At 35.0% G+C, this 72,089-nt stretch overlaps 1 protein-coding gene across 1 annotated transcript; it reads right to left on the bottom strand.

The window, feature by feature from the left end:
• Positions 1–12,693: 12,693 nt before the first annotated feature.
• On the bottom strand, positions 12,694–47,848 carry LOC103015993 (charged multivesicular body protein 1B2). The gene is made up of 8 exons (XM_007187173.2): positions 47,708–47,848; positions 26,397–26,494; positions 20,275–20,421; positions 19,822–19,890; positions 19,629–19,736; positions 16,359–16,402; positions 13,542–13,614; positions 12,694–13,130 (listed from the first exon to the last, which is right to left on the bottom strand). The coding sequence occupies exons 1-8, from the start codon at positions 47,721–47,723 to the stop codon at positions 13,086–13,088; spliced, it is 600 nt and encodes a 199-aa protein (XP_007187235.1). The 5' UTR covers positions 47,724–47,848; the 3' UTR covers positions 12,694–13,085.
• Between the last annotated feature and the right edge of the window lie 24,241 nt (positions 47,849–72,089).

Genomic DNA, 72,089 nt, shown 5'->3' on the forward strand with positions numbered 1-72,089 from the left:
AGGGAAGTCCTAGGTGGGACTCCTTAAATATTACATTAAATTGGTGAAATTTAGTTTCAATTTTTAAGCTTTGCAGGTGATTCTAATGTGTAGTCAGGGTTCAGAACAAATGTTGAGTCTTGGCTGCACATTGAAATCATTGAAAGCTTTTAAAAATTACCCAAGTGTCCAACCTCCAGGAATTCTGAAGTAACTGGTCTGGAGTTTGACCTTGACTCTGGGATTTCTATAAGCTCCCAAATGATACTAATGTAGAGCCATGATTGAAAATCACAGATCTAGAGTTAGAAGACCTGAGATATACTATAGACTCCATCATTTAGTAGCTTGGGCTAACAACTTAATCTCACTAACATAGTTTCTTCATCTTAAAAATAGAGGAAAAAATAATACTTTGTGGGTTTATTCTGAGAATTAAATGAGATATGCCTTGTAATGGGTCACTCTCTGGCACGTTTACTACTATAAAAGAAAAACAGCTATAATAATAAGCTACTATGCAGGATAAAAACTATCTGACAAACTAAATCCTACTAAGGAAATGGTTCTCAAACTTTAGCATGCATCAGAATCACCTGTAAGCTTGTTAAAACACAGATTGCCTCTCCCCACCGATTCTTTAGGTCTAGGGTGGGACCAATAATTTGTTTTTGTAACAAGTTCCCAGGAGATGCTGCTGCTGCTGGTTTGAGTATTGCACTTTTAAAACCACTGTTTGAGCTGTAACAGTTTAAGTTTCCCCTTCAAAAGAGTATTGATGCTTTAATGCACCCCAAGGATATTATTATGGTGGAACTTAAGATACTTCAGTTGACAGTAGGGACATATTCTGGGGCAGGAGACATCCTTGTAGGAAGCTGACTATTCTGTTTCATTTTTAAAATTTTAATTTTATTTTTTTTTACTTTGGGGTATAGTTGTTTTACAGTGTTGTGTTACTTTCTGCTGTACAGCAAAGTGAATCAGCTATATGTATACATATATCCCCTCTTTTCTGGATTTCCTTCCCATTTAGGTCACCACAGAGCATTGAGTAGAGTTACCTGTGCTATACAGCACATTATCATTAGTTATATATTTTATACATATTAGTGTATGTATGTCAATCCCAATCTCCCAATTCATCCCACCCCCACTTTCCCCCCTTGGTGTCCATATGTTTGTTCTCTACGTCTGTGTCTCTATTTATGCCTTGCAAACAGGTTTATCTGTACCATTTTTCTAGATTCCATAATTTTAAGGTGAGTCCTTGTCAGCTTCTCTGCTGTTTTCCAAAGCAATGGACAGATCAGAGGCTGCTCTCAATGGGATTTTTGTAACAGAGTAGAGGAAGCTTTGGAAATTTTTTTTTTCTTTCTAGCACTATTTAATGAGAGCTGCCCTTTCCATTCCTTCACATTCCCCTTTAATTTGGAAACCATGCTGTTAAAATGGCACACATTTATAGAAGGATTAAATTCATGTCTGAAAGTATGTTACGGCTTGTAAAACACATCAAGATGGTTGGGATCTGACTATTTCCCACTGAAAAGTGTCAGAGAAATTATGTTTTCCAGTATGACTGAGGAGGTTATGACAAATAGACCAAAGATGGCAAATTTGTGCCCCAGTTTTGACAGCTACTGAGGTCCTCATTTCTGTGAGAGATGACACACTCTGAGACCAGTGGGGAATTTGGCAAAGCTTGTCTGCAGCATACTCTTCCCACCTCTCCTTTTAGTGACTACCCAGTCCTGGCTTCCTAATTCTCCAACACTATTTCTGAGCAGCGGGCATTATCCATGTTAAACCTCACCCAAGTCAATATCTATTTTTGACTTAATTTCTATTTCTCTAATATCTGGCTATGCTGAATTTAGATACAGAAATTCAAAATGAGTTTGTGAATGGCTGATACTGCTTAATGGGATATTTATTTCAAGGAATTTGTATGAAAAGAAGCAGCTCAAAGGAATGCATCAAATACTGGAAAGCGAGGCATTGTGACTGATGGCAGAGTTTCATTTGTTTGATTTGTTTTTGTTTTTTTTTAAGATTTTTTTTTTTTGATGTGGACCATTTTTAAAGTCTTCATTGAATTTGTTACAATACTGCTTCTGTTTTATATTTTGGTTTTTTGGCTGCGAGGTATGTGGGATTTTAGCTCCCCAACCAGGGATCGAACTCACATCCCCTGCATTGGAAGGTGACGTCTTAACCACTGGACTGCCAGGGACGTCCCTGTTTTGTTTTCAATATGTGTGTGACATGCTGGGGGTGGGGGACTTTGAAACTTTTCTCATATATTCTCTCCATCCTTGGGAGCAGGTAAGATAATTTGCTTGCTAGGTGGTATTTGGGCAATAGGGGCCAATATTCTCTAAAGAGAAAAGAAAGTGGGGAGAATCCTAGAGGCTTAGGACCACAGGTAGTTGGGTTTGACATGGAGAGATCACTCAATATCTTTGCCTCCAGATACTCTTCTATGAAACAAAGTTAATAATATCCTGCCCTGCTTTCTTCTTTTAGGGTTGTGAAAATGAATCTTTCATGGCACATGTGAAAGCATCCTGTAAATTAGTAGGTGTTAGAGAAATTAAAGTTTTTGAATAATGATTATGATGGTGAAAATAATAATAATAAATAATAATAAATCCTTGCCATATGAGTTTTAACAAATAAGATATCAACTAATTTGGAGGGGCCAGAAAACAATAGGTTGAATGTTAGTAAATTTTTCACTCTAGAAAAGTTACACTGAATTAATTTAAAAGTGTATTGATGCAAATTAATTTTAAAAAAATTATCATTCCTCATATCTTAGAGCCAAGAAAGCCCACTGATTTGATGTGGATATAGCATATTTTCCAGGCATGTCCTTCTCTAGGTCTCAATGTCCCCATCTGTTCCATGAGGAGGAGGCCCAGACATTCATAGATAGCATGGTTTTCTGGGTATTCATAGGGAGGAAAGAAGCCCAAGATGAAGAAGGCTGCCACTGTAGCCTCCTCTCCTGTCCAGTAGGGGTAGCCCGAGGGCCAGAGAAGAAACAGTGACCCTTTGTAGAGGTCTGTACTCTGGAGGGAGGCCACGTGGAGAATCCTGAGAGGCTCACTGCTGCCCCCTCCCAGTGAGCTGCTTTCAGCGGAAGATTCACAAGTTCTAAAGACACTCCAGGACAGTGAAACAGTGGTCCACACTGGCTCAAAGCTCCAGGCAGTAAGTATGAAATGATTGCTCAATCAATAGCAAATATTCCAAGGCCTTGAAATGATCCAGGATCACTTCTCTTTGAATCATCCACTGGGTAAAAGAAGCAGTTAATTTACAGGAGAGCCTTGTTGTATTTGCCCTGGTATCTACAGCCCTCTGCCACCATGTCCCAGTACTGAATTAAATGAGTAGAGACTGTTCATGCAGAGGCTTAACACAATGAAACTGTGTGTTCAACCTCAAAGGCCCTAACATCCTGCCATCCTCAGAAAAGCAGTGACTCCTAGCTGGTCAGACTCAGCTTCCATGGTTATCCAGCACAACTTGTTCCAGGTGAAAAAGCAAAGGGCTGCAAAGAAGAGACGATCATCTCTGCATAAGGTGGGCATCAAGAGTAGTTCCATTGTTGCACTGGGGCTTAATTTAGGGAATGAGGTTGGTCAAGTGGGTAACAGAGAACCTGTTTCTAAAATTTTTATCTCCACATAGGCAAGAATAGGGATGCTTCAGACAGGGATAGCCTTATAAATAGATGCATTATAATCTCCCACTGAAAAATATCTTCTTGTAAGCCTTCAATCATGCCCCAGATTCTACTGGCAGCGCTTGTGTTAAGCAGTGCTTGTGTTAAGCATTGCCCTCTTCCTAAGGCCTTAAAATGGAAAGCAGTGATTAAGAGCCAAGTTTCCAGTTGGGACTCAGCTATTTACTAACTCTTCATCCTAGGCAAGTTGCTTAATTTCTCTAAAGTTCAGTTTCCTCATCTTAAAAACGGGTAAAGAATGATACCTTCCTCTAAGGGTTGTTGTGATGATTATGGAGATAATATTATTAAGTGTTTGGCACATGGAAAAATGTTTTTTAAAATGGTAGATGTTGGGGCTTCCCTGGTGGCGCAGTGGTTGAGAATCTGCCTGCCAATGCAGGGGACACGGGTTCGAGCCCTGGTCTGGGAGGATCCCACGTGCCGCGGAGCGGCTGGGCCCGTGAGCCACGACTGCTGAGCCTGCGCATCTGGAGCCTGTGCTCTGCAACGGGAGAGGCCGCGACACTGAGAGGCCCACGCACCGCGATGAGGAGTGGCCCCCGCACGCCGCAAGTCGAAAAAGCCCTCGCACAAAAAAAAAAACAAAAAAAACGGGGACCCAATGCAGCCAAAAATAAAATAATTAATTAAAAAAAATGGTAGATGTTATTACCTAAAATCCAAATTCTCTTGCAGGAGACTTCCCAAAGTCTCCATGAGTGAGTTTGGCTGATGCCTCTTTTTCAGAGACAGTTTGGCAGAGTGTAAACACAATGGACTTTGGATTCAGATGTGGGATTAAATCTGGGCTCTCTCACTCTAGCTCTGAGACTCCGACTAAGTCACTTTACCTGTCTGAGCCTCAGGCCCAGTCTGTTGTAAAATGGGGATTAACATCTCACTTTATGGGACTGTTGTGAGAATTATGAGATATTTGTGACATTCCTGGTACATAGTAAGTGCTCAACATGTTAATTCCTTCTCAGGAAAGCAAAGGTCTCTGACACATGATGAGAGGGAGGGTGCTGAAAGTAGGGTGATGGGTGTTAAAAGGAAAGCCAGGAAACTGGAGACAAATTTATGCCTTCTGGGCTTGACTTGAGATTGAGTACTCTACTATCAAGATAATGGAAAAGGTGTAAGGACCTAGTGACATAAAAATGTTAGTACACCATAATTTTAAAAAAAGTGACATGGTATAAGCATATATGGGATTAAGGGTCAGTGTACAGGACAGGGTATTTAAAGTGTTTCCCATTCTCACTGTATCCTTCTGAGGGCTTCCTTATCCTTTGGTGACCATCCCATTCAGCAGCATATAAAGGGCTTGTCAATTGGCATGAAAACTTTGCCCAGTAGGGGGCCTAGAGAGATGGTAACTGGCTGAGTCCATCAGATCCTCTCTTGAATTTGGTAGTGAGGAAGGAGGATTAGGGACATGGAAAACAGAAAAAGATTGGTTATGGCAATTATGGGTGCTGATTGAAGCCATAGAAACAGGTAGAGTAGAGTAAGCTGATAATGGTGATCACCAAATGCTGTAACATTAGGGGCAGGAGAAACATAATAGTTTCTGAGGGGAACTTTTAGTAGAGGTATTGATAATCCATCTCTCTTATTAGACTGCTAGAGCTACTGTTGTATCTTGAATATGTAAAGGTTCCAGTTACCTGTGAGGCCTGGTTGTATGGTCATCAAAATGGTGTACTGACCTCTGTATTTCTCTACATATTTTTATAATAAATCCTCTTTAGCAGACATGATCTAAGCTTATCTATGTTCCTTGCAAACTAAAAGAACTTAAATATTTTGGTGTGAATTTCAGCCCTGCCACTTACTAATTTCTTCATCTGTAAAATGGAAGTGACAAAAGAGTTAGTACATGCAGAGCATTTAGAATAGTGCTTGGCATATAGCAGATGTTCAAAAAGTGTTAATTACTATCATCATTACTTTGGACAAGGCCTGAATTTTTATCTGTAAAATGGGATTATATTCACCTCATGAGGTTGTTGAGGGGATTAAATGAAGTAACAGGTAAAATAGTAATAGTTATATACCTGGTACTTAATATATGTTGGTTATCATTTCCCTCCCCTCAAAAACAAAACCTCTAAATATTTTGAATCATCGAACATCCATCTGGGCAGTATAAGTAAAGACAAGTTTGGCCTTGTGCATAGTAAGTGCTGAAAAAATAGTTATTTAATGTGAAAATTTCCTACTTCAATGAGTGTTGCCATTTTGAACCACTTTCTCACTCTCTAATCCCACACACAACGTCAGAAGAATTGGGGTGTCTCAGATATGGTTCTACTTGGAGATTCATAGCAACAGGAAGGTTCTTCCATAGGGTCCAGGCCTTCTTGGTCAGTTAAAAGGAAGCAAGAGGGAGGGGATATGGGAATATATGTATATGTATAGCTGATTCACTTTGTTATAAAGCAGAAACTAACACACAGTTGTAAAGCAATTATACTCCAATAAAGATGTTAAAAAAAAAGCAAGATAATTTCAAGTCCTTTACAAGTGGAATGGTGTTGCTATCTTCACCCGAGCTAAGTAATGCCTCTTCTTTATGAAGCTTACAATGGGTGTAACATGAATGGGAATAATGAATTTAGCTTTCGATTTTCTTTCTTCTGTAAATAGGCAATTCCACCTGGAGGGCCTCAAAAACGCATAATGAGCTGGGAAATCTCTACAGATTTTGGTAATTGGAAATCTTTCTTTTCTTCTCATTACCTGGAAAAGTATCCTCCATCATCTTTCATTTAACCCCAGAATGGCTCTTAGACTTTGTTTGATTGAATCTAAAGAAGAAATTATCAAGATTCTATATAATTATTATTGTTACTTCAAACCCAAATCCCTTTATAGAAGTAACATAAAATCACTGTGATGTTTTCCAAAAGTTTTAATCTTTTTCCTGTCAATGATTTCATATCATTTTGATAAAGGAAAAGCTAAACATGTCAAGCTATGGCATGATCAAGTTTGAGTAAAATTTCTAAGAAATGGACACAGCGTCATTTTATGAACCTTCACTTGGAACATGGGACCCAACTTTATTTTAATGACCAAGCAAGACATTGAATGAAGACATTTTTTTCCTTCCCTAAGTTAGAGAACAAACATTAAACAGAATAATTTATTTTACTAGGTATAAATTTTCCTTTAACATTCTATTTGGACTTTTCTAACTGAAGGCTGGAAGGCTTTTACCTGTCTGGCAGATGAAATACCTCATGAGTTAGTGGTTAATATGTAAATTATTAAGCACCACAAGCACAACAGTCATTTATTTGTAGTGAGGCACTTTCAAGAACTTTGTACCTGCTAGTACAGTAGAGAAGTAGTATACTGACAAGAATATAGACAGTATCATCAGTAGGCAGTAGGCTGGATAGATTTTATTCTTGTAATTTTAGTCAAATGACTTTTACCAATATATCTTTTTGCTTGGGAGCATTTTCCAGTGTGGAAAATGAAAAGCTTGAGTATGAATACAACTTAGTTAACTTTGCAACAAATTGATTCCATTTGTTAACTTATGGAAAAACGGCTCTGATTTCAAAACTGAAATAAAATAATATTTTTCTGATAGCTCAAACTGGAGAAGAAAGAAATAGGAGAAGAAAGAACCAATCTTCACCTAGAACACCTGTTTGTCTCAGGATGAATTACCCTCTAGTCAAGAATTTGATTAGTTGCTTTCAATGTCTCAGCAATAAAATCAGAAAATTATATACTGGGAATAGAATGTGGATGAGGTATAACAAGACTTCTCTTGTAATTCCAGTTAGAATCCAGTATAGTACAGTGCTATGAGCACTGAATTTGAAGTGAGACATATCAGTAATAAAATCCAAGCTCTGTTTCTCAGTTGCTGTATGACTCTTCACCATCTACTTCAACTATCAGCCTATTTCCTGTTCTCTAAAAATTAGGATAACAATCATCCAACTGCTCACAGGATTTTGAGGATTAAATAAACCACAATATACCAAAGTACCCAGAACCATTCCTAACACATAGTAGATGCCCAACAAATGTGGTAGATCTGAACCTCTCTGGTCTCCTCTTCTGTAAAATGAGTTATAGGGTGGATTAGATGTTCTCTAGCTCTCCTGAGACAAAAGACTCTAAGACTCATAACATCTTTTTTTTTTTTTTTTAGGATTTTTTTTTCAAACATCTTTATTGAAGTATAATTGCCTTACAATAGTGTGTTAGCATCTGCTTTATAACAAAGTGAATCTGTTATACATATACAATATGTTCCCATTTCTCTTCCCTCCTGCATCTCCCTCCCTCCCACCCTCCCCATCCCACCCCTCTAGGTGGTCACAAAGCACCGAGCTGATCTCCCTGTGCTATGCGGCTGCTTCCCACTAGCTATCTATTTTACATTTGGTAGTGTATATATGTCCATGACACTCTCTTACCCTGTCACATCTCACCCCACCCCCTCCCCATATCCTCAAGTCCATTCTCTAGTAGGTCTGTGTCTTTATTCCCGTCTTGCCACTAGGTTCTTCATGGCCTTTTTTTTTTTTTTTTTCCTTAGATTCCATATATATGTGTTAGCATACTGTATTTGTTTTTCTCTTTCTGACTTACTTCACTCTGTATGACAGACTCTAACTCCATCCACCTCATTACAAATACCTCCATTTCATTTCTTTTTATGGCTGAGTAATATTCCATTGTATATATGTGCCACATCTTCTTTATCCATTCATCTGTCGATGGACATTTAGGTTGCTTCCATGTCCTGGCTATTGTAAATAGAGCTGCAATGAACATTTTGGTACATGACTCTTTTTGACCTATGGTTTTCTCAGGGTATATGCCCAGTAGTGGGATTGCTGGGTCGTATGGTAGTTCTATTTGTAGTTTTTTAAGGAACCTCCATACTGTTCTCCATAGTGGCTGTATCAATTTACATTCCCACCAACAGTGCAAGAGTGTTCCCTTTCCTCCACACCCTCTCCAGCATTTATTGTTTCTAGATTTTTTGATGATGGCCATTCTGACCGGTGTGAGATGATATCTCATTGTAGTTTTGATTTGCATTTCTCTAATGATTAATGATGTTGAGCATTCTTTCATGTGTCTGTAGGCCATCTGTATATCTTCTTTGGAGAAATAAGACTCATAACATCTTAATACTGCATTTAGCAATCTTTTGGGTGAATAGTAGAAAACAGAAAAGAATGCAGGTAATTTACTGTACTACAGCAACTCACTTCAGTTTATGCAACCAAGGTACTCTAAAAGATTTGTAGAAAGGGAATATAAGGCCCAGAAAGGGGTAAGAGAATTATCTAAGTTAGAAGTCGGTATCAGAGCTAGAGCTAGAAATCCAAATCAATCACTGTAGATCAGATCTGGGGCTTTTTCCTCTATAGTCTACACTAGAGCCAATTTAAGACTCTCTTGGAACAGTTATTTACTAACAGTTATTTACTAACTTGAGCAAATCCACCAAAAATTAGGCTAGGTTTGTCTTTGGCAACCTATCAATCATTTTGTTCTTATTTTCTTTATAGATAACTAGTACCCTTAAGACTCTCTTCAGATAGTCCATCCAGATGTTCCTTTCCCATAACTTTCTAAATTGTAAAGCAAACTCATCTCTCATCATAATTTACCTGTTCTCCTATTTGTTTCTTTGTAGCAATGATTGGTAATAAATTAGCAGGTAAAATAATCCAGCCCCCAATGCTTACACAAGAAAGCGGAAAATTTTAGGCATTGAGACATATAGGAGCAGGGATATAATTTTTGTCAGGGGTCCTTTTTAAGATTGCTTTAAATAATAGCTACATCGTCTAAAGGGTGAAGGTGCAGCAACATGTTTCTGAGCTTTTAACCTTATACATTTTACCAAATGATATAATCAAATACTTAGGAAAAAAATCTGGAGAAAAGTAGATTGATAGGGGACTAAAACTGAAGGTAAATGAAAGGTGCTGTGATGTCTACTTTTCATGATAGTATAGTTTGATGTGTTACTTTTAAATGATTGAGTCACTTATCAAGGTAGAAATATAATTTGTACTAACAAGGTAAGAAAGAGTTCACAGGTTGTGGGGCTGTCGGTCTAAGAACAAACTGTAAGAAAGAAAAATTTATTATAAGATAATAGATGAATCCAAAAGCAAAACTTTGTGTCTATCAGAGAATAGTTTTAAAAGACAAATCTGATTCGGCTGTTAAATAAAACTATGAGCAGTTATCTTTAGATCAGAGTCATTTATATTTCTAGATGTAAGTAAGCCATATTTGCAATTTAACAATTTGCATTCAAGTCAAAACAAACAAAAAAAAGCTACAATTCCCACCAATGGAAAATAAGAAAACTCTATTTCATAGATAGTTTAGTTTGTAATAATCTCTTCTATGCTTCTCTGGGATGTTCCAAATGTAAATAAATAAACTTACCCTTTAAGTAGAAAAGACAAAGCATCAATGATAAACAAAATGGAAGATTACCACATTGAAGTCACATCATATAGTCAAATTATGAATTACCAAGAAAGTTAAATAGGTTTAACCCAAACATAGCAAAAGAGTAATTTCTCATTTCATTAACCAGTGAAAATAATCTTCATTTATACATGCTCTCTTTTACAATAGGAAACATCATATATGAATGGTGAGTACTCAGCAAAAAAACGAATCGACAGAAAAAGGATTAATCTCCAAAATATATAAACAGCTCATTCAGCTCAATATTAAAAAAAACAAACAACCCAATCCAAAACTGGGCAGAAGACCTAAATAGACATTTCTCCAAAGAAGACATACAGATGGCCAAGAAGCACATGAAAAGCTGCTCAACATCACTAATTATTAGAGAAATGCAAATCAAAACTACAGTGAGGTATCACCTCACACCAGTTAGAATGGGCATCATCAGAAAATCTACAAACAACAAATGCTGGAGAGGGTGTGGAGAAAAGGGAACACTCTTGCACTGTTGGTGGGAATGTAAATTGATACAGCCACTATGAAGAACAGTATGGAGGTTCCTTAAAAAACTAAAAATAGAATTACCATATGCCCCAGCAATCCCACTACTGGGCATACACCCAGAGAAAACCATAATTCAAAAAGACACATGCACCCCAATGTTCATTGCAGCACTATTTACAATAGCCAGGTCATGGAAGCAACCTAAATGCCCATCAACAGACGAATGGATAAAGAAGATGTGGTACATATATACAATGGAATATTACTCAGCCATAAAAAGGAACAAAACTGGGTCATTTGTAGAGACATGGATGGATCTAGAGACTGTCATACAGAGTGAAGTAAGTCAGAAAGAGAAAAAACAAATATCGTATATTAACGCATATATGTGGAACCTAGAAAAATGGTACAGATGAACTGGTTTGCAGGGCAGAAATAGAGACACAGATGTAGAGAACAAACGTATGGACACGAAGGGGGGAAAGCGGCGGGGGGTGGGGGTGGCAGTGTGATGAACTGGGAGATTGGGATTGACATATATACACTAATATGTATAAAATGGATAACTAATAAGAACCTGCTGTATAAAAAAGTAATTAAAATTAAATTAAAAAATTGAAAAAATAGAGCCTCCATAATTGCACTTTGAACGAAGATTACCTAAACAGATGTGCTCTTTTTTTTTTTTTCAGATGTGCTCTTAATAGAATTTCATGAAATATTGGCATTCTTTCATGGATCAATCATACATTAAATAAGGAAAAACACCTTACCTACTTAACCTAGATTAGTAGTACACTTTCTAAAATGTAACTTGGTCACTTCTCCACATTTGAGACTGCTACATCAGAAAAGTGCAGGCACATGTTAATTTGTTCATTTTAGTTGGGTAAAATATAGATATTCCTGGGGAGATGTCAAGTAGTACAGCTGGTCATCAAATACTTTCTCCCAAGAATCCTGGCCTTCCAGAGTCTAGTCTTCTTTACAATCTTATGAGTTTTCTGCCCACCCTGTATGTTATGCTCCCAACCTCCATTAGGCTGGAAGTTATTTGCTTAGCTAGGCAAAACATTTTATTCCAATTTATTTATTTTCCACTTCATTTCCTCCAGTTATGAGAGTTGTTTAAGATAAAAGAATGAACACATTCAACCAGGACTTATAGTACAGTTGACCCCTGAACAACACAGGTTTGAATTGTGTGGGTCCATTTATACACAGATTTTTTTCAATAAATACTATAGTACTACACAACCTGTGTTTTGTTGAATCTGCGAATGTGGAACCACAGATACAGAGGGCCAACTATAAAGTTATACACAGATTTTCAACTGCAAAGGGGGCTTGAAACCCATAACCTCTACGTTGTTCAAGGATCAACAATAGTTGTAACTTCAGTTGGTTCAATTTCGTTTTGTTATTTTTTGTTGGTTGGTTTAAAAACACAGGCCAAGATTTTTGAAAACCAATCAACAATTCTGTGAGAAATGTAAATGATATTAAGGCCATGCAAATTAATCTCCTTTTAAAATACAACCTAACAAGGGTTGAGTGCAAATTGGGGAATCATTAAAATGTGTTTCACTTTCATTTGAAAGTATGAAACGTTGAATTTCTCAGAGAGTCTTAACAGTGATACTTACCAAAGAGAAAAATATTTAATGAGCAAACCTTAATTTCTTTGATTTAATTTTGCAGATTTTTTATCAATGAAAAAAATTTTTATTTAAGGAATTCAATTAATAGTCATTAAATTACTAGGTAAAGATTCTCATAGTAATCTAAATTTAAAAGTTGATGAATACAGACTAAAAGTCAACTGAATTTCTGCTTGAATAGCAAAAACAAACAAACATAAAACACAAAAAGTAGCATTGTCCATTGTATGATGCTAAATGAGGTGTTTTTGGTTATGTAAACATATTTTCCCTGCTTTTATTTTTATGCATCACATGTGAATGTAGACAGAGATTTAAAACTACCTTGAGTTAAAAAAAAATCAAAACTTTTATTCTATACTTTATTCTGTATAAAGTACTTATTCTGTAGCACTTTGGTCCTAGATTTTTTAATGTAATTTTTGAGGAAGATATTTCATATACAACAAGTTAATGCTAGCTCAGCCTAAAACACCTACAAAAAACCGTCTCTCGCACTTTTCAACATAATATACAAAACTGTAAAATCTGTCAAGGTGGAAACTCTCTGGAATTAAAGTACTGGAAAGTACAGCAAGGTAAAAGAAAGCATTATATACAAATAGTGTTAAGCATTCTGTAATGTATGGCATTCTTAGTGTAATTGGAGTGAAACTTATCTATACATACACACAAAATATTTCAGGAGCCAGTGAAGTAAACAAAAGCGCCAGTTCTTTAAGTTACACTTGATCACGTAGACGAGCAAGTCTCTGTGATAGTTCATCCTGGAGAAAGCAAAGATTAAAAGTCACAGGGCTGTGACAAATATAAATCACTAATATTTTAAAAAGCTCATATTCAAATAAGATTTAAAATCTTGTCTCAAAAATTCACACAAAAATATTAAGAATTTACTTTTCTTAAACATTTCAAAATAAATGGAGAACTTAATAGAGCAGAAGGCTATGAAGGGGAACAAATTCAATCGCTAAATGAAATATGCATGCAATGTCCATCATTAAGGAGTTAAAGGCTAATTACACTTTGCTTATTTACGATGATGTCATAGTATAGTAGAAAAATACTTTTTATAATAGATAAAAGGAGAATATATTTGCTTATATATAAATATAAATACACATATATTCAATTCATTCATCAAGTTCATACAAATCAAGATAAAATCCAACTTCTACCTGTTCCATGGAAGTAACACTTGTGCCAAAAGAACCTGTTTGACCTTGTGGTAGTTCCATACTGAGATCAAGGCTACAATTTTAAAATAATTAACATAAATGAATGTTAATATAAGCATTTTGCTCCTTATCTAATTATAACAAGCTTATAATTGTTATTATAAATAACAAAACAAAAATTACAAAAACATGCTTATTGCAAATTTGAATATTCTACCTAGCATTTTACCTTAATTTAAATAAACATAATACCGGTTCAATTTTATAGATGCAAATAGAACTTAAAAATATTCTGGGGACTTCCCTGGTGGTGCAGTGGTTAAGAATCCGCCTGCCAGTGCAGGGGACATGGGTTCGATCCCTGGTCCTGGAATATCCCACATGCAGCGGAGCAACTAAGCCCGTGTGACACAACTACTGAGCCTGCGCTCTAGAGCCCACGTGCCCAGAGCCAGTGCTCCACAACAAGAGAAGCCACCGCAATGAGAAGCCCTCGCACTGCAACGAAGAGTAGCCCCCCCCACGCCGCAACTACAGAAAGCCCGTACACAGCACAAAGACCCAATGCAGCCAAAAATAAATAAATGAATTAATTAAAAAAATACATATTCTGAATGTCCACCTTAGGATAAATTAATTACTAATTTTAAAGAGTTTTTGTTGAGCCCTAGTGGCAACCCCATGTGAATGATAATCTTATGATAGAAAAGTGAATAAAATATAGGATAATGATCTGGTCATCTGAACAAAAAGAAAGACCAAAACAATGGTTACCCAATGTACTGAATTTACTGGAGATCACTATATGTCTTCTACTGTAAAGAAAATTAATGTGCCAAAAAAAGATAAAACAGGCTAGACATATGTAGCCTCAGGATCAATATCCATATCTAACATTTGAGCTAACTTCAAGTTCAGTGTTTAGATCCTGAGCTACCCTTGCTAGAAATCATTACTTGCATCTACCCATATAACTGAAGTTTAGAAAAGTTAAGTATGCTTGCCCAAGATCACTCTAGTGACAGATAGGATTCAAATCCAGGTTTGTCTCCTTCCAAGTCCACGATTTTAATCTCCATTATAACTACTCCTGTAGGATACAAACTACTCTTTCTGCCTGTCTCTAGACGAGTGTATGCCAACTCCAGTTTGAAAACACTACAGTGAATACAGTAACTTCATCATTAGGAGATTCTAGAGACAGACTGTTATTTAAAAGGTAAAGATATGGTATACTAAAATTTTGCTATACTAAAACAGAATTTTGCTATACTTAAACATCTATAAGGATGGGTATTTCGACATCAATGGTTCTACTTATTTCTACTGCTCCAGTCACCACCCATTATTGACAGAAATAATCACTCGATTTTGGCTCCCTACACTCAAGGAACATTTGTCAATGTATGGAGACATTTTTGGCTGTCACACCTGGGGGGAGGGGTGATATTACTTGTGGGTAGATGCCAGGGACACTACTAAACATCCTACATACATAGGACAGCCCCTAGGATTATTAGCCCAAAATGTCAACAGTGTCAAGTTTGAGAAATCCTATTCTAAATCTTATAAAAAAGTTGTCTTCTGAACTTGATTTCCACTGAGAGTCAGTAAGGCTGTGATACGGCAATATTCATTTTACAAGACCTCCCTTGCTCTATTTTCAAGCCCAATCTTCTTATTTCGTCTTTGGTACAAACAGAAACAAGTTCTTAGCCTCATATTAATAAAATGGAGTCTTTTCACACATGCCTTAGTCTCTCCTATAATACTTAAAAATCATCCTTCTTACTAACTCCTTGTTGGTATATGGGCTATATTAGGATACTAACAAAGCAAAATAGTATACCACCTACCCTCCGGCCCTGTTCTCAAATATTGCAAACCTGATTTATTAACCTAGGTTTTAATTCACTAATGAGAGATACATCAGTGAACTAAAGAGCTGATAACTAATTAAGTTCTTTCTAATTAAGCATTAGTTTTGACACTAGAATAATATTCATCAACTCTATTTTCCAGGTGTCTTCAAGAACCTTATTTCAACCTATTACTCTACCTTTGAAGATAAAGCATAAAACTTTAGTATCACCCAGTTGTAATCCTTATCTTTGAAAAAAATACTTTTAATTATTTACTATAATGTTCTCTTGAACTAAGTAAAATACCAGAGAATACTGATATAACAAGACTTCTGTAGCACAGATAATATTACAGTCAAGTCATTCCCCTCAAACATGAAGAGCCTAAAATAAATAGCCTAACAGATACCCTATTTCTAATAGCTGTGCCAGAAAGGGTGTTAATTATTTACTTTTTTAAACAACAAATAACCATCTGCAACCATGAAATGTTGCCATCTTTTGAACTCCCTGGACGTTTTGCACATATTGCTCAGTTTGCAGGACTCAAACTGGGCTTAAGACTTAATGGCCTGATCATAGTAGAATTCTTTTGGAAGATCCTATTAAAAAAAATTAAACATTTGATATATGCTGAACACAGACGGTACAGAGGAAACTTTTTAAACACTCCTGCCTCCCTCAGTCACCTTCCTTCATTTCTTATCACACACTAACCGAATCTATCTCCAGAGATTTTTAAGAAAATACTAAGATGATTGGAACAAAGTCACATTTTTATGTGCATGACAAAGAGCTGGATGTTCCAAAGGTCCTTGAAGCACTAAATTCTAGGATCAAAAACCTAACTCTGACCATTGGTGGTAAAGACAAATATTTTTATCCACATTACATAATTGTAGGACTTGTAGATATTAAATCAAGATTATTCAAAAGCATCTGAATAATTTCTTACCCAGCTTCATCTGCCATTTCTTGAAGCAGCATATCCACCTGGTTCTAGAATAAAAAAATGAGAATTTGTATTTGAATGGTATTTGCTTTTTGGGTAGATTTTGTTTCTGACCTAGGTTTAAAAAGGGGGAACTGACCTACAGTTTTTAAAAGAAAGTTAAAAAAAATTTTTTACCACCAGAGGGAGCTGAATTATCTCATAAAATGATTTATTTATGAATAATGTTAAATTATAAAGCCTTAAACTATGAGGTTATGTGAAAAATATTCACAGTGATATTCACATATAATTTGAGTCTGAGTAATGTAGCTCTCTAATGGAGCAAACCAACTTTGCTCGTATTTAAAATGTAATAGATTTAAATTTTAGATTAATCATAACTGTCCTTTCTGCTAGTTGATGCAAATTTGATATTAAGCTTTTCAAAGTATCTAGAGATGAATAAAATATAAGTATTGAGATATTTACAACAGTACAGGAGTTCTCAGGGAATAGAGTCTAATTAATTAAAAAAAAAACTTGTTTTTAACTTATTTAAAATATTTTGAACATACAGGTAGGAGCTCTAAGATGTAGTTACAGCTCTACCACAAGGTGCCACATTTTAAGCAAACCTCTAACCTCTAATAATGCTGTTGGGCCTTAGTCTCTCTTGTCTTTCATTCACCTTCAAAATATAAAGAAGTTCAGAAAATAATAGATCAAATACTTCTGTGCATTTAGATTGTGTTGTTTTTACTTCATATCTAAAATATCATTGTGTTTTTAAAATTTACTTAAATGGCATTATACTAAGTATACTATTCTGCAACTTGTTTTTTTAATTCAACCTTATAAGATCTAATTATATTGAGATCTAGAGCTCTAGTTCATTAACTTCACTCCTGTATAGTACTGTAATATAAAATACTCTCAATTGTATTTATCCATTTTATTTCTGGACATTTAGACATTTTCCCCTAATTTCTCCTGATTATAGACAATAGTGCAATGAACATTCTTATGTAGAAGTATGTTTATACACATGTAGGTTTTTTGTGTATAAATTTAAAAATAGAAGTACTAGGTTATAGGTCACATGCATTTTCATATACTCTGATTTATTCAACAAATATTAACTGAGCACCTACTTTATGCCAGATATCATTTTAAGTGCTAGGGATACATCAGTAAACAAAAATAATTAAAAATATCTCTGCCTTCATTAAGCTTACATTCTAGTGTGTGCACATGAAAGGGAGGGGCAAATAAAAACTTTTTAAATTATGTGGTTTATTAGAAGGTGATATGTACAATGAAGAAAAATAAAGCAGGGATGGTAGATAGGGAGTACAGCACACGGTGGATGTGCCACTGGTGTACTTCTAAGTAGGATGATCATAAAAGAGCTCACTGAGAAAATGACATTTGAACAAAGAACTGAAGGAGATGGGGGAGTGGGCAATGAGGATGAGTGCAAGACAGATGAAGAATATTCAGGGAGAGGAACCTGCAAGTGAATGGCTTTGAGGAACAAATGTACATGGTGTGTTTGAGAAATAACAAAGAGGCCAATATCTTAGTAGAGTGATGAGCAATAATAGGAGATAAGGTCAGAGAAGCAGGATGAGGCAGATCCTAGAGGGCACTATAGCCCACCATAAAGAATTTGGCTTTTATTTTGAGAGACATGTAGAGCCACTGAAGGGTTCTGAGCAGACGAATGACATGATCTGACTTGTTTTATCAGGATTGCTCTGGCTGCTATGTTAAGAATGGACTGTAGATATTACTGCATTGCTTTTCCAAAGTGAATATGCCAATTTAAATTCTAATTACTCAATAGCAAGGTATGAGAATTTGGGCATCTAGCATGTCCATTTCTGTTGTAAATTTTGGTTGACTCTTTATGAAAAATGTTTTGTATATACTAGAATATCCCCAGCACCTAGCACAATACCTGAAACCGGAGAAAGTGCTTAACAAATGTTAGGTGAATGAATCTCAAGATTTTTCAGAGCTAAAAGGCATTTAGATATCATCAAATCCAACCCTACATTTTACAGCTATGAATACTGAGGCCCAAGGTAGTGAGTATCTTAAGGTCCCAAACTTAATTAGTGGCAGAGTAGGGATTAGAAATCCAAGTGTCCTGACTTCAAGTCATTTTTCCAGTCCCCTTGTTTTCCTAATCTTGACCATAAAGTCACCTGGAAATCACCTAAGGTGCCTGAATAAGAATCAGAAACTCTAGGACAGTGCTTCTCAAAATCAGGGCATAAATATCACCTGTAAATCTTATTAAAATGATTCCAATTCAATATATCTGTGGATAGGGTCTGAGTTTCTGCATTCCTAATAAACCCCCAGATGATACAGATGTTCCTGATTTTTGCACCATGCTTTGGGGAAGCAAGGCTCTGGAGGAGGTATAAAAGTAATGGCTAAATATATGCTCTCTATAAGACATACACATGAATACTTTCTTCTTAACTCTAAAACCTGAATATAAGCTTGTTCTCTTATTATTTACCTCTTAGTGAAAGGCATCACCTTCAATAAAATTTTGATGGATGGCTATTGATTTTTCTCCTAACCTATTTTGTAAATTATCCATATTATCATCTTATGTAGTGATAACAAGATTTTGTTTATTTGATGAACCATGTGATAGGTGCTGGGATCAAAAAGAAGAGTGATAACGATATAAATCTTCTAATATTCAAGTTTCACAAAAACTTTATTTCTGGCTTACGTGACATCCAAACTAGTTTCAAATTTAATTTTCTCTGTAGCACATCTCTAAGTTGCAGATTCAACAACATCCTAGAAAACATCCTAGTTTTCTGAAAAATAATTGATCTTGTAATTTACTATTTGTTCATCTGTGATCTGTGCCTAATAACATACCTAAAGAGTAGGCAGGAAGCAGAATATCTGCAATGAGATGACTTAACTGGCGTTAGGATAATACCTAATACCCACTGGCCTCAGTGAGTCTCTAGTTCAATGCTTTTATCAATAAGGACCACTGGCAGCAGGGCAGAACCAAGTTCCATACTCTCTAGACATGTGACCTATAATAATTCTTAGAATTTCAAAACAAGACAGGAAATGTCATCTTCTAACATGTCCTTAGGAATCCAGGGTCAGAGCATAACTTCCTACTTGCATTTTGGGGATATACCATGGTTACTTCACATTCTAGAGATGATTTAGGTTCACAAAGCCATTATATTTTGAAGTTGGGTAATTTTTAAAAGTTAGTGTAAGTAGAGAAACTATTCTTACTTGTGGTGTTGTTAGGGTTGTAGTACTACTCATTGTGTCTTCCATTTGTTGCGTTTGAACATCCAGTGTTTCAAACTGCTGTTCAAATTTGTCCATCAGGGCAGAAATCTGCAAAAAGAAATATGGTCATAAGAAAAAACTTACTCTGAAAAGATACTATCTGAACATCAATTTATTTATTTATTTTTTTTACCTTTTCAAGGTTCATACTCCTCAATGTAGCATCCATAGACTTAACTACACCTGCCATGGACTTGGTTACCTATTGGGAGTATAAAAAAAAAAGACTGAGAATCCTATAATATAAACAACCTCAAAATTTATGTAGTTTCTTATATTACTTGTAGATCATCTTATAAAATTTATCTACCGCTTCCTTAACAGTAAAAGTACGCTATGTATTTCTGGTCTAGGCATCGACTATCTTTTATCTTTGACTATTCATTGTAAGACAACTATTTAGACCTTAGCTGAAAAGCCACTGCCAAAATCATTTTCCTCACTAAGCATTTTGACTATCTTTCTCCTGCCCAGGAAGGCCAGTACCCTTGTAGCACTTTGCAGTAGATTTAGATTTCTGACAATTCTTAATACCTCCAATAACTTAAATCAAGAGTTCCTATTATTTACAGATATTAAGGCTTACCTTGCCCATTGTTACTGCAGTTTGAACTCTGGCTGCCACAGCATCAACCCTAGCACTCATTCTCAAGAAATTAATTGTTTGGTTCTTCTGGCGGATTGCATTTTCAGCATGTATTCTTGCAACTTCTGTATTGCCTTTCTGAATGGCCTGTTTTAAACAGAGCAAAAGTAAACAGTGAAGATAAACACCAAAAGTAAATATAGGGAGCTTAAGTACAGATATTTTAGAAAGAGGAAAACAATGCCCAACTAACATATTTTTAATATTTAAGAGCTTTTACAATTAGTATTTTTAGGAAATAAAAGGAGAATTTATAGTCCTTTAATTTTTTATTTATGATTAAAAGATATATACTCATTAACATTTTAAGAAATTAGAATATAAAGTTTAAAAATTTTCCCATAATCACTCAGCCATTACCACTATTAATATTTCAGTATAAAGTATTCAAAGTACATAAACCTATTTATTGAAATATTACAATATAAATTACAAGAGTACATGCATCAGAGCATACTGTTTTCTCACCTAATTAAAAATTTTTAAGTCAATAAATATATAACTACATCATCACTCTAAAGACTGTGTTGAAAGAAAAAAAATAAGACTGTGTTGTATGGATGTACCATTAATCAGGGCTTTCCTCGTGTGTGGTACAAACACTACTGATAGTACATAAAATGATTTTAGATGTTACACAGACATAAGTATCTTCATTTTAAGCATGCATTTATTTAAATGTGTATCTGAAATGGATATAACTAGCACAGATCCATGCTTTCTGCTATACTGTAATAGCTATGGCCAGGTGTGAAGTTAAAAGTCAATTTAAAGAAAAATGTTAAATAGCTCAGATGGTACCCCAGTATAGCAAAATCGATAGAGTACATAAGTGACTGAAATTAGAGCACATGGTTCAATTAAGATCCTTGATTGCTGGGTATTTAGTTTGTTTCCAATTCTTCAATAATATAAACACCAATGTGATAAATACATTAGTATATGCAACCTCAAACACTTTCCAAGTTTTTTTTCCTAGTTAACATCCATAACCACATGTAGCTACAATTTTTTTCTCATGATGAGAACTTTTAAGATCTCTTAGCAACTTTCAAATATACAATAAAGTATTATTAACTGTAGTCACCACGTTGCACATTATATCCCCAGGACTTATTTTATAACTGATAGCTTGTACCTTTCAGCCATCTTCACCCATTTCACACATACCCCCCACCTCCTTCCTCTGGCAACCACAAATCTATTCTCTTTATCCGTGAGTTTTTTTTAGGATTCCACATAAGTTAGATCACATGGAATTTGCCTTTCTCTCTCTGACTTATTTCACTTAGCATAATATGCTCAAGGTCCATCCATGTTGTTGCAAATGGCAGGATTTCCTTCTTGTTTATGGGTGAATAATATTCGACTTTATATATATATATATATATATATATATATATATATATATATATATATATATATATATATATATTCATTCCAAATTTTCTTTTTCCATTCATCCATTGATGGACACTTAGGTTGTTTTCATGTCTTTTTTTAAAAATTAATTTATTTTATTTATTTTTGGCTGCATTGGGTCTTCGTTGCGGTGTGCGGGCTTCTCATTGCGGTGGCTTGTCTTGTTGTGGAGCATGGGCTCTAGGCATGCAGGCTTCAGCAGTTGTGGTATGTGGGCTCAGTAGTTGTGTCTCACGGGCTCTAGAGCACAGGCTTGGTACTTGTGGCACATTGGCTTAGTTGCTCCGTAGCATGTGGGATCTTCCCGGACCAGGGCTTGAACCCATGCCCCCTGCATTTGCCGGTGGATTCTTAAGCACTGCGCCACCAGGGAAGCCCCTCATGTCTTGGCTATTGTAAATAATGCTGCGATGAACATGGGGGTGCATATATATTTTTGAGTTAGTGTTTTTGTTTCCTTCAGATAAATACCCAGAAGTGAAATTGCTGGACTATATGGTGGGTTCTAATTTTCATTTTTCAAGGAACCTCCATACTGTTTTCCATAATGGCTGCACCAATTTATATTCCCACCAACAGTGCACAAGGGTTCCCTTTGCTCCACAACCTCTCCAACACTTTTTGCTTTTTGTCTTTTTGATGACAGTCATTCTAACAGGTGTGAAGTGATATCTTATTGTGTTTTGATTTGCATTTCTCTGATGATGAGTGATATTGAGAACATTTTCATGCACCTGTTGGCAAATTGGTATGTCTTTTTATGAAAGATGTATATTCAGATCCTCTACACATTTTTAAATCAGATTGTTTGGTATTTTCCTTTTGACTTGTATAAATTATTTACATATTTCAGATATAAACCCCTTATCAGCTGTATGGTTTTCAAATATTTTCTCCCACTCAGTAAGTTGCCTTTTAAATTTTTTCATGGCTTCCTTTGCTGTGCAGAAGCTTTTTTGTTTGATGTAGTCCCACTTGTTTATTTTTGCTTTTGTTGCCTCTGTTTTTGGTGTCAATTCCAAAAAAATCACTGCCAAGACCAGTGTCAAGGAGTTTACCATCTACATTTTCTTCTAGAGTTTTATGACTTCACGTTTAAAGTTCAAGTCTTTAATCCATTTTGAGATAACTGCTGTATATGTTGTAAGACAGTGGCCCAGTTTTATTCTTTTGCATGTGGCTGTCCAGCTTTCCCAACACTATTTACTGAAGAGACTGTCCTTTCCCCATTGTATATTCTTGGGTCCTTTGTTGCAAATAAATTACCATAAATGTGTGGGTTTATTTCTGATTTCTCTATTCTGTTTCATTGATCTATGTGTCTGTTTTTATGTCAATATCACACTGTTTCATTTACTACAGCTTGGTAATATAGTTTGAAATCAGGAAGCATGATGTTTGAGACTTCTTTCTCAAGATGGCCTTGGATATTCAGAGTCTTTTGTGGTTCCATACAAATTTTAGGATTATTTGTTCTATTTCTGTGAAAAATGCCATTGGCATCTTGATAGGGATTGCACTGAATTTGTAGATTGCTTTGAGCAGTATGGACATTCTAACAATATTAATTGTTCCAACCCATGAGAATGGAATATCTTTCCATTTATTTGTGTCTTCTTCAATTTCTTTCATCAATGTCTTATAGTTTTCAGTGTAGTCTTTCACATCCTTGGTTAAGTTTCCCTAGGTATTTTATTTTTAATGAAATTGTAAATAGGATTGTTTTCTTAATTTCTCTGATAGTTCATTATTAGTTATAGAAACAGAACTGATTTTTATATATTGATTTTGTACCCTGCAACTTTACTGCATCTGTTTATTCTAATGGTTTTTTGGCGGATTCTTCTATATATAATGCCATGGGTTTTTTATATGTAATATCATGTTATCTGCTAATAGAGACAGTTTTACTTCTTCCTTTCTGATTTGGATGCCTTTTATTTCTTTTTCTTGCCTAATTGCTCTGGCTAGGACTTCCAGCAGTATGTGGAATAGAAGTGGTAAAAGTCAGCACCCTTATCTTGATCTTAGAGGAAAACCTTTTAGCTTTTCTCCCTTGAGTATGATGTTAGCTGTGGGCTTGCCATCTATGGCTTTCATTATGTTGAGGTACATTCCCCCTATATCCACTTTGTTGAGAGCTGTTATCATGAATGAATGTTGAATTTTGTCACATGCCTTTTCTGCATCTACTGAGATGATTATATGATTTTTATCCTTCATTTTGTTAATGTGGTGTATCACCCTGATTGACTTGTGGATGGTGAACCATCCCCACATCCCTGGAATAAATTCCATTTAATCATGGTGTATGACCCTTTTAATGCATTGTTGAATTTGGTTTGCTACTATATTGTTGAGGATTTTTACATCTATGTTCATCAGGGATATTGGCCTATAATGTTCTTTTCTTGTAGTTTCCTTGTCTGGTTTTGGTATCAGGGTAATGTTGGCCTCATAAAGTGAGTTTGGATGTGTCCCCTCCTCTTTAATTTTTTGGATGAGTGAGTTTGAGGTTGATTGGTATTACAGTTGACCCTTGAACAACATGGGGCTAGGGGTGCCAACCCCCACTCAGTCAAAAATCCATGTATAACTTTACAGTTGGCCTTCTGTATCTACAGTTCTGCATCTGCGGATTCAACTGACCACAAATAGTGTAGTACTATAGTACGTCTTTGTTGAAAAAATTTGTGTACAAGTGGACCTGTGAAGTTCAAACCTGTGTTGTTCAAAGGTGTACTTTAATTCTTTAAATGTCTGGTATAATTCACCAGTAAAATCATCTGGGCCTGGACTTTGTTTGTTGGGAATATGCATATTTTAATACTGCTGTACTTGCCTGAGATTTATAAATTCAAAAATTATTTTTAGATTATTTCTAGTTTCCTCAATATACAAAAATGTTAGACCAAAATCTTTTTTATGCTTTCTCTTTCCTTGCAATAGTTGGGCTTATACTTTTAGAAAAGGATGATGCTAATACATCAATTTTAAGTATTTTTTCTTCTAACTCAGCCTATTTCTATCTCCTTTTCTGAAAGTTTTCTTCCCATAAAGTTTTCTCTATTAAGAGCATAGACAAAATACCCAAAGTGACTCAATTTAAGGGTAGGATATACACTATTACCAAAGATCAGAGTAAGTTAATAAAATATTAAAAATAGATATATAAATACACATGTGCAGATAAGAGTTAACACAGCAAGCCTGAGTCTGCTGTCCTTCAAAAGGTCTATTTGCAAGTTTGGCATGTAACTAGCATCTAGGAACTTGGATTTGGGGAAGGTTTCCATCTTTCCCAGAACAGTTAAGAGTGGCTCACTGTGCCTAAACTCTCTATACAAACAATGTGGTTTATGCCAAACACTGGATTTGCTTCTGGGAGACTGGAATTTTGGTGTGTGCTAGGCAGAGGATCCCTGCGTGACTACCAATAAAAGCCTTGGACTCCTAGTCACAGGAGAACTTCCTTGGTAGACAACATATAACACATGTTGTCACAATTTGTTGCTGCAGGAATTAAGCTTGTCCTGGGTGATTCCACTGAGGACTCTTGGAAGCTGAAGCCTGGATTCCTTCAGACATCGCCCCATGTGTTTTCCCTTTGTTTCCTTTAGTGTAATATGTCATAGCCATGAGTCCAACTATATGCTGAGTCCTATGAATCCTAGCAAATACACAATACACAAGTCACAATATACATTAATGCTATGTACTATGTATATATAAAACTTATATTCAATGGAATATTACTCAGCCATAAAAAGAAATGAAATTGAGTTATTTGTAGTCAGGGGGATGGACCTAGAGTCTGTCATACAGAATGAAGTCAGTCAGAAAGAGAAAAACAAATACTGTATGCTAACACATATATATGGAATCTAAAAAAAAGAGAAAAAGATTCTAATGAACATAGGGGAAGGACAGGAATAAAGATGCAGACGTAGAGAATGGACTTGAGGACACAGGGAGGGGAAGGGTAAGCTGGAACGAAGTGAGAGAGTAGCACTGACATATATACACTATCAAACGTAAAATAGCTAGTAGGAAGCAGCTGCATAGCACAGGGAGATCAGCTGGGTGCTCTGTGACCACCTAAAGGGGTGGGATAGGGAGGGTGGGAGGGAGACGCAAGAGGGAGAGGATATGGGGATATATGTATACATATAGCTGATTCACTTCATTATACAGCAGAAACTAACACATGATTGTAAAGCAATTATACTCCAATAAAGATGTTAAAAAAAAAAAAAACTTTAGAGACTACAGAAATTCAAATGAGCCTAAAAATGTGAAATATTATTCTTACATACAGGCTTTATACTTCTCAGTAACAGTGGTTCTGGCTACAAACCAAAGGACAGTCATTAGATGTAGGCAATAGAACAGTTAGATAACAGTACAGTTATACTCTGTGTTACGAGCCATACTTGTACACATAAGTAGAAATAAACAAAAAAGCCATTATTAATTATGTCAGATAATAAATAATTTACTTAAATAGATATTTGGCTTAAAATGCTAAAGCCAGTAATCTTTCTTCAATGTAAAATAAACTAAAACAACCACTCTTCCATCATATAACTGTGCTCATTTCATGAGTTTAAAAAAAAGTAAAAAGATTAAAAATTACTTACCTTTTTAATCTTGGCCTTTTCAGCCTTTTCTTCTTTATCACATTTCTTGGCATTCCTATTAAGTTCTTTTGCAGCAAACTTCAAGTTAAATAGGTGTTCTGAAATTATATGTTAAGGTTTAAAAAAAAAAAGGCATTTCCCAACCTAACTACCTGAAAACAAGATGTTAAAATTATAAAACTTATAAGATTATGCTATTTAAACCAAATATTTACAAAGTATTTGAGGAAACAGAACAATTTTTACCTCTTCCACATTTGATTTCTGTTAAAATTAAGTTAATTATTTTAAGAAATAATTTTAGAAGAAAATAAGAAAAAGAAATAAATAAAACTTAAAAATTTTAAGAAACTTAATTATTTCTGTTAAAACAAACTTATGGTTATCAAAGGGGAAAGGTGGGGGGAGGGATAAATTAGGAGTTTGAGATTAACATACACACTACTATATATAAAATAGATAATCAACAAGGACCTACTGTATAGCACAGGGAACTCTACTCAATACTCTGTAATAACCTATATGGGAAAAGAATCTGAAAAAGAATATATGTATATGTATAACTAAATCACTTGGCTGTACACCTGAAACTAACACAACACTGTAAATCAACCATACTCCAATATAAAATTAAAATTTTAAAAATTAAAGTAATGGCAAGAAAGATTAATTACAAAGGGAAAAAGAGTAACTTTATAGTAGAGAAATCTGGCAGATACCACCTTACCAAGGATAATATCACCAGTAATAAAACATTTCAACACCATTTACCTTCTGAAATGATGAACTGGAAAGAGTACAGCATACTTATATGGTGGTGTTGTCAAAAACATAACCTCAATTTACTCCAGAGAAACCGTCAGGCAATCCTGAACTGAGAGAGACATTCTATGTAAGATATAACTGACCAGTGTTCTTGTCAAGCGTCAAGTTCGTGAAAAGCAAAGAAAGACTGAAGAACTGTTACAGAATGGAGAAGACGAAGGAGCCATGCCAACTAAATGCAATGCGTGATTGGATTCTGAAACAGAAAAAGGACATTAGGGGAAAAACTGGTGAAATCCAAGTAAGGTCTGTAGTTTAGTTAATATTGTAGCAATGTGGATTTCCTTTGGTTGATGATTATGTTCATGTAAGGTGTTAACATTAGGAGAAGCTTGGTAAAGGGAATAAAAGAAATCTCTGTACTATTTTTGCAATTTCTCTTTAAGTCTAAAACTATTTTAAGATTAAACATTTTTAATTAAAAACGACAAAAATATAATGGGAATAAGACCCAAATAAGCAATACCACAAATCTTCCATTTTCATGACACAAGCAAAAACAAATATGAAGTAATGTACATGAATCTGACAAAGCAATGTGGATTATTTCAAAACCAACTGCTTTGTATCATGATTAAATCACTATTAAGAATGATTCTCTGTGTTTTCTGCCCTTTAGAAAAAGGTAAAATCTATTTTTTTTAAACCCTGATTCTATATTTCTTTGGGGCATTTATAAAGGATGCAGGGTTCATTTTTTTGAAAGGCACACATACACTATATAGTTTAAAGAGCTAACTGTTGGTTTGATTATATCACTATCAGAAAATAAGTATTATTCGATTATTTACCAAAGCTAAACCATAAATTAACCTTGTTCATCTCTCAAAGGCTTCATGGTTCTAATTTAACACGTTATATTTATGGATAATGAGAGGGATAACTTGCTACCGTGAGTATTTTTCATCAACAACAGATATAACTAGAATTGTTAAGAAAATAAGTATATGTGTATGAATTTCTGGGTAGTTTTAATGTGTCATATACGTTACATTTTAAAGTAAGATTTATCAATTTCAGCTAGGTAACTGAGAAAATTATAGCTCCTTTTATAAATAGGGTTTTTTAACCTAAGCACTACTGATATTTTGGGCTAGATAATACTTTGTTGTGGGGAATGTCCTACGTATTCTATGAAGTTTATCAGCATTCCTGGCCTTTACCCACTAGATGACACTAGCAACCCCTCTGTTCCCTGAATTACAACAACAAAAATGTCTCCAGACATTGTCAAATGCTACCTGGGGAGGGGGGCAAAATCGAACCCTGCAGAGAATCTGAATCACTGAGATAGATGGAAATAAAGGAAAAAGTAATGAATTTTTTATTTTTCAAATCATCTCCCAAATAGAATTGCTGTCTCTGTAGAAAAAGTCACTATTGTTAAAAGCTGAATTAAGAAGCCAACTATTTTAGATGAATTCATATAAGTTATATATTCATTGTTGTTTTTAAAGAATGATTTCAGTTTCCCTTAAACCTGAAATTTACTACAAACTGCAAATACTGAGGACTGACTACTGAGTGCCTACTATAGCCAACTCTAATTTAATATTAATGGTTAAGAATGATCATGATATAAAATATTAGCCAAAAATATTAATAGGAGATCCATTGCAAACGTCCATTTAATACCATAAAGCTTTTCCCCCTTCATCCTAAAAAGACATGAACCACTTCCATTAATATGGAGGCCTACACATTTATAAAAACACCTTGAAATACTGGATACACTACAACAAATGCCCTTTTAAATACAGAGCTTAGATTGTAAAAATGGAAGGAAAATCCTCAGGAGACAGAAACAAGGAGGAAGAAGTAAATATCAGTAGTAGGTAAGCACTGAAGCCCCTGAAGACAAAGCCCCTATGGAGCCCACTAGATGAGACGCTGGAAATGAATTTTCTGAATAAACCTAGAACCTTGAAAGCTACAACATTAGCATAAGGGTGAGATAGAAAGAAGTCTTATCAGCTGGCAAAGGAAGAAGAGATGACAAGGTTAACTGTCATTATGGGCCTTGGCTCACAGCTGGGGGTGGAGCAAACTAGATAAAAGAAAATTAGACAAAGCTGAGGAGAAAATTAGCAAACCGACTATAGATCTGAATTAAGATTACAGTGAAAAAATAAGGTTAATATGAAAGAGAGGACAAGAAATAAAGAAAACAGAATAAAAAGGTCTAATATCTGCAATACCACAAAGACATAATAAAGACAATGTGCAAAATGTTACATTCAAAGAGATAATACTTGAGAATCTTCCATAACTGATGAGAATAAAATCTTTAGACTCAAGAAGCACAAACAAACAAAAAATCAAACAAACAAAAAAACAATCCCAAGCAGGACATATAAAAATCAATCCAGAGAGGCGGAGTCAAGATGGTGGTGTGGGAAGACGTGGAGTTAGCGTCTCCCCACAACTAGGGAGCCTGCCGGCTGCTGGTGGGGGATTCTAATGCCCAAGGAGATGGGAGGAACCCCAGAGTGAACCAGCTTGCAGGATCTTGGTTCGCAAGCCTGGGGTTGGGCGGAAGCTACTGCAGTGGGAGCTCTGAGTCTGAACCACTGGACTAACAGAGAACCTCAGACCCCAGGGAATATTCATAGGAGTGAGGTCTCACAGAGCTCTCCATCTCAGCTCTACCCAGTAGCCTACAAACTCCAGTGTTGGAAGCCTCAAGCCAAACAACCAGTAAAACAGGAGCACAATTTCACTCAAAAAAAAAAGGTAAAATAAAATAAGATGGCAAAAAGTATGCCACAGATGAAGGAGCAAGGTAAAAATCTACAAGACCAAATAAATGAAGAGGAAATGGGCAATCTACCTGAAAAACAATTCAGAGTAATGATAGTAAAAATGATCCAGAATCTCAGTAATAGAATGGAAGCACAGATTGAGAAAATACAAGAAATGTTTAACAAAGATCTAGAAGAACTAAAGAACAAACAAAAAGAGATGAACAACACAATAACTGAAATGAAAAATACACTAGAAGGAATCAATAACAGAATAACTGAGGCAGAAGGATGAATAAGTGAGCTGGAAGACAAAATGGTGGAAATAACTGCTGAGGAGCAGAATAAAGAAAAAAGAATGAAAATAATTCAGAACAAGCTCAGACACCTCTGGGACAACACTAAACGCAACAACATTTGAATTATAGGGGTCCCAGAAGGCAAAGAGAAAACGAAAAGGTCTGAGAAAATATTTGAAGAGATTATAGTTGAAAACGTCCCTAACATGGGAAAGGAAATAGTCACCCAAGTCCAGGAAGCACAGAGAGTCCCATACAGGATGAACCCAAGGAAAAACACACCAAGACGCATATTAATCAAACTAACAAAAATTAAATTCAAAGAAAAAATATTAAAAGCACCAAGGGAAAAACAAAAAAATAACCTATAAAGGAATCCCCATAAGGTTATCAGCTGATTTTTCAGTGGAAACTCTGCAGGCCAGAAGGGGATGGCAGGATATACTTAAAGTGATGAAAGAGAAAAACTTACAACCAAGATTACTCTACCCAGCAAGGATCTCATTCAGATTCAATAGAGAAGTCAAAAGCTTTTCAGACAAGCAAAAGCTAAGAGAATTCAGCACCACCAAACCAGCTTTACAACAAATGCTAAAGAAACTTCTCGAAGCAGGAAACACAAGAGAAGAAAAAGACTCACAAAAACAAACCCAAAACAATTAAGAAAATGATAATAGGAACATATACATCAATAATAACCTTGAATGTAAATGGATTAAATGCCCCAGCCAGAAGACACAGATTGGCTGAATGGATAAAAAACAAGACCCATGTATATGTTGTCTACAACAGACCCATTTCAGACCTAGGGACACATACAGACTGAAAGTGAAGGGATGGAAAAAGATATTCCATGCAAATGGAAATCAAAAGAAAGCTGGAGTAGCTATACTCATATCAGATAAAATAGACTTTAAAATAAAGACTGTTACAAAAGATAAGGAGGGACAGTACATAATGATCAAAGGAACAATCCAAGAAGAAGATAAAACAATTATAAATGTTAATGCACCCAACATAGGAGCACCTCAATACATAAGGCAAATGCTAACAACCATGAAAGGAGAAATTGACAGTAACACAATAAGAGTAGGGGACTTTAACACCCCACTTAAACCAACGGACAGATCATCCAAACAGAAAATAAATAAGGAAACTCAAGTTTAAATGACACAATAGACAAGATAGATCTAATTGATATTTATAGAACATTCCACCCCAAAGTGGCAGAATACACTTTCTTCTCAAGTGCACACGAAACATTCTCCAGGATAGATCATATCTTGGGTTACAAATCAAGCCTCAAAAAATTTAAGAAAATTGAAATCGTATCAAGCATGTTTTCTGACCACAACACTATGAGATTGGAAAACAATTACAGGAAAAAAAATTGTAAAAAACACAAATACAAGGAGGCTAAACAGTGCACTACTAAATAACCAAGAAATCACTGAAGAAACCAAAGAAGAAATTTAAAAAATACATAGAAAAAATTGACAATGAAAACACGATGACCCCAAACCTATGGGATGCAGTAAAAGCACTTCTAGGAGGGAAGTTTATAGCAATTCAATCTCACCTCAAGAAACAAGAAAAATCTCAAATAAACAATCTAACCCTACATTTAAAACAGCTAGAGAAAGAAGAACAAAGAAAACCCAAAAACAGTAGAAGGAAAGAAATAATAAAGAACAGAGCAGAAATAAATGAAATAGAAATGAAGAAAACAATAGCAAAGATCAATGAAACTAAAAGCTGGTTCTTTGAGAAGATAAACAAAATTGATAAACCCTTAGCCAGACTGATCAAGAAAAAAAGAGAGGGGATGCAAATCAATAAAATTGGAAATGAAAAAGGAGAAATCACAACTGACACTGCAGAAATACAAAGGATTATAAGAGACTACTACAAACAACTATATGCCAATAAAATGGACAACCATGAAGAAATGGACACATTCTTGGAAAGGTACAATTTTCCAAGACTGAACAAGGAAGAATTAGATAATATAAACAGACCTATCACAAGTAATGAAATTGAAACTGTAATTAAAAATCTTCCAACAAACAAAAGTCCAGGACCAAATGGCTTCACAGGTGAATTCTATGAAACATTTAGAGAAGAGCTAACACCTATCCTTCTCAAACTCTTCCAAAAAACTGCAGAGGGAGAAACACTCTCACATTCATTCTACAAAGCCCCCATCACCCTGATACCAAAACCAGAAAAAGATACCACAAAAAAAGAAAATTATAGACCAATATCACTGATGAACATAGATGCAAAAATCCTCAACATAACACTAGCAAACAGAATCCAACAGCACATTAAAAGGATCATAAACCATGATCAAGTGGGATTTATTCCAGGGATGCAAGGATTCTTCAATATACACAAATCAAACAATGTGATACACCACATTAATAAATTAAGGAATAAAAACCATAGGATCTTCTCAATAGATGTAAAACAGCTTTTGACAAAATTCAACAGCCATGTATGATAAAAACTCTCCAGAAAATGGGCATAGAGGGAACATACCTCAACATAATAAAGGCCATATATGACAAACCCACAGCAAGCATCAAACACAATGGTGAAAAATTGAAAGCATTTCCACTAAGATCAGGAACAAGACAAAGATGTCCACTCTCACCACTCTTATTCAACATAGTTTTGGAAGTCCTGGCACAGCAATCAGGGAAGAAAAAGAAATAAAATGAATACAAATTGGAAAAGATGAAGTACAACTGTCACTGTTTGCCAATGACATGATACTATGCATAGAAAATCCAGAGATGCCGCCAGAAAACTACTAGATCTAATCAATGAATTTGGTAAGATTGCAGGATACGAAATTAATGCACAGAAATCTCTGGCATTCCTATACACCAACAATGAAAAAACACATAGAGAAATTAAGGAAGCACTCCCATTTACCACTGCAACAAAAAGAATAAAATACCTAGGAAAAAACCTGCCTAAGGAGGCGGAAGACTGGTACTCAGAAAACTATAAAGCACTGATGAAAGTAATCAAAGATGACATAAACAGATGGAGAAATATACCACGTTCTTGGATTGGAAGATTCAATATTTTGAAAATGACTATACTACACAAAGCAATCTACAGATTCAATGAAATACCTATCAAATTACTTATGGCATTCTTCACAGAATTAGAATAAAATATCTTACAATTCATATGGAAACACAAAAGAACCCGAATAGCCAAAGCAATCTTAAGAAAGAAAAACAGAGTTGAAGGAATCAGGCTCCCAGACTTCTGACTATACTACAAAGCTACAGTAATCAAGACAGTATGGTACTGGCACAAAAACAGAAATATAGATCAATGGAACAGGATAGAAAGCCCAGAGATTAACCCACGCACATATGATCACCTTATTTTTAATAAAGGAGGCAAGAATATACAAAGGAGAAAAGACAGCCTCTTCAATAAGTGGTGCTGGGAAAACAGGACAGCTACATGTAAAAGAATTAAATTAGAACACTACCAAACACCATACACAAAAATAAACTCCAAATGGATTAAAGACTTAAATGTAAGACCAGACACTATAAAACTTTTAGAGGAAAACATAGGAAAAACACTCTTTGACATAAACCACAGCAAGATCGTTTTTGACCCACCTCCTAGAGTAATGGAAATAAAAACAAAAATAAACAAAGGGGACTTAATTAAACTTAAAAGCTTTTGCACAGCAAAGGAAACCATACATAAGACAAAAAGACAACCCTCAGAATGGGAGAAAATATTTGCAAATGAAACAACAAAGGATTAATCTCCAAACTATACAAACTACTCATGGAGCTCAATATCAAAATATCATACAATCCAGTTAAAAAATGGGTGGAAGACCTAAATAGACATTTCACCAAGGAAGACATACAGATGGCCAAGAGGCACATGAAAAGATGCTCAACATCACTAATTATTAGAGTAATGCAAATCAAAACTACTGTGAGGTATCACCTCACACCAGTCAGAATGACCATTATTAAAGAAGCTAGAAACAATAAATGCTACAAAGGGTGTGGTGAAGAGGGAACCCTCCTACACGGTTGGTGTGAATGTACACTGATACAGCCACTACAGAAAACAGTATGGAGGCTCCTTAAAAAACTAAAAATAGAACTACCATATGACTCAGCAATCCCACTACTGGGCATATATCCTGAGAAAACCATAATTCAAAAAGAGACATGCACCCCAATGTTCATTGCAGCACTATTTACAATAGCCAGGACATGGAACCAACCTAAATGTCCATCGACAGATGAATGGATAAAGAAGATGTGGCACATATATACAATGGAATATTACTCGGCCATTAATAGAGACGAAACTGAGTTATTTGTAGTGAGGTGGATGGACCTAGAGTCTGTCATACAGAGTGAAGTAAGCCAGAAAGAGAAAAACAAATACTGTATGCTAAAGCATATATATGGAATCTTAAAAAAAAATGTTATTGATGAACCTAGTTGCAGGGCAGGAATAAAGAGGCAGACATAGAGAATGGACTTGAGCACATGGGGTGGGAGGGTGAAGCTAGGGCGAAGTGAGAGTAGCATCGACATATACACACTACCGAATGTAAAATAGTTGGCTGGTGGGAAGCATAAGCATAGCACAGGGAGATCGGCTCGGTGCTTTCCAATGACCTAGAGGGGTGGGATAGGGAGGATGGGAGGGAGGCTAAAGAGGGAGGGGATATGGGGACATGTGTATGCATATGGATGATTTGCTTTGTTGTATAACAGAAACTAACACAGTATTGTGAAGCAATTATACTCCAATAAAGAGCTATTAAAAAATAAAAAATAAATCCTAAAAAAAAAAATCAATCCAGACTTAGATATATTATAGCGCACCTCAGAATACCAAATGCTAAAATATTTAAAAGAGCCATAGTGGAAATTCAGATTATTTATAAAATAACTAAAGATCAGACTGAGTAGGATTTCAAATAAAATGCTAATGTAACTTCCAAAGGATGTACAGCAGATTCTCATTCTTCATGTTAGTTATGTTTCATGAAATCACTGCAAATAGGGAATTAATGAGTACAGAAACATTTCTCCTAAGGAAAATGCAGGATTAGGTTCCTGCGAGTCTCTGGTCAAAACATTTTTGTCAACCTATGAATACAGAACCTTGTTTTATGCATATTTTTGTTTTAACACATCTTACTTAATATATCTTGCTGACTCTGTAACATTGAATTCATGGCAAACAGCATTATAACTCATGCCTGAAAGAAGCTTACCTAACACACATATACTCTCCATAAGGCACATCACAGTCTTGCACTTCAGAACACTATACAGCACTTAAACACTACACTTAGAGATTAGTGAAATCACCAACAAAAAGTACAAAAAATGCAAAAAAAAAAAGTGGCACTTGACAAAGTGAAAAAGACACTCCTTTACAGTATGAGAGCTGAAGTAAAAAGGCAGAGCATCATATTGTTCACCCTTAACTGGGAACGTGCTCCTTTGCCCACTCAAATTTTTCACTGCCTGAGCATGTCCATGAATAACCTTGAAAGCATAGCAAGGAATGATTTCAGGTTAAAAAAAAATTATAGTGAGTAGGTAAATTTGCAAACACAGAATCTGAGAATAATGATGACTAAAAAAGGATGACTGAATGTACTTCACAAAAAACAAAATTATGTCTGACATAATGAAAGGTTTAGTGAGCACAGAGACTGGTAAACACAGATAAATCCAGAGAAATACTGACTATAAGATAATCATAATGTCTAATTTTGGAGATTAGACAGGCAGAACAAACATAGACAATAAAAACATGTACAACAGAGGATGGGGTGACAAATTATATGTTTAAAAATCCAAGAAAAATGTTTCTAATTATTTAGAAATTAAATTAACTATGCATGTAAAAATGTGAAGGGTACTGCTAAGGAAATAGCATGTACCTTCTAAAATAGTAAAGGGAAAAATGGGGTAAACCACTTAATAAATCCAGAAGAAAGTAGCAAAAGAGAAGTGAATCACAGAGAAAACAGGATACACAGAAATCATAAAATATCAATAAAAAGAAACATCCCCAAAATGTCAGGATGGATTAAAAAATAATGAAACAAATTATAAATATGTGCTTTAAACAGGACTTTAAATCACTTAAACAGAAAGGCTGGATGTAAAAAGACAGAAAAAAATTATACCAGACAAATACTAACCTAAAAAAACAGTTGTAGCTTTATTAGTATCAATCAAAACAGACTACCTAAAAGCAGCATTAGAAAGTTTTTAAAAGTAGGGATCACTATAAAATGATAGAAAGTAAATTCACAAATTGATGAAATAATTCTAGATTTCCATGTTCCTCTACATAGCCTCAAAGTGTGTTTGTATGTATATATATAAAACTGGCAGATAAAATTATTAATCTTGGTAGATTTTAATAAAATTCTCTCAGTAACTGACAAAACTAAGAATATAGAAGTTACAAAAGACCCGATTAAGAAGCTTAATTTAAAAATTAACATATAGAGAATTATAGTGAAACCTGTGCCCAATAATTTGAGAATACACATCATTTACAAGCATATGACACATGAAAACTGATCATACCCTGGGCCATAAAGCAAATATGAAATAATAGATATCAGACAAACCTACTGTCTAACCACAACTCAATAATGAATTAATTAATATGGGAATTTACTTCACAATTTTTCTGTAAGAATCTAAAACTCTTTTAAGATTAAAAGTTTATTATTCTTTTTATTTATTTATTTTGACTGTGCTGGGTCTTCATTGTGGCACGCGGGCTCAGTAGTTGCATCACATGGGCTTAGTTGCGGTATGTGGGATCTTAGTTCCCTGACCAGGGATTGAACCCAGGCCCCTTGCATTGGGAGTGCGGAGTCTTAACCACTGGACCACCAGGGAAGTCACCTAAAAGTTTATTTTAAATACGCATATATCTATATCTATATCTACAGTAAGTCCCCTACATACAAACCTTCAAGTTGCAAACTTTCAAAGATGCGAACGTGCGTTTGCATGTCCAATCACGTTAGTTCATGTCTCTGGTGTACATTCTCATGTGCATGCATCCTCTACAAGTTGTTGTGCTTTGTGTACTTTACAGTATTATATCGAGTACAGTAGTACAATATCTTTATTTCAAGCTAGATCTGCAAGAGGACGACTTCATTGAACTCCTTGCTGTGCAACAAGAGGAGCTTACTAATGAAGACTTTATGGAATTGGAGGCCCAGAGAAAGGGCAAAGAGAGACAAGAGGAAGAAGAAGTAACTGAAGAACCGAAGAGATTCATGACGCAGGTAATGGCAAGGGGATTTCTTTATTTGAGGAGTCACTGTTAGTTTTTGAGGCACAGAACCCGAACGTAGAATGGTACACGAAGGTTGCAGCAGCCGTTCAGAATGCAATCCGGTGCTACTGTGTTATCTATGATGAGAAAAAAAGAGCTACTACCCAGATATTACTGGATCGTTTTTTCAAGAGGGTAGATAGAATTGAATCCAACAAGGAACCAGAACCTGTGCCATCAACGTCAGGCGTGAGTGAAATTGCAGCTTGCCCTCCATCTCCTATTGCTGATGATCCTTCAGCTCTACCATCTCCCACATCCAGTCACTCTTCTTGCCTGTTCACTCGATGCTAGCCCCTGTATGCCAGCTGTTGTACTGTACTACTGTACTTTTCAAGGTACTGTACTGTAAGATTAAAAATGTTTTATTTTTTGTGCTTTTTATGTATTATTTGTGTGAAAAGTATTATAAACCTATTACAGTACAGTATTATATAGCCAATTGTGTTAGCTGGGGACCTAGGATAACTTTGTTGGACTTACGAACAAATTGTACTTAGGAACTTGATCTTGGAACAGAACTCACTCATATGTAGGGGACTTACTGTATTTGGAAAAGACTATATATATGGATTTAAGAATTTATTTTTTTAATTTAAAAATAGACTTGAGGGGCTTCCCTGGTGGCGCAGTGGTTGAGTCTGCCTGCCAATGCAGGGGACACGGGTTCGAGCCCTGGTCTGGGAGGATCCCACATGCCACGGAGCAACTGGGCCCGTGAGCCACAACTACTGAGCCTGTGCGTCTGGAGCCTGTGCTCCGCAACGAGAGAGGCCGCGATGGTGAGAGGCCTGCGCACCGCGATGAAGAGTGGCCCCCACTTGCCACAACTGGAGAGAGCCCTCGCACAGAAACGAAGACCCAACACAGGCAAAAAAAATAAAAAATTAAATTAATTAATTAATTAAAAGAAAAAAAAGTAACATTTTAAAAAAAATAGACTTGAATGACAATGAAATGAGTGGAATGTGGCTTGTGGAATGTAAAGCTAATGCCATACTCAGATGGAAATTTCTACCGTTAAAAACTCACAATAGAAAGGAAGGTAGGCTAAAAATTAACTCGATAAGCATTCATCTCACAAAGTCAGGAAAACAAGAATAAATCTGAAGGAAGTATAAGAAAAAAACTCAGAGGGAAAAAATAGAAACAGATATATAATAGAAAGGATCAAAAAGTTTAAAATTGAGTTCTCTGTAAATAATAATAACATTTACTTACCTCTACAGAAAGCGATTAAGGAAAAAGACAAGGCATAAACAAAGTGTAGAAATAAAAATGGAGAAATAACTGCAGATAAAGTTACTTTAAAATAATAAATTATGAACAGTATGCCAAAAAATTGGAATTAGACAGAATGGACCATCATATAACAATATTTCCGAAATGAACTAAAAACAAATAAATAGAATTCTAAATTCTTGATTCAATATGCTAAAATATTTTAACATATAAACAAAGTAACTAATTAACAACAGTCACAGGTCCAAATGGTTTTACTGGTGCACTGCATCAATCATTTGAGAAAAAAGCAATTCCTATCTTATACAAACTCTTCCAAAGAATAGAAAATATAAAGAACACTCCCTAACTTTTGATACTTAAATCAAAAAAAGGATACTATATATTAATGGACACATAGACTAAACTCACTTATGAACAGAGAGGCAAAAATACTAAACAAAATATTAGCAATGAAGCAATATTCCCTCTCACCCCCGTGGAATTTTTGCATGCAGTTTTAATGAATGAACATAAGACTATCACTTCAATTAATTACTCTGAATTGTAGCTGCCAAGACTTTAAAAACATCATGTAACAATGTTCTGAAAACAGTTACTTTCATCATTCAGAATCAAAATGTGGGGACCAAGAACAAAATTTTTATTCAAGCAATGTAGTAAAGATACCTCATACTCATGATGGACTTAGCCTAGAAATACAAGGATGGTTTAACATTAAAAAAATCCATCTATGTATTTTAACCACATTAGGAGGTCAAAGAAGAAAACACAGATGATAATCTCAGCATATAAAGAAAAAACATTAAATAAAATCCAATATTTGATGTACTCATCAAACCAACTTTCAGATGAACAGTTCATGACCAAACTTCTACTAAACTAGGAATGGAAAAAAAAAACACACAAAAAATTCCTTAACCTGAAAATATATCTATCGAAAACTAGAGCAATCATCATCCATAACAGTGAATAATTAGAATTTCTTTTAAAATCAGTACAGTCATCCCTCTGTATCCATGGGTTTGCATCTGCAAATAGAGGGCCAACTAAGAGATTTGCATATCTGCAGATTTGCGTATCTGCGGTGGGGGGGGGGGTGTTGGAACCAATCCCCTGCAGATACCCAGGGATGACTGTAACAAGAAAGTGATCATTCTATTTATATATATATATATATATATATATATATATATATATATATATATATATATATATATATATTAAGCATTGTTCTGGAGTCCTACCAAGCATGATAAGAAAAATAAAAGGTATATAGATTACAATGGAAATCATCAAAGAATCATTACTTGAAAATACCCATAGTCTCCAACCCAGCAATCCCACTCCTAGGTATATACCATAGAGAAACTGTCCCCAGCTGACACAGGAAATATGTACAAGAATGATCATAGCAGTATTGTTTATAATGACAGAAAACCATGGAAACAACCTACCTAAATATTCATCACTAAATAGAATGGCTAAATTGTGTGATATTTCTAAAATAAAGCAATTATACTCCAATAAAGATGTTAAAAAAAAAAGTACAGATGTTAAAAAAAAAAACTACATAGAGGTGAAAGTGAAAATGACATAATGAATGAATCTGAAGAATCATCTTGAATAAAAAAGAAAACAGTATACCACACACATAAAATTGGAAAATATGCAAGACATTAATTATATCCTAAGAATGTATATGTATGTGGTCAAATATAAACAAATGCATGGAAATGATAAATATGAACTTTTAGACAGTGGTTGCCTTTGGTGGGGAAATAAGGGAGATGAGTTGGTAATGTTTTATTTCTTAAGCCCAGTGGCAGGTAACTGGTCTTTTATTCTTTTTTGTACTTGCTCTTGGGGGGGTGAGGGTTAAAGTTACATGATTTTTGTAAAAAATTCATTTCAAATAAAAGGTTAGATTAAGAGTTTATAGACCTGTTCCATGAGATGGTATCTTTGCAATTTAAAAAAGAGGGTTGCTTGAAAATTAAAAGAAAAAACCCAAAAGCATGTATTAAATAATACTGGTCACAAAGCACAGAGCTGATCTCCCTGTGCTATGCGGTTGCTTCCCACTAGCTATCTATTTACGTTTGGTAGTGTATATATGTCCATGCCACTCTCTCACTTTGTCACAGCTTACCCTTCCCCCTCCCCATATCCTCAAGTCCATTCTCTAGTAGGTCTGTGTCTTTGTGACCACCTAGAGGGGTGGGATAGGGAGGGTGGGAGGGAGGGAGATGCAAGAGGGAAGAGATATGGGAACATATGTATATGTATAACTGATTCACTTTGTTATAAAGCAGAAATTAACACACCATTGTAAAGCAATTATACTCCAATAAAGATGTTAAAAAATAATAATAATAATACTGGTATATGGACAATGCTGTTAGGAATGTGTAGTAGTATTATAACTTGGATACGTTGAACCTCTTTGTGCTTGATATAAATTTAATATAAAATAGCTGGTCTCCAAGGCTGTTTTCATACATTCTGGTCCTAAATTTTAAGTATACTCTGTGGAAACACTAATTTGAAATTTACAGTGTCAGTAGCTACTTACTCTGTATTCCCATGTTATTTTATATTTGATGTACTTTTCTGTATTTCATTATAATTCTTTGTTTACATGTCTACTTCTTTAACTAGACTATGGACACCCTGAGAATAAGGATGAATCCTAATTATCCTTATACCATCAGCTTAGTGCAGTGATTAACAGAAGTACTCAAAAGTTTAAAGTAAATGAATAGTAGAAAAAATGTTTTGCAATGGTACCTGATATACTGGGGAAAAAACATCACTGATGTTGGGCAAGAGGACTCAATTACACATATAAGCTTATGAATAAGTTTATACTAATACAATGATGTTTATTTCTATTGTATATTAGGATTCTACATGATTCCGTTCAGGAAAAAAAAGGGCTCTGCGGCTAAGAGTGAGAAAACCAATGTCATAGCAGATCCCAGACTTTTTAAAAAATCCTTGGACTTGGTATAATTAACAGAAAGAATAAAGCAACACCAAAAATGTAGGAAGGAGAGTCTCACAGTAAAGGATGGCTTTTAAAATTGAATACATTTGGCTTTGGAAAATACTTTTTACATGGTCTCTTCTTATTTTTCTCATTTTGACTCATAAATATAGTGTAAAACACATGATTCCATAGAGGAGGACTACGTATCTTAGTACTGCCAAATATATTCATATGTGTCTATGTATCCCAGGCAACCTGTAAAACCAGTGTTTTTCTGATGATGTATCTTTTGTCCTAGGCCAGAAATCAAAACACTCCTGGGTCTAAAACATTGCCTCTAACTCTCGGGTACCTTCTACAACCAAGGTATGCGATTCTTAAATTCAGGTGCCTGCTATTCAAATAATCACCTTCTGTATACACTACAATAAGTGAATATCCTCTATTGCTAATGTGGAAAATAATGGCGTTGATTCACCCACTAAATTGAACTATGAACCAGAGTTGATATACTGTGAAATATTTTAGATATTTTAGTTGGCTGTAAATCCTTGGAGTATTTTTCTATTTGGAAAAAATAACACTGGCAGAATAATCTCCTTCACTGACTAATCATAAATTCAATTTGGCAAAGTGGTTGCTATTAAGACAGTATTTCTTTTTCTTTGCCAACTGAAAAGACAATGACTGAAATACTTTATTTTTGACGGATTGAAGGTTTAGAAAGGCTGAACAGTAATACATATTAACATGTACAGAATAATGCATAAGGCCCTAAACTAGATCTTGGGTAATCCCAGGCTCCAGCAACTTGTGCTTCAGTGATGATGGCCTCCACCAGTTACCTGACTCTGTGTCTTCACATACAGTTCCTTTGCCCAGTGTACCCTTCTTCCTCCCCTCCCTACCATCTTCCTCTTAACCACTATGAGGTTTATCACACACCACCATGCTTGCTTTTTTGCTAACATAAACACTGACTCTGAAAAATTGGTCTCATAGATCTCCATTAATGGCAATAGGTTTCCCTCCTCCTGCCAAAATCCATGCAAAAGCAAAACACTAACTCACTTAGCCCTTGGGATTGATAAATAAGAAAATCAATGAATCATCTGAACAATTATTTCAAATTTTCAGAAAGTAGTATTCCCTACCTTCTAACTCTATAAAGTTAAAATTTAAAACATTACATCATACAGGTGTACCTCTTAATAGGAAATATATCTATGAACTAGACTTGTCTTTGAGAAAATCTAACCTAGGTCCTCCTTAAAGTGATTGTGTTGATTCATGGTTTTCCAAACTCTTTTAAAAGCAAAAATCTCAAATGGAATGTCAATATATAGAAAGAGTAGCTCTGCATAACCCTAGGACTCGATCAAATATAACTGAAGTACACTGTAAGTTCTGGAGGCACTATGGAAACGTGAACACACCAGAGACTTTGGAGCCGAGCCCAGATTCTTTACACTTACAAGCTCTGTAGCTTTCTTAGCTTTAATTGCCTGTTCTATAAAATGAGGACAATACCACCCATCTTCCAGGGTTGTTTTGAGGTTCTGAGATGATATATAAAATCCCCAGCACAAAGTTTGGTACATAGTAGATGTTCAATAAATTGTCATTACCACCTCATGATTTAGATAAGTCACCTATCTTAACTGGGCAATACAGCTAGTCAGGGAATAAAAAAATCACAATGTGTCTTTAAAACATTCTAATGAGGTGGATGGAGTTAGAGTCTGTCATACAGAGTGAAGTAAGTCAGAAAGAGAAAAACAAATACAGTATGCTAACACATATATACGGAATCTAAGGGAAAAAAAAAAAGGCCATGAAGAACCTAGTGGCAAGACGGGAATAAAGACACAGACCTACTAGAGAATGGACTTGAGGATATGGGGAGGGGGTGGGGTGAGATGTGACAGGGTAAGAGAGTGTCATGGACATATATACACTACCAAATGTAAAATAGATAACTAGTGGGAAGCAGCCGCACAGCACAGGGAGATCAACTCGGTGCTTTGTGACCACCTAGAGGGGTGGGATGGGGAGGGTGGGAGGGAGGGAGATGCAAGAGGGAAGAGAAATGGGAACATATTGTATATGTATAACTGATTCACTTTGTTATAAAGCAGAAGCTAACACACTATTGTAAGGCAATTATACTTCAATAAAGATGTTTAAAAAATAAATAAATAAATAAAGATGTTTAAAAAAAAAACAAAAAAACATTCTATGTTGTGCTTCCCTGGTGGTGCAGTGGTTAAGAATCTGCCTGCCAATGCAGGGGACACCGGTTTGAGCCATGGTCCAGGAAGATCCCACATGCTGCAGAGCAACTAAGCCAGTGCACCACGACTACTGAGCCTGCACTCTAGAGCCTGTGAGCCACAACTACTGAGCCCACACATCACAACTACTGAAGCCCACACGCCTAGAGCCCGTGCTCCGCAACAAGAGAAGCCACTGCAATGAGAAGCAAGCACACCGTAACAAAGAGTAGCCCCCTCTGTCCACAACTAGGGAAAGCCCACGTGCAGCAATGAAGACCCAACACAGCCAAAAATAAATAAATAAATAAATTTAAAAAGAAAAAAAAAACATTCTGTGTGATTTCTTTCAATAGCAATTACACTGCTGACAGGCAAAGGGGAGAAATCAGCTATGCCTTAATAGATTATTGCTTTAAAATTTAAATAAATAACAATTATTAGGGTTCCACATATTTATTATGCATACAGAAGGAAACCTTGCTCTAAGATTTCAATCTGCTTCCTCAAGAAAAATGGTTAGTCAGTTTACTAGCAGAAATTCATCGTAGAACTCTTACGTCCTGCCTACCTCTCTGAAGTGGGTGGAGCAACACAAAGGGAAAGTAAGTTATCCCAACATAGTAGGGCAGAAAGCTATTTGATTCCAAGTGCCAACAGTAGGATTTTACAATCCTTTACATAGAAGTAAAGGTTGAAAACAAAGAAGGTAAGAGGAAGGAATAAGAATGTTCTACTAGCACCTGCCTGCTCCAGAATAAAGCAGTGGTGCCATACCATAGATGGTTATTCATACATTTGATGAGAAAAAGTGGCATTATATACCCAACTTTCCTCTTTTTCAGCTCCCAGCATCTTAATCATCCCTTGTGTATGTCTGGGTGGTAGAGTTTGGGAACACAGAAACTCAGGGAGATCTTCAGAATTTAAAGAAACCTTAGAGATCGCTTGTCAACTTCCCTCATTTTACAGATGTGAAAACTGAAGCCTAGAGATGGGTAATTAACTGTGAATAGAAGAACAAGAAGGAATTCAAAGCCAGCTCAACTCTTATTTCTCTTTTTGCATTTTAACTTTCATAGTGAATTGCTCAGAACTGATCCTCAAATAGCATCAAATGATGAACGATAAGCATTCCTTACATAAAATACTTCTTGTAAGACAACATTCTACTAGCAAGCCAGGACATACATTATAAGACTACTGTCAGGTGACAATATCTAAAAAACAAAATTTGAACTATTATTAATATCTTGGTTAAAAAATCACAATACATTTGTCAACACTAGCAAAGCCTCAGAGACTCTGATCTGTAATTCTGCTTTAGGATGTAAAGCCATTCACAATGGAGAGCATTTTTAAGGTAGCTGGCAATTTTTGCCTATAACATAGTCTCATTTGTCTAGGTGACTACAAAAGGAGACAATGATACCAGTCCACTTCACAACATCCCTTTCTTTACTCTTATGTCTACAGTACCTATTATCTACTTCCTTGCTTCTCAACCTTTTTCAGGTTAGAATCTCCTAGAGAAAGAGATGTCAGCGACAAATATTTTCCCCAGGAAAAGGCACATTGCCATACAGCATAAACTAACATGATATTGTAAAGCAACCATACTGTAATAAAAATTTAACAAAATAAATAGTTTGGCTATTCCATCAAGTTGTTTAAAATGATATTGGATCTAATCCAACATAACTTCAGTGTATCTAACTGCCCAAAGACAGAAGTCACAATTACCATGCTAATTCAATTGTGTTGGCACATTTATTCTTCTTACATACTGTAACAATGAGATTTCTGCATTTCAAATAGGTGACAAATAAATGTTACTCAAGTTTCAGTTCAAGTTATTTATTTATGAAAGACAGGTCTGAGTCCATATGTCATTTTCTTCCTCTATACTCAAAGGAAAAGGTCTGGATTCTAAAAAAAGGACCAAGAGAACTAATCACTGCCAGACGGTATGAATGAAGTCCTCACTTCCTTTGATGTACTTAAGAGTAGTTATAGTTCATTTTTGTAATGTATTAAACTACTGATAATAGTACCATTAATTTTAATTATAGTCAGGCATACATACTTTTCAGTGAAAGAAAATTAGTAACTATCTTATTATTGGAAATCACATAAAGTAGGTTTTTAGGTGAGCAAAAGTAACTTGCATTATTAAAGTAGGAAATAAAAGCAGTTTTAGAGCTATTACCTCAAACCCTTCCAAAAGATCTGGCGAAAAAGATAGCAATTTGTACTCTACTTCTTAATACTTAACATGTTCAAAACTTCATAATTTAGTAAGCCCTTACATTTCATTTTATCTTCACAAGAGCTTTATAAGGCTGGCAGGTCAGTTAGTATGTTTACAGATGAGTAAACATTGCATGACAGAGGCTATATGAGTTGTTCTAACTCACATGTTTCTTAAAAGGCAGAACTGGGATTGGAAATTGATCTTCTGACTCATAATCCAGTGCTCTTTCTTTTATGATGGTGCTTTAATAAAAATCATCTAACACAACTACACTTCTATAAATTATATCCTTTAAACTGGGCCTTTTAGTCATCTACTCTGTTCATGAAATGACCTATTTCTGCACCTCCACAAAGGTTCACATTTTATTCTTGGTTTAACTTGGCCAGTTCAGCACCAAATATGTTACCAATATTCTCAGTACAGTTTACATAATTTAATCCTCTCACCAAATGTCTTTCTATATTTCAGACTTACAAATTAATGAATGAAAATAGTTTCAATATGAGCTATCAAAGAATTTCTATGACCCACATTTTGTTATTTTGCCATGTTTCATTCAATAGCAAGATATCAAACTACTCTATTTCTGTAATGCCAATTTCTGGAAGAAGGACAGCGACATGGAAATCCTGTGATGGTATTTCACTTGTGAAAAACAATCTCATCCTTCTTCAATTCAGAGCTTCGCACAGCTTGGTTCCTACCCTCGAACTCATTGCTTAAGTGATAACAGGTGCAACTGATGGATTTTTGTGGCTTTAGGAAACTATGAGTTTCCTCACGTGCTAAATTAGATTATTAGCAAGCAAGCGATCAACTTAGTTCGGAGGGCTGGTATTAAGAACTCATTACCAGTCACCTCCATCCAGAAAAAGGAAGAAGTTCCACAAAAACTATTTGCCCTCGTTACCCATTCAAAACCTATACCTCTGCCCCAAACCTCTGGCAAACTGTCGCCTGTTTCCACACCACTCTCCTTCGATTTTTCAGAAGTGGATAAATTCACTGAAAGAACAGGTGACAGTAGCCTTCAACAAGGGAGGGTTCGTGTTCAGTAATCTTCTCAAAGCAGCCCCACGTCCCCTGATTCAGGATGGTTGCGGCTACCAGGAAAACAACAACAAACAAAACAAAACAAGCTGCCAGCGCCTACCAATCCGAGTCAGAACCCTCACCCCTCCTCAACTAGACCTAAAAGGTCACCACCAGGCACCTTCCAGGGCCCCAGGCCCTCCTCTCCCCCACCTCTTTAAGCCCTAAAAGCAGCTTTTCAGAAGTAAAGGATACTCTCCATATTCGACATGGTCCCACGACTTTTCTTGGGAGGCGACAGCCAGGGGCAGCGGCAAGGATTTGACGGCAGTGCGCTCGGAGCGCGACTCCAGTCCTGAGCTGCTGCCGGCCTGGCTCCTACGTCCGCAATCCCACTTCCAGTTTCTGCGCGAGGAAGGCGGGGGTGGGGTGGGGGTGGGGGGATGGAGCCGTCTGCGTCCGAGGGGCGGGGCTGGAGCAAAGCCAAAATGGCTGCCGCTCTGAGGGGCGGTTAGGGCGTGCTGCAGTCGCTTCCGGGCGTTGGGGGTTAGAGGGCAAGCGGTTAAGCCCCTCCCCCTCGTGTCCTTAGCTGCACCCTAGCCTAACCGGCGCCTAACGGTTTTCGTCACCCAGCTGACCTTCTAGTTATTTCTTTTGTCCTCCTCCAAACTCTCTTTAACCTTCTGCCCCACCTCTTCCCTCAGATTTCACACTATCCTTGACCCCTCACTTTTGTTCTCAGAGCTTGTCTTACGGATGAAGGAAAAAGGTATAGGGCTTTTAAAGTACTTAAAAAAAACCGTTATAATCGTATGAAATAAGGGATTAGCGGGGTTGGTAGTTTTGAGTTGTGAGGTTCAATTGAAGTGTTAAAAAGGATCATGATCCTAAAGTTTTAGGTTAGATGGGGAGGACGAAAAAAGTAAGCCTAGGTTTAAGAGGTGAAGTTGCTGTAAAATATATATTCGTAATAAATAGTTTATTATTATTATATAATAGATGGTGTAAAATATGAAAATTACTACCAAATCTTTAATGGACGGGAGGTTAATAGAAATGCTAAATAGCGGTTAGCATTTATATGTGAGTTATTAATATATCCAAAGGTAATTTATTAGACGCTGAATCTCTAGATTTATGGGAAGGAAGGGGATCTTTGGCGTTGGTGTCGCTGCATTTCAATTCAAAACTCTTAGACATTCCAGGAAAGAGCTAAGAGATACTACTTTGGGGGGAAAAAATAGCTAGAATAATTATACCCTTATGAAGGAATTTTATAAGCTTGGCGTTAAAATTTTTCTTATCGTTAATAGTTAAATATGTGGGGAAAATAATGAGTAAATAATTGGCTAAGCCTCTTTTTATCTTTAGGATCATTTCCTATTGAAAACTAAAATGGTTCAAAAAGCTAGTGTTTTACTCTTTTGTGTTGACTATTGGTAGGCTTCAGACTTATCGAATTATAAACACTTAATGCTGGAAAAACCTTCTTGAGTATAGTTCTGGGGAAGAACAGTCTGTAAACCACTTCCATAGGTGAAACTGTATAAAGATTTTTATTTATATCTCTCCATATGTATATATTTGGGACGCAAGATTTACTTTTATGGAGACAGACAAAAGTTGACAGATTTCATTATTGTTTCATCACTTTCCATACTAGGTAAACCACTAACTGTATTTCACAGTTTGAGAATTCTTTTTTTGGTAAAAAGATAAAAAAAAAAAATGTTTTAAAAAGTTCGTCCCTAGGTTTTTAACGTGTTAACACAGCTCTTTCAATAAATCCACATGTTGACAGAACAATCCACTAAAGCTTAAGCATTTCCAAGTTTTATGTATTTTAGTTATATTCTTTTTTTAAAAGAATAAGCCTTTTTTAAAAGTGTTTTTAAAGTGTTTTTGCATATTGTAGAACTTCTTAGATTGGGATCAGGTTTTTAGTAAAGTTAAAATCTGAAGAGATTTGTTCAGTTAGGAAATTTGTTATTGCTGTCCACCTAAAGTAAAAAAAAAAAAAAATACATAGCCTATATCTTTGATTTACTAACCAGTTAGAAGACTAAGAAGTTGTTTTTATTTTTATGAGTTCTAAACTAATTTTTACTCCAAAAATTGCCCTCATATTATTCCTTGGACATCTTATTTCTTAAAGTTAGATTTAGTAATTTTTTTGATCTTAGGCACAGTAATAGAACTATTTAATGTATATGCATATTCAGTTGTAACTGCTGCTGTTGAAAGCAAGGAATTGAAATCTGTTAAAATCATAAACTTGTTTTATGGCAGAGCAAATATATTACAGAGAAAGGAAATACATCAAATTTTAATTGTTTTTATTAAACATTGAATGCCTATAAAATAATATTTGTAAAACATGAGTACAGAATAAACAAAAGCAATACAACAACCTTCTGTGACTTATCACCCATTATGAGAAAAGAAAATTACCATTCCCTATAAATTCCCTTATGTACTCCTTTCCTAATCACATTCCTTTCCTTCCCTCTTTCGAGGCAACTACTGTCTCGAATTTATATATAATTTCTCTGTTTTTTTAATAGTTTTACCAATAGTATTTGCATCCCTAAACAATATGTTCTTTAGCGTTGCATGTTTTTGAACTTTGTGTAAATGAAATCGTAACTGTTTTTCTTTCTTCTTTGACTTGCTTTTGTAACTCATCATAATGTTCCTTATTTGTGTTACTACATGTAACCATAGTTCATTCATTTTCACTGAAATAGAGTATTCCACTGTATGAATATATCATAATTTATTCATCTATTCTCCTGATGATGGTTATTTGGGTTGTTTCCACATTAATATAGCCTCTAAGAATATATTGGTGTTATATTAACACATACTCTGATTAAACACTAAGATCAATAACTTATTTTAGTCTCCTAAACATGTTAGTATGAAATATGGAAATGTTTAGTTTATCATAGTGATGATTAAGGTTAGTGTTTTTAAAGCCAGATGTGGTCTTTAAAACTATAATTTTACTCTCTCACCCTAGGCACAATTATTCATTCATTGTTCATTGTATTTAGTCATATTTCCTGTTGTTTTAGGTTATCTTAGATATTGGCTTTGTTTCTTCCACTCTACCAGATTTAGTAATACCACCTACCCTGTCTAACCTAGATAGGCAACTACCTTTTTCTTCTTTCACTCTTAGAACAGGGCTATAGTGATAAAAATGATAGGTATAGGACCTCCCAAACTGTTCTTTTGGGACTTAGTTAACTCTAAATAAGAAGGTTTAACTGAAACAACATAAGTCACATATTGATAATCTCAGATATGGTAAAATTCACCTATTGAAACTTAGGTGTGTTTTAAGAGATCTTGAATTTTTACTGAGATAATTGAGATGTAAAGAACCAATATAGTGTCTTAACTCAGCAGCTATTGAATGTGTTAAACTTCAGCATGAATAAAGCTAATGTGATAATTATAATTCCCCCAGGAAATTGAGTTATTTTCATGATTCTTCATTCTTAGTTCTCTAAATATTTTGCAATCCATTGTATTACAAAGAACATGCTTTCCTTTTTAAAGTTAAAAACATTTATAAAACAATTGCAGTTGAAATTTAAATTACTTAATTTTTAAAATTTAATTTAGGTTGTTTTGTGACAACACAACAACATTTTTGTTATATTTTAGCAAACAATTTCAAGATGATTAGAAAATTAAATGGTACATGACAGTTAAACTTTCCTTGAAGTAGAAAGAAAGGAATACATCAGAAAAGAGAATGGTGCATTATATAGTACCTCTCAAACTTTAGTGTTCTTGTTAAAAATACAGATGGTTGGGCCTCACCTCTATAGATTCTGATAGAATAAGTTTGGAGCAGGGCTCAGAAGTCTATATTTTGTGTCTGTTTGTGTACTGGAAATGAAAATTCTAATATAGAGAAATATAAATCTTATTATACTGCCTAAAATAACTCAATTTGGATGGAACTTCATGGTTTACAAAGTGCTTCTTATACATCATTTCGTTTGATACTTAAAGTAACCTGAGGCAAACTGGCAGGCATTATTATCCTTTTTACCAATTAAAAAAAAAAAGAGAGAAAAACAAAGCTCAGAGAGATTATATGATTTGCCTAAGCAAGTTTTGAGCAAATGGAGTCTGTATTCAATTCAGGACCCTTTGGTTCCTAATCCAGTACTTTTGAATGCACGTAGCAGATTGGCAAGGAGGAATCATAAATAACACCACTTCTCCTTGCTTTCTATAGCTCAAGTACCCATTTAGCATAAGAGTAAAATGAAGAATTATTCCAGCTGGCTGGCAGTCTTTCTAATTTCTATAAGCAGAGTATTCAGTTTCTTGGAAATCCTAGCAAGGTGTAAAGGAGGGTCTTTCCTGTTCATAATGGAAAAACTATTTTCCTAGGCAGAAAAAGAACACCTTGCTGGTTTCATTGTTCTCCTCTTTTTTATTTGATTTTCAAAATTTCATGGTCTAGCACTCTTCAAGTGGCAGGTGAAAGAGATTAGAGCTATAGACGAGGCAAAGCTCTTTTAGCTGAGGCAAATAGAAGACGAGGTGGGAATAGAAGTTTAAAGACAAGAGGAATTGGTTTGAGTGGCTGCCATAGGTGACCTGAAAAGTCATCCAGTTTATAATTAGGAAGTGAGAGATGAGCAAAAGGAGACAAGATGAGAATCTGAATGTAAGGTTTAAGTGAACAGAAAAATAATGAAAAAATAGTCTTGGGTAATTAGGAAAAATCCCTCCACATATTTACCATTTCTATATGTGATAATTTCTAATATTTCATTGTTATTTTAATAAGAAATGGTAATATTTGGTGACTGCAATGTATAGTTATCAGAAAGAACATTTGTATAGAAACTTTTATTGTAACAGAGCACTCAACACTAAAATTTCTCTTTGCCAGGAAATCTTTTTAAACTTGAATAATCAGTGAGTTGATTCTTAAAGGGTGATATTGTGAGAAAGAACAAAGCATTTGCTGTTATTAGAGATCTTTCCATTTCAGATGATTCCAAAATAGTTTTGAGAGTTGAATGATTCAGAAATTCTTTAATATAGGTGTAAGTGTTCACAGAGAAATTAACTTTTTATTTTTCTTTTTTAATTGAAGTATAGTTGATTTATATTAGTTTCAGAAATACAACATAAGTGATTCAACATTTTATATATTATACTCCATTAATGTTACTATAAAATATTGGCTATATTCCCTGTTCTATACATTACAGCCTTGTAGCTTATTTATTTCATACATAGTAGTTTATACCTCTTAATCCCCTTCCCCCATCCCTCTACCCAGTGTTAACCACTACTTTGTTCTGCGTATCTGTGAGTCTTTTTATGTTTTGAAGATTCCACTCCATATATACATATATACATATATATATATATATATATATATATATATCTTCTTTATCCATTTGTTGATGGACACTTATGTTGCTTCCATATCATGGCTATTGTAAATAATGCTGCTGTGAACATTGGTGTACATATATCTTTTTGAATTAGTGTTTTCCTTTTCTTCAAATATTTACTCTGGAGTGGAATTGCTGGATCATATGGTAGTTCTATTTTTAGTTGTTTGAGGAGCCTCCATACTGTTTTCCATAGTGGCTATAAGCAATTTACATTCTATTTCATTGGTTTTTTTGACTTTCATTTCCCTGATGATTAGAGTTGTTGAATATCTTTTCTTGTGCCTGTTGGACATCTGTATGAGTTTTTTGGGAAAAATGTCTATTTAATTCTTCTGCCTATTTTTAGTTTTTTTAAATTAATTAATTAATTAATTTTTGGCTGTGTTGGGTCTTCATTTCTGTGTGAGGGCTTTCTCTAGTTGTGGCAAGCGGGGGCCACTCTTCATCACGGTGCGCAGGCGTCTCACTATCGCGGCCTCTCTTGTTGCGGAGCACAGGCTCCAGATGCGCAGGCTCAGTAGTTGTGGCTCACGGGCCTAGTTGCTCCGCGGCATGTGGGATCTTCCCAGACCAGGGCTCGAGCCTGTGTCCCCTGCATTGGCAGGCAGATTCTCAACCACTGCACCACCAGGTAAGCCCCTTTAATTTTTTTTGATGTTGAGTTGTATGAGCTTTTTATATATTTTGGAAATAAATCCTTTATCAGACACATCAATTGCAAATATTTTCTCCCATTCAGTAAGCTGTTGTTTCATTTTCTTGATGGTTTCCTTTGCTGTGCAATAGCTTTTAAGTTTAATTAGGCCCTATTTGTTTATTTTTGCTTTTGTGTCCCTTTCCTTAGGTGACAGATCCAAAAATATATTCCTAAGAATTATGTCAAAGAGTGTACTGCCTATGTTTTCTTCTAGGAATTTTATGGTTTCTGGTCTTATACTTAGGTCTTAAATTCATTTTGAGTTTATTTTTATATGGTTTGAGAAAATTTTCTAATTTCAGTGTTTTACATATAGTTGTCCACTTCTCCCAGCACCACTTATTGAAGAGATTGTCTTTTCTCCATTGTATATTCTTGCCTCCTTTGTTGTAAATAATTGACCAAAAGTGCCTGGGTTTATTTCTGGGCTATTTTGTTCCATTGATCTATGTGTTTGCTTTTGTGCCAGTACCATGCTGTTTTGACTGCTGTAGCTTTGTTGTATAGAATGAATTCAGGGAGCATGATACTTCCAGTTTTGTGCTTTTTTTCTCAAGATTGCTTTGGCTATTCAGGGTCCTTTGTGGTTCTATATGAATTTTAGGATTATCTGTTCTAATTCTATGATACAATGTCATGGGTATTTTGAAAGGACTTGCCTTAAATCTGTAAATTGCTTTGGGTAGTATGGACATTTTAATAACAATAATTCTTCCAATCCATGAATACAGGATATCTTTCCATTTCTTTGTATCATCTTCAAGTTCCTTCAATGTCTTATAGTTTTTAGAGTGTAAGTCTTTCACCTCCTTGGTTAAGTTTATTCCTAGGTATTTTTTTTTTCTTTTTGATGCAATTTTAAGTGGGATTGTTTTCTTGCTTCCTCTTTCTGATAGTTCATTATTAGTGTATAAAAAAGCAACAGATTTCTGTATAATAATCTTGTATCCTGCAACTTTACTGAATTCACTTATTAGTTCTGGTAGTTTCTTGGTGGAGATTTTAGGGTTTTCTATATATAGTATTATGTCATCTGGAAATAGTGACAGTTTTACTTATTCCCTTCCATTTTGGATGCCTTTCTTTTCTTTTTCTTTTCTGATTTCTATGACTAGGACTTCCAGTACTATGTTAACTAGAAGTGGCAAGAGTGGGCATCCTTGTCTTGTTCCTGATTTTAGAAGAAAAGATGAGAAACTCATTTTTAATAAAGCTTTTCCTTATCTCTATTATTTTACCATCCAGGAGCTGTTTGAAGAAAACTCTTAAAAGAAGAAAAAGCAAAAATAAGAGACTTTTATCAGAAGAGCAGGTGAATGCAAGGTAAAAAGCAAACAAACAAAATACTAGCTCTCTTAAAAGACTATCCTCTACTCCTGTACCCCATTTTACTGGCCACAGAACCTATATACTTAGCTCCAGATACTACTTTTATTTAGTATTACTTTCTTACTACTTTTCATCCCAGATCAATTTTGGAATCTCAAGTTAAAATTCTGTCAAAGTCCTTCCCCTGGTTTTAGAACTTTATCTAGTGATTGTTTAAAACAGAGTTAGCATGCTTTGTACATTTTTCAAGTCCTCTATATTTTAGTACTTATATTCTTTCATTTTTGAATTTTATTTTCTGCAAAATCAGCTATAGTGTGGTCCACTGTTCTTACCTCTAGATCAAGGATTCTCAACCAGCACTATAAACATTTTGATCTGGTCAATTATTTGGTTTTAGAGGCTGTCCTACATGTTGTAGGATGTTTAGTAGTATCCCTGGCCTCTACTCCTTAGATACCAGTAAGCCCCTGCCCCTCAACTTGTGACAACCAAAAATGTCTCCAGAGATTGCCAAATATCCTCTAGAGGATAAAAATCACCTCCAGTTAAGAACTACCATATGACCCAGCAATCCTACTACTGGGCATATACCCTGAGAAAACCATAATTCAAAAAAAGTCATGTACCACAATGTTCATTGCAGCTCTATTTACAATAGCCAGGACACGGAAGCAACCTAAGTGTCCATCAAGAGATAAATGGATAAAGAAGATTTGGCACATATATACAATGGAATATTACTCAGCCATAAAAAGGAACAAAACTGAGTTATTTGTAGTGATGTGGATGGACATAGAGACTGTCATACAGAGCGAAGTAAGCCAGAAAGAGAAAAACAAATACCGAATACTAACACATATATATGGAATCTAAAAAGAAAGAAAATGGTCATGAAGAACCTAGGGGCAAGATGGGAATAAAGACACAGACCTACTAGAGAATGGACTTGAGGATATGGGGAGGGGGAAGGGTAAGCTGGGACAAAGTGAGAGAGTGGCATGGACATATATACACTACCAAATGTAAAATAGATAGCTAGTGGGAAGCAGCCACATAGCACAGGGAGATCAGCTCCGTGCCTTGTGACCACCTAGAGGGGTGGGTAGGGAGGGTGAGAGGGAGGGAGACACAAGAGGGAAGAGATATGGGCACATATGTATATGTATAACTGATTCACTTTGTTATAAAGCAGAAACTAACACACCATTGTAAAGCAATTATACTCCAATAAAGATGTTAAAAAAAAAGAACCACCGCTCTAGCTCTAGAATGATCTAGAACTGCCTTTATATTAAACTGATAGACACACAATGACAGCAACAAAAACATCTTTAAGCTAACTCTTTTTCAGGAATAACCATAGCACGATCAAAGCAATATAACATCTCTAAGTTTCAAACCATTTTACTATAATTAGTAAAATTTATACCCAGGAAAGGATTTTTATATCATTGCAAAATTTTTTCACTTTGGAGGCAGCAGAAAGAGCAAGGCATTTGGAATCATTCAGGGCTGGGTTTGACTTTCTGGATCTTATACTGAATAGCTGCTTATCTTGGACAAGTTATTTAACCTCTTTATGTGTCAGTTTCCTCAGTTGCAAAAACAGGGATAATAGTATTTATTTCCTAGGTTTATTGTGAGATTATCTTGAATGTTAGAATAGTTAGAATAGAGGCTCTCAGACAGTTAGACATGGTAGCTAAGTAATGTCCTCTCTAGCCAAAAAACAAACAAACAAAAACCAGAAAACAAAACTAAACAACCCCCCCTTCAACAAAGAGGTAAACATCATCAAGAAAAGTATCTGAAACAAAAGAGAAAACCATACTGATTGATTTAAAAGCATGCCTTTGGTGCTTGGAAAAATTTAGGCATTTATGTTAACCATTCCTTGAGAAAGAATTAATGTCAAGAGAAGGGCTAGAGAAAGACAGTTACAAGTGCCAGAGGGGCTTTGATCAGAATATACTTTTTAATATTCTTCTGTATAGAAACAATGGGTAAATGTTGATTGAGTCAGTGTATACAATCATAGAGTGTATGGGTAAATATGAATTTGCTTCTAGAATCTTGAGCAAATAAGAAGAGGTGATCTTTCTATGACTCATCCAACTCAGTGTTAGAAGGAAGTAGTCATTGTTTTCTATTTTTAATAAGTTAAATAACAGTAAACATGCTTCTAATATTATATGATTCTTTTTATAGTTTTAGAAATTTTATTTTTATTAGAAATTTTTAAAATTAAAAAATATAAAGAATAATATAGTAAATACCTATGTTTCCACCTCCTCCAAGATTGTACAGCAGTCAAGATTTTGTCACAATTCTTTCAAGTCCTTTTTAAAATAAAATAAACAATATAGATGAAGTTGAAGTCTCCCTTGACCACACTTACTAATCTTATTCTTTATACTCCCTCCTGAAGACAACTGTTTTATGAGGTATGGTGTATCCTTTTACATGCATAAATATACATTCATGGATAGTATACAATATTTTGTATATTTTTTTAAATTTACATAAATATTACATATAGTATATGTCCAGCTTCCATACTTTTTACTCAGCATTGTTTTTGAGATCTATCTGTGTTGATGTATCTACATTTGTATATATAATAACCCATCATATTAATATGCCACATTTTATTTATCTTTTCCCCTCGTGATGGACATTAATAGACTGCTTTCATTTTTTTTTTCAATTATAGGCAATGCTGCTGTGACTCACTGTGTCTCACTGTACACATTTGCAAGAGTTCTCTAAGGTATATACTGGAAGTGGAATTACTGGGACATAGGATAGAAATAGCTATTTTAAAATAAATAAAAGAAGTACTATTTTATATGTTAAAAGGTTTTATGTACTGAGAAATGAAGATTCAAAAAGGAGTTAAATTTGCGTGCATTTTGTGGAAGAGCTGGCTTTTATTTGGGAACTGGTGCCTTAGAAGCCAGACATACCTGCTTATTTCAAGAACAATTCAATGAAATAGATTGCCTACTGTGTGCTCAGCACTGCACAACTGACATTATCAGTAGCAGAATACTGAGCTGGATGGACTCTGAGTCTGATCCAGAATGGCTTTTATTATGCTCTTATTCAGTCAGAAGGAAAGACTATCTACAGGACAAGATGAATGTATCAGGCAAAAGTCTACAAAGGATAAGTATATCAGGTTAAGTGCCTATTTGATTTGCATAGCTCTGGTCTAGAAGGTTTGTCATATACTTCCATCCTCTCTGAACCTCACGGTTTTAAAGACAATTGTTAGTCAGTTGTTGCTGAGATATACTAAAACTTAACATTTCCATGTATATAGTACTTTCCTAAAGTGGGTATTGGGTAAGGCATGTGAAGATATAGAGGGAAGTATACTTATGTATCACTTGATCCATGATAAAACTAGAATAAAAGAGGCAACCAGTTAAAAGACAAATTCTGATAAGAATGTAAAGAAAAATAAGAATTTATTTTTAAGTCAGGTCCTAAGTTGAAGCTTAATCAGAACTAGGCAATTATCCAGACAGAAAAAGTAATAACCTTCTATTTCTGTTTTTCAGATTTAATTCTTTGTCAAAAAGAAATCATCCAATATTTCACATCTCTCTAACTGAAGTTCACTATTTGGAGGTAAGATATAAAGTTTAAAGAGACACAAATGTATAAATTAGAGGAAAAAAGAGGGGTTATATAACTTGATAAAGACCATTTATCAGTTTGGTGTGAATTAAGCCTTTCATTCTTTATTTCAGCCTTCAGATAACCCATCATTTAAGGTGTACTTATGAACAGGGTAGAAAGGATCGTCTTGAAAATTCCCTTTAATAATTATATTAATAAATAAAGTATGACTTTCATAAACAGTTGTTCAGCTTTGGATAAAAGAAAAAAGATTATAGATATACATTTGACAAGCCTATGCTCCAATATATTATTCTTTTACATTTCTTTTGTTTGTTTAAAGTTGTATTACTCTATTAGTGTTCCTCTCTCCTTTGTTATTAAACTTTCTCTAATTTTTTTTACTAATTCTCATATTCATCCTCAGTACAACTCTTTTGGATAATTTAAAAATTATGCTTGACCAAGGAATCTCAAGCTCATCCTAGATTTCTAGATTTCTATACTTTAGATCCAAAGAGGTCTACTGGAATTCATAGGATGCATTGCAGTTAAGATGAAGATTTAGTTAATAGTTTTATGCCAGGTGCATGAGTGTATAAGTGTCCTAGAAGCCTATCAACTTCTAAAAAGATGCCCCTTAAAAATTTGGTATCAAATATTCAGAGTGATACAATCACTGTGGTAATCACACTGGTAAACAACTTTGGTTACTTACATAAATTGCTATTATCTTTTTTTATGTATGCCTTACCTCTTCTATTAATTTATAATCTTCTTTAGAGCCAGGTTATTTTATTCCTTATATGATTTTGACCCCTGGAACCAACTGATTTACTTGCATATAGTTGAAACTTAGTACACTTTTAATGTTGATGAGGTTTTATTATTACTTTTTAAAATAGAATTATTCATTTCATTCAGAGAGCTGACTTCATATCCAGTTACATTTCTTTCTTTTTTAATTTATTATTATTCTTTATACAGCAGGTTCTTATTAGTCATCAGTTTGATGCACATCAGTGTATACATGTCAGTACCAATCGCCCAATTCAGCACACCACCATCCCCACCCCCCACCCGCGGTTTTCCCCCTTGGTGTCCATATGTTTGTTCTCTACATCTGTGTCTCAACTTCTGCCCTGCAAATGGCACCATGTATGAGCTGTGTGTGCACAAGTTTTGATAAATTTTAACTTTTTATAATAGATTTTTTATAATAGATTTGTGTATATTTTATGGTAGTAAATGATAAAATAGACTAGTATATACATATATTTTATACATTCATGACATACCTAACTTTTTCTTAATTTTTCGATATTTCTAGGCTACATGGTTCATCTGCGAGTTTTTTTCAAATTCTTGCAAATATCCAATAAATTTTCCAATACATTTATTGAAAGAAATCCGTGTATAAGTGGACTCAAGCAGTTCAAATCCGTGTTGTTCAAGGGTCAACTGCACTCTGATTTAGCCCATTGTTTAGGTAATTCAGTAGCAATCTCATCTACAATGTGATCAGTAATCTTGTATAACAACAAAACAAAACAAAACTCTGTGGGCAATAGTTTTTCATCTTGATTATTTTCTACATTGCTTAATATCCTTGGCAGCCAAGTAGTCCTTTCTTTGTTTTGTACAATACAACTTTATTTTAAATCTCTTTCTTTTCCTCTTGTCATTTGTTAAAATGGGGAAAAAGGAGCGGAAGCAAAAAAAAATATTCAGGTTACTTACAAGTTTTCTTTGAGCTCAGCTAATTCAGGATCATGGCATAGTGTGTGTGTGTGTGTGTGTGTGTGTGTGTGTGTGTGTGTGTGTGTAAATACATAATCTATCTTCCTCATAATCGAGAATATAATATAATGTATTTTTTCTCACCAACCAGGAAAATGGTCACAAGTCATTTTCTTAATTTTTAAAAATTCCTCATTAAAATTATTATTGTCCACAGCATTGATGAAATAGACACCTACTCACATGGTAAAAACTCCGTAAGGAGAGAAACGCATGTCTATTTTGTCCACCACTCTATGCTCAGTGTTTAGCATTATTCTTGGCAAATAGAAGGCACTCAATAAGATATCTGTTGAATGAATAAAGGAATTTATGGCCCACTGCATTCTGATTTTCTCTCCCACTACAGAAACTGCTATTGTTATTTATCACTGTTGTTATTCATCTAACTTCCAAGTCTGATGAACATTTTTTTAAACGTCTTATTTTACTAGATAACACAACTTCATTTCACAATGTTGATTGCACTGTTGATTTCTCTTTGAAACTTTCTACTTCATAGCCCTCTTAAACAAACATTTTTATTGGCTCCCCTTGTACATATTTAACTGTATTTTCTCTATGCATTTCTTGGACTCCTCTTCACCCTCTAAATGTAGGTTTTCCCAGGATTCTATTATGCAACTTTTTTTCCTGATTTCACACTCTCTCCTTGGGTTAACTAATTTACACTTTATCTTCTGTTACCTATATAATGATGACTCAAAAATCTATATGTCTAGCCCACATTTCTCTCACTTTAGCTTCACACTCAATTATTCAACTCTTGCTAGATATCTCTGTCTCATAGGCACTTCAGCATATCTAAAATTGACCTCATCATTTTTCTCTCAAAAGAGCTCTTCATTCAGTATTTTCAGTCTCATTTAGAGACACCATTTACACCCAGTTACTCAAACCAGGATTTATCTTTTATTCCTCCTCCTTCATATTTTACATTTAATCAGTCACTAGGTCCTGCTGATTTGATATAAATATTTCTTGAATCTGTTCCTCCCTTTCTACTTCTACTACCACATAGTTCAGCCTCTCACCATCTCTTTTTTTTTTTTTTTTTTTTTTTTAGTTTGAGCAGAGTTTATTTACACAGGGACTATTTTAATACTTTATTTATTTATTTTATTTATTTATTTATGACTGTGTTGGGTCTCTTAGTTTTCGTGTGAGGGCTTTCTCTAGTTGCGGCAAGTGGGGGCCACTCTTCATCGCGGTGCGGGGGCCGCTCTTCATCGCGGTGCGCGGGCCTTTCACTATCGCGGCCCCTCCCGTTGCGGGGCACAGGCTCCAGACGCGCAGGCTCAGTAGTTGTGGCTCACGGGCCCAGTTGCTCCGTGGCATGTGGGATCTTCCCAGACCAGGGCTCGAACCCGTGTCCCCTGCATTGGCAGGCAGATTCTCAGCCACTGCGCCACCAGGGAAGCCCTCTCACCATCTCTTGTCTGGACTATTACAGCTTCATTCATTCAGTCAGTCGTTTTATTCAACAATATTTTCCTTACCTCTATTCTTATCGCTTTCAAATACATCTACTCTACAGCTACCAGGAAGCTCTGTCTGAAGCAGAAGTCTTATGATGCCACACCTCAGCTTAAAGCCCTTTAATGTTTCCCTATCATTTGCAGCATAAGATTCACTCTTTAACATTGTCACATAAGGTCCATTATGATTAGGCCTCTTCCTTTCTCTTTTAGCCTTATATTCTACAATTATTTGCTTTATACATTGTTTTACACCAATCCAGAGCTTTGCCTCCAAATCCCTATGACGCTATTTATCACTTCTGTGGATTTGCTTTGGACTTTATTCAGCCTGGAATTCCATCTTCTCTAAAACCACAGTTTAAGACTCGGCTCAGATGTCATCCCTAGAAACCTTTTCATGGCCACCTCACTACCTCCTTGTATAATTATAGCATTCTTTGTACAGACAGATTGATTTATATTTTTTGGTTAGTGCTTCCCACTATATAGAACTTTTTGAAGGTAGTGACTCTATTTATCTTTTATTTATCTGAGCCTGTTATAATAATACGTTTGAAGTACCACCTAATGGTACTTCTCTAGGTGGTACTTCAAAAATATTTATTGTAGTCAATTGATTTATTTTGTGTGTGTGTTTTTGTTTTTTTATTTAATTTTTTAAAGATTTTTATTGGAGTATAATTGCTTTACAATGTTGTGTTAGTTTCTGCTATATAACAAAGTGAATCAGCTATATGTATACGTATATCCCCATACCCACTCCCTCTTGCACCTCTCTCCCACCCTCCCTATTCCACACTTCTAGGTGGTCACAAAGCACCGAGCTGACATCCCTGTGCTATACAGCTGCTTTTATCTTTGCCAAAGCTATACCTTTGAGCAGTGATTCCCTAAGGAATCAAGAGCTTTGAGTCATTGCAGGTGATCCCTGTTTTTATTTGCAAAAAAACAAAAAAAAATTGACATAGTTTAAATAAAATCCCCAATACACAATTACTTAAAAGTGTTATTGAATTTTTTCAAAATTATTATTATTATATAGTTATTCAGTCAGTGACACTGAACATAACAACTACTGTCATGTGGGATTCTGGGAATATTTTCAGTATTAAAAAGGGGTCTTCATACTGAAAAGCTTGGGGACTATTACCTTGTATTGTAAGTCATGGAAAGCTGGAACTTACTCTTTATATTAACATCTTTTTCCTTAAAAGACCAGTTACTGGCACTAATGAATGGTAATAATTAAATATTTATTATAGCTATGCTATTTCAGTCAGTGTTACTTGAGCTCTTATTTTTTGCCAGACCTTTCACTAGGTGCTATTGAGGGAACTCAGACATATAAAAAGCATATGGACTTCCCCTTCTGTATACACAGCGATGATTTTGCTCCAGTTATCTCATAATATCAGATATGAGTGATTTGGAGGGCCTGGACTTTTCAAGTAGTATCCTATTTTATTTTAATGCTGTTTTAAGAAGCTTAAAAGGGAAGTTTTTCATGGTATGAACATCATTCATTCTATGTTATGACTAAAAGGAAAGAAATGTTTCACAACAAATACAGATGTTCTCATTTGTTTATGATTGTTTTTATTTTCATTACTCTAGGTGTGGGTCAAAAAAGATCTTGCTGTGATTTATGTCAAAGAGTGTTCTTCCTATGTTTTCCTCTAAGAGTTTTATAGTGTCTGGTCCTATATTTAGGTATTAAATCCATTTTGAGTGTTTTTTTGTGTATGGTGTTAGGGAGTGTTCTAATTTCAATCTTTTATGTGTGGCTGTCCAGTTTTCCCAGCACCACGTATTGAAGAGACTGTCTTTTCTCCATTGTATATCCTTGCCTCCTTATGGGACCTAATGAAACTTAAAAGCTTTTGCACAGCAAAGGAAACTATAAACAAGATGAAAAGACAACCCTCAGAAAGGGAGAAAATATTTGCAAATGAATCAACAGACAAAAGATTAATCTCCAAAATCTACAAACAGCTCATACAGCTCAATATCCAAAAAACAAACAACCCAATCAAAAAATGGGCAGAAGACCTAAATAGACATTTCTCCAAAGAAGACATACAAATGGCCAAGAGGCACATGAAAAGCTGCTCAGCATCACTAATTATTAGAGAAATGCAAATCAAAACTACAATGAGGTATCACCTCACACCAGTTAGAATGGGCATCATCAGAAAATCTACAAACAGCAAATGCTGGAGAGGGTGTGGAGAAAAGAAAACCCTCTTGCACTGTTGGTGGGAATGTAAATTGGTACAGCCACTATGGAGAACAGTATGGAGGTTCCTTAAAAAACTAAAAATAGAATTACCATATGACCCAGCAATCCCACTACTGAGCATATACCCAGAGAAAACCATAATTCAAAAAGACACATGCACCCCAATGTTCATTGCAGCATTATTTACAATAGCCAGGTCATGGAAGCAACCTAAATGCCCATCAACAGACGAATGGATAAAGAAGATGTGGTACATATATACAATGGAATATTACTCAGCCATAAAAAGGAACAAAATTGGGTCATTTGCAGAGATGTGAATGGACCTAGAGACTGACATACAGAGTGAAGTAAGTCAGAAAGCTGAAAACAAATATTGTATATTAACACATATATGTGGAATCTAGAAAAATGGTACAGATGAACCAGTTTGCCAGGCAGAAATAGAGACACAGATGTAGAGAACAAATGTATGGACATCAGGGGAGGAAAGCGGGGGTTGGGGGGATTGTGTGTGTGTGATGCTGGTTGGATGAATTGGGAGATTGGGATTGACATGTAACGTATACACTATTATGTATAAAACAGATAACTAATAAGAATCTGCTGTATAAAAAAATAAAATAAAATTCAAAAAAATACAAATACAAATGTTCTCAAATAGAAAATCAAAAAAATTCAAATTTGTGTAGGGTTATACTAAGAATTATACTTAGAATTTACCGTCATCCTGAAGAAACATTCCATTGTAAATGTCTGAAATGAAAGCAATTTTGAAAATACATCAGCAAGAGATCATGACAGAAATATGATAGCCCCCCCCACACAACATTTGAAATAATGAGTTATCTAGCATTTAGAAGGAACTTCATATGCCAATTGATAAATTCTAAAGAAAATGGTTTCAGAATACTATTTATCCTTAGCACCTAGCACTATGGTTACTTAGAGTGTTTTCTCCATAAGCATTTATTGATCATAAGAAGCAAATAAAAACACTGCAAAATTGTTTGCATTCAACTCTGATATCATATGCTACAACTAAACCTCTAGTTAACAAAATTATTATATAATTTTTCACTGATGTAAAGTACTTTTCTGATTATAAAATACATATTAATTGTAGAAAATTTCAAAAATTACAAAAAAGTTTGAAAAAACGGAAAAAAATCACCAAAAGGTAACCCAAGTTATATTTTTATTATTTTCTACCCATATGTGTGTTATGTCTATCATAGTTTTCTTAATTTGGATCATTTTCTTAATTGGGTACAATTTTGTATCCAAATTTAACATCTTGAACATTTTACAATACTATTAAGTGTTCTTTTTAAATGATTTAAAATGTCTGCTTAATAGTCTACCATCCGTAATGCACCTAACCTTTCCTTTATTGGATGTTCACATTTTGTTGAATATTTTCAAACATAAATCTCTGTTTACATCTCATTTTTAAATTGTTACTTTAAGTAAAAATGCTATCATTATTTTTCCTTTTCTTGGTATGTTTCAGTAATTATTAGATTTGGGGAATAAAAGGTAAGTAAGGTGTACCTCTACCTCTAGGATTTGAGGATCTAATGAAATAGACAGACATAAAAGCAAGTGATAGGATCATACAATATGAAGTGTTAACAATAAGAAGGAATACATATATGTAGAAAGTGCTGTGGAAACCATAGGAAGGAGCAACTCTAAGTCTATATGGAATTATATAATTTTGTGATTTTGTTTTCTCATGTAAAATTTTCAAAAAATTTAGTTATTGAGTATATGCACCAGTGATAAGGAGAATAATTTCCTGAATATTTGGGATTGCTTTCATGAGAACCATTCCAAACTGTAGTGTATACAGATTCCATTTTTTAAAACATCTTTATTGGAGTATAATTGCTTTATAATGGTGTGCTAGTTTCTGCTGTATAACAAAATGAATCAGCTATACGTTTACATATATCCCTATATCCCCTCCCTCTTGAGCCTCCCTCACACCCTCCCTATCCCACTCCTCTAGGTGGTCACAAAGCACCGAGCTGAACTCCCTGTGCGATGCGGCTGCTTCCCACTAGCTATCTATTTTACATTTGGTAGTGTGTATATGTTCATGCCTCTCTTACTTCATCCCAGCTTACCCTTCCCCCTCCCCGTGTCCTCAAGTCCATTCTCTACGTCTGTGTCTTTATTCCATTTTGATGGTTTTCTCCTCATTTTCTAAACCAGGGATTCTCAAGGTACGGCCCCTGGACTAGCAGTATCAGCATCACCTGGAAAGTTGGAAATGCGCATTCTCTGATGCTGCTTCAACCTTCCCAATCAAAAATTCTGGGGGTGGGGTCAGCAATCTGTGTTTTAAGAAACCTTCCATGTGATTCTGATGCAAGCTAAATTTGAGAACCAGTGTTCTAAATAAAACAATTTCTGCCATTAGTACCATCATTCTTCTAGTCACCCAGTCTTGAAATCTTGAAGCTATCGAATCATGGAATCTTTGGATTTGGATGAACTCTATAGAATCTTCTGATTATATAGATAAGGAAACTGAGGCACAGGAAGTTAAATAATTTGACCGAAGCCATATATTTAGTCCTCTTGGTTAATCATTCTTTCCTGATCTCCTGTATATATTCATCACCAACTGTGATTGATTCTAAAGTTATATTTGGTATCTCCCATTCTTCTGTTTTCCCATTACTGTCATCATGCTTCCTGGCTTTTACCTCTTACCCCATCTAATTCACTTTATGTACTGTTTCTAGATTAATCTTCACAAAAAACATAATTTTTAACAGTCACTTTCATACTCAGAAAATTTAGTGTCTCATTGTGGCCTAACAATTATAATTTAAACCTATCTGCTCCAGTTCTTCTACTTTATATAAACCAGTCTGGTTTACTCTTTGCCTCCCATGTGCCTGCCTGTGTATTCCATTTCTTTCCCTTTGTTACTATTGTCTTTCACATTCTATTTTCACTTCTATGTTTATAATTTTCCCTTCCTGGAACATTCACTCCATCCCCATTACCTGTTTATCAGAATTCTACCTTTCTTTCAAAATAAAACCTAAGGTCCATACCTAGAAGCCTTTTCTCATCACATCCAATCTCTTCCTTCTCTGAACTCTTATATTCATTTTCTGTGCAGTTCATTGGGTACTTAATTATATATACTACTTGCATTGCTAGTTGACTTTTCAGGTGTATATAAACTTATTTTGCTAGCTAACTTGTAATTTTTTTTGTAGGCAAGGATAATGCCTTATGTTTTCTTATGGTCCCTGAAGTGCTTAATGTAACAGGTACTCAATAAGCTGGTGATTTGTAATATTGCAGAAATGATAACTTGATAAATTTATAAGTTTTGCTGCAATGAAAAATCCTAATTGCGTACCAGTGTATAGCTATATTTTGTACAGTTTGTATATGTATATTTTCAGTCAGTTTAATTCAAGTGACCTTTTCACCCATTTGTTCTGTGATTATATTTGTTTTCTACCTCCTTTCTGTGCACATTTCTGGAAGACAAGAAAACTTTCTGTGAAAAACAGTGTTTCTATGCTAATTTTTAGTGAAACTTGATGTGGTAATTCAAGCATAGTATTTCTGAAGAAAAATAATAGAAACCTTTAATGACAAATAATGTTAAAACTCAAATCTTTAGCCTACAGAGTTCTAAAAAAGTGTAGCCCTGTTTTTAGAGTACTGGTATTTTTATTCTGTTAAGAATTTAGCTTTGTGTTTACTCATGTTTCTGGTGAAATGGAATACCAGATTGTAATAAAGAAGGCAATAAATATTATGTGTCATATGTTGTTCACTTCTTATTTGATAGAAATAGCTTTTTATGCCTCTCTATATTAAATTGAATAACAACCATTTTCTGAAATGTTCACACTGTTGGTCTAGAGAAGAAATTTCAATGTTGATTTTTTGGAGGGTGGTATATGATAGATCTCTAAGACAGTTTGGTATTTTGCTACTTGTAATGATTAAAGTTCATGGCCTAATTGCTTATTCCACTGGACTTTAATTTTCCTCTCTTGAAAGAACAAGAGGTAAATAATCTACTCACTGTATTACAAATCCTTTTTTTTCTGTTTTGTTAATCTCAATTTATAAAATTAATAAAGTGCTGAGAAGTTTCTTGTATCTTTAGAGTGTTGCAGTATTCTCTCTATCATAATTAGAAAATAGTATATGCAACAAAAATATCTGCTAGAAATGGGTACAATCAGAGAGTTATTTCTTTTATGTAAACATTGATGGCTGAAATTTATCTTTTTGTTGAACATACCACTCTTCTTTGTGTATTTTAGTAACTTTTCATCCTCTCCTTCCAATTACTCCTGTCTTGCCCATCTTTAAGTAAAACATTCTTTTCAGACTTAATAGAATGTGCATTAGGTAAATGTGTCTTTAAAAACCTATTTTGAAATTGGCTATTATCGTTGTAGTCAGGCCTCAATTATTCATGTGTTGATAATTTTGTGGATAAACTACTTTCTTGATTTTAGCTTTCTCCATCTGTCATCATGTTATCATGTAGATTTTCCTTGCTGGGTAGCCAGTGTACGCATATTCAAGGAATATAATTTAATTTTATTATTTCACCTAATCAGAAATTTCCTTAAAAAGATAAATCTGCTATCAAAAATCGGTAATATAAAGTCAAACGTAGTAGTTATTAGGATTATCCATTGTTTTTAATTATCTGTTTCTTTTTACTCTCACACTAGCACTCATAATCAATAGTAAACAATTAACTTCCTATATCATGACACATACTTAATCATAATGGGAAATTCAAGACAAGTTAAGAATATAGTGAGCAACTGAGTTTAGGAGAAAGCACCATCAGTAGGGCTGAAGACTATCATAGGGGCTGCTGGGGCCATTCTGCTTATTTTCCCATTTTTTCCAAGGGTCAAGACTAGGTATTAGCAAGGATTTTAAGAAGAATATAATAGATCTACAAAGGTAGTGAATAAATTAACCATTTCATGTCCATCATAACTAAGAAATTGTTTCTTGTCAATAATTCAGTTTGTTCCACTATCTATTTTAGTAGAGAGCCTGACTTTCTCTGCAATCTTATCACTCGTGTCTCTAAATAGCGTAAAATGTTTTCCTCTTTAGCTGCTTCTTCTCCAAGCACAAATATTTACATTTATGTCAAATTCTGAAAATTAATCTTAATACCTTCATTACAATCCATACCAGCTGTTTGACTTTAAACAAGTCGTTTAACCTTTCTGAAACTCATTTTTTTCTGATGTAAATTGAAAGGATTGCCTATTTTTGTACATATATACATGCCTGCTTTACACCCGCACACACACACACATACAGCTAACTAACACAGTATTTAAGGTACTGTTCTAAGTACTTTATATGTAGCTCATATAATCTTCAAAATAAACCATGAAGTACAGATTATTCTCATTTTACAGATATTGAAACTTATTCAGAGGGACGTGAAATAAGTATCTTAAGGCAAAGTAGCTATAAATGCTAGAACCTGGAAGTAAATCCAGTTAGACTTCAGAACCTCGCACCCACTTTTACTACTGTGTGATACTACCTCTTCAAAGTTTGTTAACTCTATATTTTTAACTCTCCATTTGCCATGGATTTCTCCCTCCCTCCCCCTCCCCTCTTCCTTCCATGCTCCTCGTTCCTTATTTTTTTCTACTCCCCTCTCCTCCTCAGGTCTTGCTTTTGTCTTGTATCTGTAATGTTATCCCCTTTACTCTTCTTTGGTTTGGATTTCTCACTCCATACAACACTGGTTCAAAATTCTAATTTTCTAGGACATATTCCTTGGTAAACACCACCTTATTCTAAACATTCCTTCATGGATATTTATATAATGTTTTAGTACTTTATTACTTGACTCATTTTTTTGTTGTTGTTTTTAATTGGATTTAAATCATAGTCAGGTATATTTTTGCCTCATCTATAATTCATGTACTTTGTTTTCACAAATGTGAAAAAAAAATTAGTAGAATTATAATTTAAGTTCATGGGGGAACTCACTAAAGAAACACATGGGGAAATATTTTCTAATATAATCACCCAGTAATTCATCTATTTTGTAAATATTTTGTTTGCTTAAGGAAGAACCAAACTATATATTTGTTTGCACCATATTTTGTGCAAACAGATATATAAACAGCATTTGACATTAATCTATGGAAATTTCGTAGTATGTATTATAGGTTGTGCTTTTAGTTGGATTTTATATGTTTCATCTTTTTTTTAAAAAGGAAGTATAGTTGATTTCTGTTTCATATCTTTTTTGAGGGCAAGAAATGGTCTATTTTTCTCACAAATCATCAGGCCTAGAAAATGGGATGAGCACATAGAGTAGTGGTTCTCACTCTTTGCTGCACACTAGAATCATCTGGGAGCCTTTAGCATTCTCAGTGGCCAGGCCAGTTCCATCAGAATCTTTTCTAGGGGACCCAAGCATCAGTATATTTTAAAGCTCTGCAGGTGCTTGTTGCAGCAGGTGCTCAGTGAAAGCTGCTAACAAAGATAACTTGGATAAAAAGAATAGATAATTATAATGAAAAGTATTGGTATTTGTGCTCCCATGTACCTACGTTAAATTCCTGGTAGCTCATTAACTAACTTATTTTAGTCAAGTTACTTTTCTGAGTCTTGGTTTGTGCACTGTAAAATGGAAATAGTAGTAGTATATATCTCATGGGGTTGCTGTGAGATAAATGGGAAAATATACGTAAAACACTGAGAATGGTGCCCTTGAATAATAATTGCTCAATACTAGCTTCCTCTTAATTCACAGATGTTTACTTCCTGTTAAAAATGAGGTTGGTCATTAATCATTAGAGAAAGCCAAATCAAAACTACAATGAGATATCATCTCACACCGGTCAGAATGGCCATCAACAAAAAATCTACAAACAATAAATGCTGGAGAGGGTGTGGAGAAAAGGGAACCCTCTTGCACTGTTGGTGGGAATGTAAATTGATACATCCACTATGGAGAACAGTATGCATGTTCCTTAAAAAACTAAAAATAGAACTACCATATGACCCAGCAGTCCCACTACTGGGCATATACCCTGAAAAAACCATAATTCAAAAAGAGTCATGTACCAAAATGTTCATTGCAGCTCTGTTTACAATAGCCAACACATGGAAGCAACCTAAGTGTCCATCAACAGATGAATGGATAAGGAAGATGTGGCACACATATACAATGGAATATTACTCAGCCATAAAAAGAAACGAAATTGAGTTATTTGTAGTGAGGTGGATGGACCTAGAGTCTGTCATACAGAGTGAAGTAAGTCAGAAAGAGAAAAACAAATACTGTATGCTAACACATATATATGGAATCCAAAAAAAAAAAAAAAAAGGTCATGAAGAACCTAGGGGCAAGATGGGAATAAAGACACAGACCTACTAGAGAATGGACTTGAGGATAAGTGGAGGGGGAAGGGTAAGCTGGGACAAAGTGAGAGAGTGGCATGGACATATATACACTACCAAACGTAAAATAGATAGCTAGTGGGAAGTCGTCGCATAGCACAGGGAGATCAGCTCGGTGCTTTGTGACCACCTAGAGGGGTGGGATAGGGAGGGTAGGAGGGAGGGAGACGCAAGAGGGAAGAGATATGGGCACATATGTATATGTATAACTGATTCACTTTGTTTTAAAGCAGAAACTAACACACCATTGTAAAGCAATTATACTCCAATAAAGATGTTAAAAAAAAGTCAAAAAAAATGAGGTTGGTACTGTCACAATGCTGCCATCAATATCATCATTTTGATGTGTTACAAAATAGAAGCTGGGTATAATCTAAGGATAGGATGCCCCCTTAGGTCATGTTTGAATAATAGTTGTCTGAGTATCATTGAATTACCATGCTATAACTGTTTGGTTGATAAAAGATTTTCTTTAACACATTTGCCAATATACAATCTTTTACACACAGACTAAATTCATTGCTATTTCTAAAATAAAAAAATATTTAATGAAATCCAAGGCAAA

The sequence above is a fragment of the Balaenoptera acutorostrata genome, chromosome X, assembly GCF_949987535.1.
Source record: "Balaenoptera acutorostrata chromosome X, mBalAcu1.1, whole genome shotgun sequence".
In the NCBI taxonomy this organism is placed as follows: domain Eukaryota; kingdom Metazoa; phylum Chordata; class Mammalia; order Artiodactyla; family Balaenopteridae; genus Balaenoptera; species Balaenoptera acutorostrata.

Bases quoted from the DNA above. Each gene is read 5' to 3' on its own strand.
- LOC103015993 (XM_007187173.2), bottom strand. The intron at 19,737-19,821 runs GTAAAAAAAATA...TTCTTTTTGCAG, and splicing joins GGAGTATGAACCTTGAAAAG to ATTTCTGCCCTGATGGACAA. The intron at 13,615-16,358 runs GTAAGAAATTAT...TTAAAATTGTAG, and splicing joins GAAATGGCAGATGAAGCTGG to CCTTGATCTCAGTATGGAAC.